A 63,651-nucleotide genomic window follows, 5' to 3' on the forward strand; every position below is an offset into this window, starting at 1 on the left:
TGTTTTCTCATTGTTTTTTCTTAAATTATTTTTTTTGTGTCTTGAGCACAAATGTTTTTTTTTGTTCACTCGCACGAATTTCTATAAATAGCTTTTCGTGTCTGTGGCAGAACTTTCGTGTCAATTTATGTATTGTTTTCTCATTGTTTTTTTCCTAAATTCAGTTTTTTTCGTGTTTTGAGCACAAATGTCTTTTTCGTGTCACTCGCACGAATTTCTATAAATAGCTTTTCGTGTCTGTGGCATGACTTTCGTGTCATTTTATGTATTGTTTTCTCATAATTTTTTTCCCTAAATTCATTTTTTTTGTGTCTTGAGCACAAAAGTATTTTTTTGTTCACTCGCATGAATTTCTATAAATAGTTTTTCGTGTCTGTGTCACGACTTTCGTGTCATTTTATGTATTGTTTTCTCATTGTTTTTTTTCCTAAATTCTTTTTTTTGTGTCTTGAGAACAAATGTCTTTTTTGTTCACTCGCACGAATTTCTATAAATAGTTTTTTGTGTCTGTGTCACGACTTTCGTGTCATTTTATGTATTGTTTTCTCATTGTTTTTTCCTAAATTCAGTTTTTTTCATGTTTTGAGCACAAATGTCTTTTTCGTGTCACTCGCACGAATTTCTATAAATAGTTTTTTGTGTCTGTGGCACGACTTTCGTGTCATTTTATGCATTGTTTTCTCATTATTTTTTTCCTAAATTCTTTTTTTTGTGTCTTGAGCACAAATGTCTTTTTTTGTTCACTCGCACGAATTTCTATAAATAGTTTTTTGTGTCTGTGGCACGACTTTCGTGTCATTTTATGTATTGTTTTCTCATTATTTTTTTCCTAAATTCTTTTTTTTTGTGTCTTGAGCACAAATGTCTTTTTTTGTTCACTCGCACGAATTTCTATAAATAGTTTTTTGTGTCTGTGGCACGACTTTCGTGTCATTATATGTATTGTTTTCTCATTGTTTTTTTTCCTAAATTCTTTTTTTTTGTGTCTTGAGCACAAATGTCTTTTTCGTGTCACTCGCACAAATTTCTATAAATAGTTTTTTGTGTCTGTGGCACGACTTTCGTGTCATTTTATGTATTGTTTTCTCATTATTTTTTTCCTAAATTCTTTTTTTTTGTGTCTTGAGCACAAATGTCTTTTTTTGTTCACTCGCACAAATTTCTATAAATAGTTTTTTGTGTCTGTGGCACGAGTTTCGTGTCATTTTATGAATTGTTTTCTCATTATTTTTTTCCCTAAATTCAGTTTATTTTGTGTCTTGAGCACAAATGTCTTTTTTTGTTCACTCGCACGAATTTCTATAAATAGTTTTTCGTGTCTGTGTCATGACTTTCGTGTCATTTTATGTATTGTTTTCTCATAATTTTTTTCCCTAAATTCATTTATTTTGTGTCTTGAGCACAAAAGTATTTTTTTGTTCACTCGCATGAATTTCTATAAATAGTTTTTCGTGTCTGTGTCACGACTTTCGTGTCATTATATGTATTGTTTTCTCATTGTTTTTTTTCCTAAATTCTTTTTTTTGTGTCTTGAGAACAAATGTCTTTTTGTTCACTCGCACGAATTTCTATAAATAGTTTTTCGTGTCTGTGTCATGACTTTCGTGTCATTTTATGTATTGTTTTCTCATAATTTTTTCCCCTAAATTCAGTTTATTTTGTGTCTTGAGCACAAATGTCTTTTTCATGTCACTTGCACAAATTTCTATAAATAGTTTTTCGTGTCTGTGTCACGACTTTCGTGTCATTTTATGTATTGTTTTCTCATTATTTTTTCCCCTAAATTCAGTTTATTTTGTGTCTTGAGCACAAATGTCTTTTTCATGTCACTTGCACAAATTTCTATAAATAGTTTTTCGTGTCTGTGTCACGACTTTCGTGTCATTATATGTATTGTTTTCTCATTGTTTTTTTTCCTAAATTCTTTTTTTTGTGTCTTGAGAACAAATGTCTTTTTGTTCACTCGCACGAATTTCTATAAATAGTTTTTCGTGTCTGTGTCACGACTTTCGTGTCATTTTATGTATTGTTTTCTCATAATTTTTTCCCCTAAATTCAGTTTATTTTGTGTCTTGAGCACAAATGTCTTTTTCATGTCACTTGCACAAATTTCTATAAATAGTTTTTCGTGTCTGTGTCACGACTTTCGTGTCATTATATGTATTGTTTTCTCATTGTTTTTTTTCCTAAATTCTTTTTTTTGTGTCTTGAGAACAAATGTCTTTTTGTTCACTCGCACGAATTTCTATAAATAGTTTTTCGTGTCTGTGTCACGACTTTCGTGTCATTTTATGTATTGTTTTCTCATAATTTTTTCCCCTAAATTCAGTTTATTTTGTGTCTTGAGCACAAATGTCTTTTTCATGTCACTTGCACAAATTTCTATAAATAGTTTTTCGTGTCTGTGTCACGACTTTCGTGTCATTATATGTATTGTTTTCTCATTGTTTTTTTTCCTAAATTCTTTTTTTTGTGTCTTGAGAACAAATGTCTTTTTGTTCACTCGCACGAATTTCTATAAATAGTTTTTCGTGTCTGTGTCACGACTTTCGTGTCATTTTATGTATTGTTTTCTCATAATTTTTTCCCCTAAATTCAGTTTATTTTGTGTCTTGAGCACAAATGTCTTTTTTTGTTCACTCGCACGAATTTCTATAAATAGTTTTTCGTGTCTGTGTCATGACTTTCGTGTCATTTTATGTATTGTTTTCTCATAATTTTTTTCCCTAAATTCATTTATTTTGTGTCTTGAGCACAAAAGTATTTTTTTGTTCACTCGCATGAATTTCTATAAATAGTTTTTCGTGTCTGTGTCACGACTTTCGTGTCATTTTATGTATTGTTTTCTCATTATTTTTTCCCCTAAATTCAGTTTATTTTGTGTCTTGAGCACAAATGTCTTTTTTGTTCACTCACACAAATTTCTATAATTAGTTTTTCGTGTCTGTGGCACGACTTTCGTGTCATTTTATGGATCGTTTTCTCATTGTTTTTTCTTAAATTTAGGTTTTTTTTTGTGTCTTGAGCACAAATGTCTTTTTCGTGTCACTCGCACAAATTTCTTTAAATAGTTTTTCGTGTCTGTGGCACGACTTTTGTGTCATTTTATGTATTGTTTTCTCATAGTTTTTTCTTAAATTCAGTTTTTTTTTCGTGTCTTGAGAACAAATGTCTTTTTTTTTTGTTCACTTGCACGAATTTCTATAAATAGTTTTTTGTGTCTGTGTCACGACTTTCGTGTCATTTTATGTATTGTTTTCTCATTGTTTTTTCCTAAATTCAGTTTTTTTCATATTTTGAGCACAAATGTCTTTTTCGTGTCACTCGCACGAATTTCTATAAATAGTTTTTTGTGTCTGTGGCACGACTTTCGTGTCATTTTATGCATTGTTTTCTCATTATTTTTTTCCTAAATTCTTTTTTTTGTGTCTTGAGCACAAATGTCTTTTTTTGTTCACTCGCACGAATTTCTATAAATAGTTTTTTGTGTCTGTGGCACGACTTTCGTGTCATTTTATGTATTGTTTTCTCATTATTTTTTTCCTAAATTCTTTTTTTTTGTGTCTTGAGCACAAATGTCTTTTTTTGTTCACTCGCACGAATTTCTATAAATAGTTTTTTGTGTCTGTGGCACGACTTTCGTGTCATTATATGTATTGTTTTCTCATTGTTTTTTTTCCTAAATTCTTTTTTTTTGTGTCTTGAGCACAAATGTCTTTTTCGTGTCACTCGCACAAATTTCTATAAATAGTTTTTTGTGTCTGTGGCACGACTTTCGTGTCATTTTATGTATTGTTTTCTCATTATTTTTTTCCTAAATTCTTTTTTTTTGTGTCTTGAGCACAAATGTCTTTTTTTGTTCACTCGCACAAATTTCTATAAATAGTTTTTTGTGTCTGTGGCACGAGTTTCGTGTCATTTTATGAATTGTTTTCTCATTATTTTTTTCCCTAAATTCAGTTTATTTTGTGTCTTGAGCACAAATGTCTTTTTTTGTTCACTCGCACGAATTTCTATAAATAGTTTTTCGTGTCTGTGTCATGACTTTCGTGTCATTTTATGTATTGTTTTCTCATAATTTTTTTCCCTAAATTCATTTATTTTGTGTCTTGAGCACAAAAGTATTTTTTTGTTCACTCGCATGAATTTCTATAAATAGTTTTTCGTGTCTGTGTCACGACTTTCGTGTCATTATATGTATTGTTTTCTCATTGTTTTTTTTCCTAAATTCTTTTTTTTGTGTCTTGAGAACAAATGTCTTTTTGTTCACTCGCACGAATTTCTATAAATAGTTTTTCGTGTCTGTGTCATGACTTTCGTGTCATTTTATGTATTGTTTTCTCATAATTTTTTCCCCTAAATTCAGTTTATTTTGTGTCTTGAGCACAAATGTCTTTTTCATGTCACTTGCACAAATTTCTATAAATAGTTTTTCGTGTCTGTGTCACGACTTTCGTGTCATTTTATGTATTGTTTTCTCATTATTTTTTCCCCTAAATTCAGTTTATTTTGTGTCTTGAGCACAAATGTCTTTTTCATGTCACTTGCACAAATTTCTATAAATAGTTTTTCGTGTCTGTGTCACGACTTTCGTGTCATTATATGTATTGTTTTCTCATTGTTTTTTTTCCTAAATTCTTTTTTTTGTGTCTTGAGAACAAATGTCTTTTTGTTCACTCGCACGAATTTCTATAAATAGTTTTTCGTGTCTGTGTCACGACTTTCGTGTCATTTTATGTATTGTTTTCTCATAATTTTTTCCCCTAAATTCAGTTTATTTTGTGTCTTGAGCACAAATGTCTTTTTCATGTCACTTGCACAAATTTCTATAAATAGTTTTTCGTGTCTGTGTCACGACTTTCGTGTCATTATATGTATTGTTTTCTCATTGTTTTTTTTCCTAAATTCTTTTTTTTGTGTCTTGAGAACAAATGTCTTTTTGTTCACTCGCACGAATTTCTATAAATAGTTTTTCGTGTCTGTGTCACGACTTTCGTGTCATTTTATGTATTGTTTTCTCATAATTTTTTCCCCTAAATTCAGTTTATTTTGTGTCTTGAGCACAAATGTCTTTTTCATGTCACTTGCACAAATTTCTATAAATAGTTTTTCGTGTCTGTGTCACGACTTTCGTGTCATTATATGTATTGTTTTCTCATTGTTTTTTTTCCTAAATTCTTTTTTTTGTGTCTTGAGAACAAATGTCTTTTTGTTCACTCGCACGAATTTCTATAAATAGTTTTTCGTGTCTGTGTCACGACTTTCGTGTCATTTTATGTATTGTTTTCTCATAATTTTTTCCCCTAAATTCAGTTTATTTTGTGTCTTGAGCACAAATGTCTTTTTTTGTTCACTCGCACGAATTTCTATAAATAGTTTTTCGTGTCTGTGTCATGACTTTCGTGTCATTTTATGTATTGTTTTCTCATAATTTTTTTCCCTAAATTCATTTATTTTGTGTCTTGAGCACAAAAGTATTTTTTTGTTCACTCGCATGAATTTCTATAAATAGTTTTTCGTGTCTGTGTCACGACTTTCGTGTCATTATATGTATTGTTTTCTCATTGTTTTTTTTCCTAAATTCTTTTTTTTGTGTCTTGAGAACAAATGTCTTTTTGTTCACTCGCACGAATTTCTATAAATAGTTTTTCGTGTCTGTGTCACGACTTTCGTGTCATTTTATGTATTGTTTTCTCATTATTTTTTCCCCTAAATTCAGTTTATTTTGTGTCTTGAGCACAAATGTCTTTTTTGTTCACTCACACAAATTTCTATAATTAGTTTTTCGTGTCTGTGGCACGACTTTCGTGTCATTTTATGGATCGTTTTCTCATTGTTTTTTCTTAAATTTAGGTTTTTTTTTGTGTCTTGAGCACAAATGTCTTTTTCGTGTCACTCGCACAAATTTCTTTAAATAGTTTTTCGTGTCTGTGGCACGACTTTTGTGTCATTTTATGTATTGTTTTCTCATAGTTTTTTCTTAAATTCAGTTTTTTTTTCGTGTCTTGAGAACAAATGTCTTTTTTTTTGTTCACTTGCACGAATTTCTATAAATAGTTTTTTGTGTCTGTGTCACGACTTTCGTGTCATTTTATGTATTGTTTTCTCATTGTTTTTTCCTAAATTCAGTTTTTTTCATATTTTGAGCACAAATGTCTTTTTCGTGTCACTCGCACGAATTTCTATAAATAGTTTTTTGTGTCTGTGGCACGACTTTCGTGTCATTTTATGTATTGTTTTCTCATTATTTTTTTCCTAAATTCTTTTTTTTTGTGTCTTCAGCACAAATGTCTTTTTTTGTTCACTCGCACGAATTTCTATAAATAGTTTTTTGTGTCTGTGTCACGACTTTCGTGTCATTTTATGTATTGTTTTCTCATTGTTTTTTCCTAAATTCAGTTTTTTTCATATTTTGAGCACAAATGTCTTTTTCGTGTCACTCGCACAAATTTCTTTAAATAGTTTTTTTTGTCTGTGGCACGACTTTCGTGTCATTTTATGTATTGTTTCCTCATTGTTTTACCCTAAATTCAGTTTATTTTTTGTTTTCTTGTTTCAACCCATTGTTGGGTCAAATATAAACATTTTCTGAGTATGCCCCTTTTTGCCTCCATGCTGGATTGAACATTACCCAGCATTCTTTAAAGTTCATAAACATGGTCTGTCATGTGCCTATCCATGCCTAAAAGGACAAGGTGGGGATTATTGGATTTCTTGGGTGGGTTAGGTTAGAGTTATGCAAAAAAGTGTGATGTTTATCGGAAAAACTTTAAACTTACAATGACAAAAATATATTAAATTATTGGTTAATTCACATTTCACTAGTTCGCCTGCGCATTCAGTCTATTGAATGATGGTAAAATAAAATTTGACTTGATGTCCTCAGAGGGAGCTCGAACCCGAGACTCGGCTCGAGCCCCAAGTTCAGAACCCCCCCCCCCTTGTAACGCTGAGCTGAGAGAGAAATAGGCAACATAAAGGAGGAGAATTGGGGAGGAGGAGGGATGCCGGAAGAATCGTCAATGTAAGGCGTGGAGATTAATTCGCTTAAATAGGCTCTCAGGATGATTGACAGGACTGAATGTTTTAGGCTCCTCCCGAACCTACGTTTAGAACTTTATTTAACATCCAAGACATTACTCCCTAAAATACTGAAAAAACATGAAATGATATGCAGTTTACACCACAAGGCATAAAGCAGTATAAAACAGTATACAGTATGCAACAAATAAAATCATTGCAAACAATTCAATGAATAGTAAACTGTGCTTACAGTCAAACCACTCGGAGTCTGATCTCTAAAATGAAACTTCACATGAGTCATAAACAAAAAATCTAATAAGACAAAGCTTTTAAAAAAATCCACCTCGTAAGTACACGTACATTTTGTACAAAGTATTGTTGAAGCAAAAGGATATTATTATGATAACATTATGGCAAGCAAGCATTAAGAATATGCCCAATTATTCCCTTACAATTATGCTAATTATCATACTTAGTGCAAATTGTGGTTCACAGTCTGAAATACATAATCAGTGGATTCGGGGTAATCATGTAAATTGTGAACAATTAAAATGGGTTGGACTTCAAGCATATTAGCATGGTCATAACACGACAGTGCCGTAACCTTCAAGTTATTTCTCATTAGAATCTTGCAGGTCAGTCACGTGCAGTATTTGTTTAAGAAGTTCAGCAGCTTTTCAGGTATTTACAAACAGCTTTATATTTATCACGAAACAAATTAAATGTACGCTATTTGAGAGATTTTGGAGTTTACAAAAGAATAATGATCAGTATCCGCTGTAAGACGAAACGTGCCCGGCAGACAAATACGTTGCAAAAGTACTAGAAGTGCCACAGGAAAGGTTTGGTTTCTGTGTAGCTATGAACTATAAAGCTTTTTCTTAAGTCAGTTGTGGCTTGAGCACTATGACAAACTTTAGCAGAGTCTATGATAGATAGCTTTGACTATAAAACCAAACAGAAAAGAAAGAACGGTCCAAGCCTCGACATAATCAATAAATGTATTCATAGTCAAAGCTGACAAATGATTATAATACTGCATAGGATGGATTTATGATAAAGTACATAAATGCATTATGGAATAAGCGGGTCGGTAAGAAGAAGATCGAGGCTGAATCATCAGGTTTTCTTCTTTGTAAAGCTTTGGCTCCCAGTGCCGAGTTAAAGACTGACTCAGCACCAGAGCTGGGTTAATAGATTTGCACTCTCTTCTTTAAACTACAAGCCCTGAATGAGATTTTTTACCTGTACAAGCTAAAATGTTTTAGAGAACTGAATCCATTTTTCATCTAAGTGGAGCTCAGGTTAAAGTCGATGGTCTGTTGTTTTTCCACTGATTTGAGAATTGAGCGTGACATGAATGTAAAGAGAGTCTGTTACTACATTACCTGTCTAAACAAAACCAAACATTGTCTTTTACAATTACAATCTTCGAGAAATACTGCATAAAGTGCCAGTGTGGTGGTCCCACATCTGCCCTAAACTAACAGTATTGATGATTAACATATGTTTCTGTTTCTGTAATGGTTAATCCAGCAGTGCGAGCTCTTTAGCCCCAGTAATATTTCTAATGCAAAAAAAATTAGCTTTCCCCAAATGTTCTGTTTTCCAAAAAAAAAACACTTTGTTGTTTTTTATTCAGATGCTCAATTACAGTTATTTACTTGCAGATCTTAATAGATAAATAATGGTTGAAAGTTAGGTTTGATTCATTTCTCACATCTGAGAAAAGATGAATGTGCCACCACAAATTTGGGTATAAAATATAAATTCAATTCGACATTTATCCCTTTTGTTCAAACGTCAATAACTCTCTGATAAGTAAAAAGACCACATTAAAACACTTGATGCTTAATGGTCTTTGAGACAAATAGACAAGTGCTTGTCAGAGGATAACACCACAGTTTTTCAATATTTTACTATGTTCTTACCTCAACTTAGATTAATTATTACATACCTATATTTAATGAATGCGTGCACTTCAACTTTGTACAGCGCGTCGTGACTCGTGAATGTGTTAGCATTTAGCCTAGCCCCATTAATTCCTAAGTATCCAAACAGGGATTAATTTAGAAGCCACCAAACACTTCCATGTTTTCCATATTTAAAGACTGTTACATGAGTAGTAATTATGGTGACACAACATAAACGATTATTTATCCAGATAAAAAATGAAAACTATATTGTATGGTGGAAGAATAGGGGAGAGCAGGGCGAAAGTACAATTTGTTAAATTGTTGAGAATAAAATATTTTTAACAGTTTGAACACTATGAAAATGAAATTAAATCAAATTAGAATAATATAAATTTTCAACATATACAACAGTATTAGTAGCGGGACAAAAATAACAAGTGTTACTTTCGTCCTGACCGGATCTCCCGATTTAAACTCAATATACTTTTATTTTGAAAAACTCTTGAGAAGTCAAACTTCAGAAGGTGTTAGACACTAAATTACCTGTAGATTGATCAGAAACGAGGAACACAACACGTTATAAGAAAAAAATAACCGCTTTAGGAATTTACTTTTCATGGTTGAAAACAACTTTCTGGATCTACACGCGGAAAACAATGAGTTAATAAGGCGATATTTGTCAGGGTTTGTGTGCTAAAGATGCTGTCATAGTCTGTGGTGTAAATGTTATCAGGGCTCGGAAAAAATCGCTTTGTTACTTTCGTCCCAAGTTACTTTTGCCCCAGTTCTCCCCTACTTAGTTTGCAGCACTTCGATCTTGGGCCAGTAATCTTGATGGAAGTTTGAGTGAGAGGGGGAGAAGTCAGAAGTGATGATGTTATACGCGCCATAAATATGGAAAACATGGAAGTGTTTGGTGGCCTTTAAATTCATCCTATGTGGATCCTAAGGAATGAATGTACAAAGATAAAGTGCACGCATTGAAAAAAGATTGGCACAGTATGTATTATTTCGTCTAAGTTGAGGTAAGAACATAGTAAAATATTGAAAAACGGTTGTGTTTTCCTTTAAGCACTGTATGTTGCTACGAGAGTCATAGTATTTTAACCTTAATTGGCAGTTTTAATATTTCAATCATCTGTCGATTGACAAATTTTATGCAATTACTGAGACTGTCAGAAACAAACTCTGCTCTTACTACAAGCATTTCTATTAGGCCAGTCAATCCCTCGCTCAACTTTATACTCATTTACATATTCAGGTATTTTGGGATGTGCCAGGCTAAACGGATGACTGACACTTCTCTGCCCCGCCCTTCTTTCGTCCTCGTTCGCTCACGCACCTCGATGAAGCTGCAGGGCTTCTTTAACATTCTGATGAGAGACATCTAATAAATGTCACACTGCTAGATAAAGAACCACAGGCTCGCACTCCAACACCAGGGAGCAGACAGAGAGAGAGAAAGTCTGGAGACGAGAGTCCCTAAAAGAAATTTCATAGTATGAGTCATTTAGAATATAACAAAAATGTAACCTTTCACCAGTGATGTGTTTATGATGAGAACATGACAGCGTCTGACAGTGCAAGAATTTCACCAGCACTTTAAAAAACTCTCACTGAACTCAACAACCACATGATAATAAACCTTTAATATTTTGTCTCTAATTCACAAATTGTATTACCAAATAATCATGCAAGAAGCAATAATCAAGCCACATATTAGACGAACGCAAATACAATAGTTTACCAATTTACTGAAAAAATCTATCACAACCACAATATTGGGAGAGGGTCATGTCCCCATAAATGTCTATGGTATTTATGACCCTATGCAAAAGCAATGTAGTCTATTTATTGCTAGTCCGATTCCCTTGTGGTATAGGAGCATGTGACAAAATTTCATTGCCATTCCCAAGAGGGCTGAACCACATTTATGTTTAGTAAGGCCTCTAATGCTTTGGGTGCCTGAGGGGGTTTACACTTGAATGCATTCATTTTTACATCTGATGGATGGATACACATCTTGATGCACATTTTATTTAAACTTGACGTTATTTGTTAAAGAGTTAAATAGAGAAAGTGAGGAGTCTTGAAGTCTCTAAAATGTTTCTTGAAATGCATTTACTGTACACCTGGGCTGTGCCCGAAATAGCTTCCTATAACCCTTAGTGGTATCCGAAATTATAGTGGAGATTATTGAATGCACTTATTCAATAATGCACCTGACAATAAAAAAAACTAGCCGCTACCATTTCACTGTGAGGCGTGTGCCAAATGAACTCCCAATTCTCGACACAAGATGGCACCCGCAGCGCTTCAGGCGCTTAGTGTCCGAATTCACTCACTTGTTTTCATTCACTCATTTAAGTGGACTATATTAGCAAACTAATGTAGGGAATAGAAAATGAAAGTATATCGGACACAGCCTTGTTAACTTCACACGCTTTACTGCTTGGACGGCTATCCAACCATTAAAAGGACAAGCGAAGTAAAGATGAAGTTTAGCACTGCACCTCTAGAATAAAGGCTGGGAAATAAAACTGTGGGTTTGACGGATCCCGGCTGACTCTTGGTTAGAGCTCAAGAGACACGGGATCTTTACCGGTGCCGTGCAGGCCATATTGCCATGGCAACAGGAGTCTTTTAGAAAGGGTGTGTGCCTGCACACAGCGCCAAGAAGCAGGGGACTGCAGATATCACCACTTAATTTTTTCTTCTTTCTCTTCTTGAGTCATTAATATTCACTCAGTTGCTTTTTGTAAAAGTAACCATTTCCATTGTCCATCATTTTGCCATTAATGTGTTTAGCAGTGAAAGCCAAGGATATGAGGGTCTCTATAAATCATACTGAAATGGATTACTGTTAAATGCTTAGGGCTGTTAAGGCATTAAAATAATTGAATGGGTTTAATAGACCCACATCTATATGTATGTCTGCTTTTCTGCCATCTCTAGAGAAGGAGATGCATGGAAACTGCAGCACCATAATTTTTTGCAATACTGAATATTGCTTTATTGACAAAGTTTTCAATCTCATAATATTTTACTAGAAATGTTAGCAAAGACAAACCTTTAAAACCTCATTCGGGATTGCTGAATATCTGGATTGGCAATGCCATTCAGTCCTGCTGTAAATGTTAAATTGGGTTCTTGAAATAATGGTAAAGCCTTTTTGAAATGCTTAATGTATAGAAAACAAGGCAGGATACTTACAGTGATCAAAAATTGAGGGCTAATGGGACTTTATGTCGATGAATTTAGCTACAGTGTGGCTTCCCAGGGCTTTCGGCCAAGGATAATAATGATGATTTATACAAGCTGTACAGCACTGAAGCAAATACGTTAGTTGACTTCACGAGCCTATTAGGAGAAGCACAACATGAGCCATTACATCTTACAACAACAATAAGAACGGATAACTCAGCCCGACCAATTTCTGTAATTGAAAATGGCTCAGTCATCATTGAATTATAATACAAGCAATATTGCAGAGCAACACTTTGCAAGCATAACCGAGTGCATAGTTTTCTAACTGCAAAGCTCAGATCTCATTACACACACACACACACACACACACACACACACACATGCTGTCCGTCCCCACCCTCTCCGTCATAAAAGCGGAGACCCGACTGACAGAATTGTGGCTATAAGATCCATTATTCATTAGCACCAGTGAGAAGAAACATTTTGCTGCCAGGAAATATTTATGAAGTTTTATTATGAATGCCGTTCACGCAACACCGTTTCTGGCGAGCCGTAGGGGTTATTTGTAAACGTTACGCATTACGCCGGCTTTCTAGAGACTTTTGGGGATGCCGTGTTTCTCGCCAAACCTAACACATGGTTGGACTGAGGACAGAATTTGTAATGGCGAGGAAACATGAGAGGATTGCATGTTGGACAACATTTTGAAAGGATTATTTAGGGATAATAAGATGATGGGATTGACTGGTGGGTCTATGCAGGTCCCTTTTTAGGCATAGGCGAACAGTGTTGGGAGTAACGCATTACAAAATATAATATATTATTGTAATATATTACTTTTTGCTGTAACGCAGTAATATAAAAACATTTTGGTAATATTGTACTCGTTACAGTCTTAGTAACGCACGTTACAACAATGCATTTCAAAATTAGACTGTGTTATTTTTATTTTTTTTATTTTTGACCAATGCTGCGCGACCAGCATCAACACAGGAAAAAGCTGCGGGTAAAATAGTAAGTCTGTTTCCGGGTGCTGTATGCAGCATGTTCATTTTTACTTTAATTTTGTATTTGAATTGCGATTTGAACGCGGTGCGCGTCAAATATAGACGCGTATCTAAAGAGCCGCTTCTGTAAAGTCCGCAGCTGTAAACATTGACTAAAGTGGTCCAAATCAGGTCAGGTAGCGCCGCGCACGCATGTAGTGTAAAAAAATAATTCTGCGAATGAGAGCGTTAAGTAAAAACAACAGAAAGTTATTGGTCTCCCAGAAGTAAAGAGACTTTTAGAAAGCTTGTCAGTAAAATCCATATCAACACCAGCAATGACAAGGTATGCTGCGGTGGTTACAGTCCATATACATAATAGATTGCTAGGCTATTCCTATGCTATCTTCAGTTTTATTACAAACAGCAACCTAAACTACAACATAACATTAATGTAGACTTAAACATGGTTATCTAAATTTATTACACGGCTCTCTGGAATGCTTGATTCTGATTGGTCAGTTGAGACATTTGCAGGTTCGTTCTTTTCAAATAATAACCGCTCCAAAGTAATAACGCATAGCCGGTACTATTTGTATGTTTAAAATCCCTCCGCGCCAACAAAGATTACTGTTTGGTGCCATCTTGTGACAAACACTGGACAACCACAATTAAGAATGGAACATTTTGACATTAATTTTAACATGTACGGAAAAAACAAAACATTTAAACAGTGGATAGAAGAACGAACAACGACAAGACACAGAGAGCTTACTGAGACTGAACTTGACAAAATAGAGCATGACAGCTATGAAGCCAACACCAAAAAAAAAACAGAATGGGCATTAAAACTTCTCAAAGACTGGCTAAAAGAGAACAAAATGGAGACAGACAAGTATGAAGCAGAGGATCTTAATAAGGTATTACAATCATTTTATGCATCTGTGCAAAGTTTCGCGGAAGGATAAAAATGTTAATTTAAAACAAATATGCCAATAAAATGTTTCAAATTCATATCGGGATAATGTAGAGGCAGCCGGTAGTTATTGGGAAATAAGCCCCGACAGTGTGATCAGGACCCGACGCGAAGCGGAGGCCTGATTTAGTATTTAGTACATTGAAACATTGAAACATCACTGTTTAAAGTTTTTACCAGCCTTTGTATGGTAGCCTATATGCATTGTTTGGCAAAAAGCAGTGTTCCTCTGTTTTATTAAGCAATTATATGTTAGCCTGTAATCCTTATATTTTACTGGAATGAGCTGTATTCCTTGAGGCCAAACTTTTTGATAAGTTGTGTGAACCCAGTGCATGCCAAGTTTGTGCTGTGAATCTAAATTAAAAGTGAATTAAAGAAAAGAAATGAAAAGAGGTTTCGTGTCTTGCCATGTTATTAGGCTATAGGTTGCATTATGGTGGGCTCTAGCTCTATTGTGTTTGGTATGTGTACCATAAGTTACCAGACTTTTACCAGATCATTTGTCTATGTTTTTGATTCTGACAGTGATTGTTACTGTATTTTGCCATAAGTCTTCAATGTGCCTACTCAAAGCTCAAGGGCCGACACATAACTTCTAGATTTATAAGCAGCAATAAACTACATTTTAACATTTTATAATGCCTAGTCATACTTCTGTTCTTTTGATGAAAGTAACGCAAAAGTAGTGTAAATCATTAAAGTTCAGAGACAGTAATATTGTAATGTAACTAATTACTTTCAAATAACAATAATTTGTAATATATAATGTATTACACTGGAAGTAACTTGCCCAACACTGTAGGCGAACTAGGCGGTCACCTAGGGCGCCACCAACTGCAGGGTGTACCGGAGAGCAGATATATATTTTGACTACTGCTTCACTGACTTGAATAGGTGAAAAATGAGCACTGCACAAATCTGAAAGATAAACTCTGAATGTCACGGAATGGACTGCAAAATATTTCACCAGCATCAGACAGAATTGGTATGGTATGTGTGATTTGACAAAAAGTATTGATGTTTTTAAAGACCTGCTTTCCTCTGTTTTTAACACATAATTTTTTAAATAAATATCAAGCAATGTACATGTGATGATTTGCCATTAAAAAAATTAAGCATAATTAAGCCATAAACATAGTTTTTCTGTTTTATTTGTAGTGACCACAAATCAACTTTGGTCTCACTATAATAGCAATGGCATTTTATTTGATTTGTAGTAAAACTATGATAATACAAATGGTAATTAATCTGCTAAAAACATGGTTACTACAAAAACACTAACAAAGCATTGATAATTATCCTTATGATAATAATTATAAATATGGTTCACAGTGAAGATGAAATTATATTGTTTCAAATCTGAATTAAAAATTGGTTTAGAAAAAAAGCATATCATTGTATTATTTACCTTATAAAACTTCAAAAAAAAAAAAATTCAAAAACTGCTTTGTTGAAAAATAATGCATTTAAGATTTGAGTGTTTACATGATTGGTTTTGAGTTTGATCTTGTTTGGAGGGATGCCTATAAGGGTTTCGCCTAGGGCTTCAAAATGGCCCTGGGTCTACGTCATGACAATGATGAATACATTTACAAAAATGTAATTACTCTTTTCCAAATCTCTCCACAATCAGATATTTGATATATCTTTTTGTAACACAAAACAAAAAGAATGAATTTTGAACCTTGCAATAAATATAGCAATGCACACTTTATCGTGCATGTGCAAATAAACATTTCAGTGTTCACTTTAACTATACCAACCGTTAGCCTACTGAAAGTCTGTGAGAAGGGGTTACTATTGTTATGCTTTACAGGTACAGTAGCATTGGTCAGTGTGTCCCTCAAGTCTCTTTAAATCTTTATTTCAGTGGCTGGGTCTCAAGACGATGATGAAAGTTGTGTAACAAGAAGGGAAACGCAGAGAGTAGCTGTACTACTCATAGATAAGGATTATTAGAGGATTTATTTTGCTGAGATATGACATCAGAGTGTTTACCCATCAAGGAGGTGAAAAAATTCATCGGATCAATTAAAAGTCCAGCCTTGACAGTTATGCAGGGAAAACGCTGCTTACTCTGGCATAAACGCTGCTTTTAACAATTTTCACGATGCTACACTTGAAGACTACTAATCGAACATGACCCAGCATCAACCTTCTAAAGAGAAAAACCTGACTGGCCTTTTTATCAGAGCCAGACATCAACATCCAACCAGCAAAACAGCCAATCAAAACAGCAGCATGCTAGACACAGTTAAAAGCTGGAGTATAATGCATGCCAATGAAATCACTGAATAATACATATAAAAACAATCTGCTCAAACAATACAAACCACAGGGATTTAGACACCCCTAGACTAACCTCTGTATGCAAGGCTGGGCAATATATTGAAATTCACTATATTTTACCAATGATTTTGCTGGCGGACAAAAATTGTATGAGATTGAAATCAAAGTAATTTCGTAGTTTAACTCTTTCCCCGCCATTGACAAGTTAACTCATAGAAATTATGAGAAAACGCTTCCCTGCCAATGACGAGTATTTTCGGCTGTTCAAGAAAAAGTTTGTCTAGTTTTTAGACCAAAAATATCAAATTTAAGTGATTTTGTGCAGAAATCAAGCAACAAAAATAAATAAAATCTGCCAATGGGGTAAGCGAATTTTTCTTGAATTAAAAATTTTCATGATTTTTTTGCTTGTTTTATGCACAAAATCATTTAAATTTGATATTTTTGGTCTAAAAACTAGACTTATTTTCTTGGGTCGTTTTGTTCATCAAGAAAAAAAATATCTTAATTTAAGAATTTTTAGATATTTAAAAAAAATACTAACATAATTTTTTCTTGAAAATTCACTGCAAAAATGACTTTTAGTCATTAAGTCTAAATTATTAAGAAAATAAGTCTAAATTAAGTGTTTAAGAAATAGAAAAGTTATTTTTAGATTTTTTTTCTCACATCATTTGCAGATATTTTTGCTTGCTTTAAGTTTAAATTTACTTGAATTGTATATTTTTGGTCTAAAAACTAGACTTATTTTCTTAGGTCATTTTGCTTATGAAGAAAAACATCTTAATTTAAGAATTTTAAGATATTTCTACTGAAAACAAGAAAAAAATACTAAAGGGATACTTCACCGATTTAGCATTCAGCTTTGTATCTGTAGAAACCCGGCAGTATTACTGAATGACCATGTTTCCATCCCTCATTTCCCCCTGAGAGGAGAGATATCTGCATTTTGGTTCCTGCAAAAAAGTCCTCCGATGATGTAATATGACGATTTTTGCATCATCGGAGGACTTTTTTGCAGAACCAAAATGCAGATATCTCTCCTCTCAGGGGGAAATGAGGGAGGGAAACATGGTCATTCAGTAATACTGCAGGGTTTCTACAGATACAAAGCTGAATGCTAAATTGGTGAAGTATCCCTTAAGTAAGAAAGTCATTTTTTGCGGTGTTAAACTTTTTCGAAAGTTTTGAAAATGTTGGCGCTTGCTGGCAACTTTTTTAAAAACGTTGGCGGCGAATGAGTTAATAACATCTGTAATTTAAACAAAATTACATAAAAACATTATTAAAATTATTTAGATGACTTAAAAATGTTTACTGAAAACATGCAGTTTTGCCTTTTAATAATTTCATTGAATAATTATTAATTTAATAATTTAGTAATATATATATATATATATATATATATATATATATATATATATATATATATATATATATATATATATATATATATATATATATATATATATATATATGCTGTATTACAATGATTTCAATCTTTAACATGATTTAATTCTGTCAATTTTAAAGATAGCAAGGTTATAGTATTACATTTTGTAGAAAGATTTTATGTAAAAAAACGTTAATCACAAAAAATGACATTAGCTTGGTTTTCACACAAATATTTTTTATTGATTTTGAAGATCTGTACAAAATATGACCAAAGCCAATATCTTTTTAACTTTATTTTGTATAAAATGCACATAATTTTACATCTGTGAGTAAGTGCAAAATGGCTCAACACAGTGGTTTTAAACCCTTCAGTGGTCACTTTCAGAGCCGGATTAACCCAAAGGCAAACTAGGCACGTGCCTAGGGCCCGATTGGCGAGATGGGGCCCAGACAGAAGGGGAATTTTTTTTTTTTACAAATGTCCCATCTACAATTTCGCCGCTGTCGGGCGGGATCCCCGTATCTCCAAAACCATTATTTTTCAGGAAATTAAAAAAACGCCGTATTTTTTAAGTTATTAAACATTATTTCAATTAAAGACGAGCTTTATGGCTCGGGAGCAGAGAGATAAGAACTTATGCTCTCATTGATAAAATGGTACGGACACAGACGTCGCTGCCAGCAGTGTTCAACAAATACTGCGGTCACATTGAGCCTTAAAGACGATGCTTCAATAGTTAACCAAAGCTGACTGTAGTATACATCTTACTAAACTCGATTTTAAAGGTTTACGATCTTTAAGTGATGCAATACAAAACACGATGAGCGGACTGCTGTCTAATAAGTGGAAATGAATCTGTTCGCAAACTTACCTTCGTGGCTCACGGGCTTCCTTCTGCACAGAAGCATTACAGCTATCGAGTTTTAATAAATGTACTCAAAACCTAACTATTTTCACTTGTTAGTGCCTAACAAACAGAAGTATTATATTAATTAACCCATTTGTGCCCAAATTTTTCTGAATGGTTTCTTGCATATAATTGTGTTAATAGTGTCCTCTGTAAACATGTTCTGCATTTATTTTCCCCATTTTTATTTTTATTTTTTTGAAAATTGTATTTGAATGTGCGGCAACTATAGTTGCCGGTGGGCAAAAAGGTTGTATGCACCCCTTTAATGTCAAATTTTAATACATTTGGCATCTTACTCAAAATAACGGCTTTCAACAGATCAACCTTTATTCATAAACACATTTATTATGTATAACAGTCAAAGAACATTCGATGCGAACCCCCCCCCCCAAATAAAATGCATCTAGCTTATAATCTCTTGTTCAAATCAATTCAATTCAATTTTATTTATATAACGCTTTTCACAATTGTTAATTGTTGCAAAGCAGCTTTACATGAGTAGATGTAAAGGAGAACACAGAAAATCAATAGATAATATAAAGTAGAATATACTAGCTTAGGATAAACCGTACAAGCGAGCGTATTAATAATGTAACGTATACAATAAAGTGCTAAGTTAAGCCAAAGTTGGCTGACTCTCTCGGGGACGAAAACCCCCCTAGGAGAAAAACTCCTGTGGGAAAACTCCTAGAAGGACAAAAACCCTTGGGAGAAATTAATATATATATTTATATAAATAAACAGGGTAGGGAGGCGGGGAAGCGGATTAAACTGGTTCAGCCGGTGGTCGCGCATTGGCTGGGCATCATGTTGAAGGACAGACAGTAGATCAGTGGTGTGATGACCTTCACAGCAACAGGAAATGGGTCTGTTTGTCCCATTGTCCTCGGGGTCGAGGACGAGACAGGGAGAAAGAAACAGTATTCTATTAGTGTAGGGGCCGGTCGCATGAAACGCAAGTGTCATACAGTATTGTAGTTTAAAAACACTCGGTTCCAGACAGGCTACCTATTGCAGCAATAGTATATTACCCATGTGAGGTATGTGAGTGCTTTGTTCTAGACAAAATAACTATTGGGGGACAAGTACAATTACTGGACATTTTATGTGAATGCTTTGTTAAAGAAGAATGTCTTAAGTTTAGATTTACGAACGCGTGCTAAGTGATATAAACTGTGACTTGTTCAGGTTTTTTATTATTATTTTTATTTATTTATTTTCTCTGTTGCATTCAGTGCTTTCTTCCAGAAACAACAGACCATATGTCAGCTCCAAATCAGTTCATATCACTTAGTTCATATCACTTAGCACATCATTCGTGGCTCGACTTGTCGAGTCTGTTTTTCAAGATGTCTGCTGTCTGAATACGCGTAATGTGCTGTCTTTATAAAGTAGCTTCTCATTAAACTGTTTGTACACTTACAAAGTTCTCAATGCTTCGGTTTGCATGTAAGGACCCTCATTATGCTACTGTGGTAGTGTGAGGCTATTTTGAGCCTTGTTAGTGGTATTAACTAGCGATTTACTTGTACTTACTCTTTGCCCTATATACTAGCGCTATACGCTAATCTGTTTTTATTGATAACAACAGCATTTCATGGAATTTGCCAAACACACACAAAACTGTTATTTGATTGATGGTACCTCTCGTCAAAATTCATGAAATGCTGTTTTCATTACTTAAAGTGGTGGCCAAAATGATTAGAACACCTGACAGATTATTAAACCCACATGGGCTATGAGATAACATTACCGATAAAGTTCTGAGGAAATATATTGACACTATGCCAGAGAGATGTGCTGCTGTAATTGCTGCAAAAGGTGAACATACCAAATAATAAAGTTAAAAGTGGATAAAAACAGTACGACTCACCTCATCTGATATTTGTTGTGCTCAAAGCAACCATTGTTATGAAAAGTAATCATGTTTTGGAAACAAACAAAAAAATCAATATTTCAGATCTGTCAGGTGTTCGAATAATTTTGACCACCACTGTATATAAATATAAATTTCTGCAACTCCTATTCCAAATGCTTTGAATGCAGGGATCCCAGGACTCTTAATTTGATTACAGTTTCACATGACACAAAGTAAGAGTATGGTTTTTTATAAAGCTTAGAATTTATTTTCAATGCACTTCATAAAGCTCCTGTTTTGCTTACCTTTTCCAAGAGAAACTGGGGAGGCTCTTGGGGGTCCATCTGGGTAATGGGTTTCTTTTCCCAGATTGCTGCAGTGGGGTTGCATGGTGTCCTGAGGGTCCTAAAAGGGATACTGGCTGTCAAATTGGGGACTTTGGTGGTGCAATAAGGGCTGCTGGTGGTCCAGTTGGAGCTGCTCTGGTATGAGGCAGGGCCACTGGTACCTGGAGATCAGGTTGGTCCATTTGGATTCAACTCGGGCTGATGAGGTTTTATTGACTTGTTCTGCAACACCTTGTGAGGTCCCGCCTACATTTTCGAAATACAGAATTATTTAGAAAACACTGATCAACCGTTTTAACAATTTTATAGACCAAACACCTAAACAATTATTTTAAGAGAAAAACGACAATTAAAATAATCATAATAAATTGCAGCCACAGTAGTAACAAGAGATGTAGACCTTACAAATGTAAAAAGTGCTTATTGTTCTACCAAACAGTAATAATTTAAAATAGAAATGTGATGGATGTTTGATAGTCTGGATGTTGACCAATTGTGCCACTTGTTCTACTGGTATACTGAAATTGTATAACTACAATATTTACTATTTACAGTGTCTACCAATTCAATGTGATAGTTAATGTTATAAACAAATGATATATGCAATTGTAAAGTTACTCTGATAGGACCAGTGTTATCACCTTTAGGGGTGGTTTCCTGGTCAGAGTTGATACTAGTCCCAAAGTAAAATGCATGTTTGAGCGTTTTAATTAGAAAAACAACTTGTACTGACATATCTTAACATACATCAGTGCCAATGTTTGGTCTCTAGATGCAGACACTGGTTGCTTGATTAGTAGTAAATCACCATCACCTGCTTTCAGATGGAGCAACATTTACCACACAAAGCGAAGTACACTGACAAGCTACGCAATATTGCATTTATCATCGTTGACAAATTGCCTGTGACAATGAACTGGATATTGCCTAGCTTTTCAGAGAAACACAGCTTTGTGTAGTAAATGCTGCTCCATCTGAAAACAGGTGATGGTGATTTACTGCTAATCAAAGAACTGACTTCACTGATGAGATGTGCAGGACAATTTCATGCAATTTATCCTGCAGCCCTATTTGCAAGCATTTGTAGAATAAAATGTCAACCCTTTAATCCACATTAGAGTTCAAGCTTAGTTCAAGCTTAGTTTAATATCGTCTGTCGTCCTGTGTCTGGACTGGATCATCTGGTGTGTGCATTTAATTTTATTTTAGATTAAACTGACAACCAAGCAGGTGGAGTTATTAATGTTATTTTATTGATACTTAAACATGATCAGCTACATAAAGCTAGCTAGCTTTTAACCTCTCCCAACACTTGAGAGCAGTTGTAGCTGCAGTGATAGCTGCCCACTGTTCAGTGTGTGTGTGTGTTTACTACTCACTAAGATGGGTTAAAAGAATAGTTCACACTGTCATCATTTACTCACTCATTATTTTAAACCTATATGAGTATCTTTAGTCCTTTGAATGCTAAAGATGATAATTTGATGAGCAAGGATGGCAAGGATGCAGTTGACAGTACTCAGTGACTTTCATAGTATTTGTTTTAAATACTATGGAAGTCAATGAGCAACATCATCATACATTATCAAAATATCTTTTGTATTCAATAGACAAAGGGAATTCATGCTGGTTTAGAACAATGTCAGAATGAGAAAATAATGACAATGTTATTTATTTGGGTGAACTATCCCTTTATATTGCATGGGTCACTTTCGAGCATGCATTCAACACGTGGTGTGTGTGTGTGACACATTTGTCAAAAGTCAGTTGTAAACTAAAAGCATCAATCACAAGCTGAGTACTACATTAGTTGATAGAAGGCACCACATTTTTACCTGTAATTTTTAATACATAAAAAAAAATAATCTTACCTTGAATAGGTTCTTTAATCTTTCCAAGCATGTAATGGATGTCTCAGTCAAGTGACAACGGGGTGTCAGAACCTCAGACCCCCAAGCATTTGGTTTTCTTCCAGGCCTTGACCAATACAAAACATAACAAACACGCAAAATAACATATATATGTTGTATGTATGTATGTATATAAAACAATAATCGCAATTTCATACCAGCATATCTTCATCATGCACCCAGCTCTCCCGCTTCTGATCAAATTTCTTCAGTTCTTTTTTACCCGAAGCTTATGTGGCTGCTCTACCTTGCATGTGTTGCAGGTTTTGCAAGCTACATTTAGTTGTGTATGGCAGACCACACACTTTCTAGTTGTTGACCCCTGGCCTGGCATTTCTAATAAAAATAAGAGTAAACGGGAGAGAGTGAAAGAGACTTTGAGAAGTACAAAGCAGGGCAAGATTATAAAATTAAAAAGCAATACTTACTTGAGGAGAGTGAGTGAGTTGATTATTGAAGTGGCTCTTAAAAGAGCCGTTGGTTTTCTAAGAAAAAGTATAAAGTGTGGGTGATGTTAACAGGGAAGGGTGGTGGGTACTGACCGGGCCTGAGAAAAGAAAACAAAAACATGATTAATTCTCTTACAGCAAAGTCTCCTAGGTTTGTCATATTATATATGCAGAACTGTAAAAAAAAGGTAACAGTTATGCTACCTATAAATAAAGCATAAACTGCATAAATGAACAGTTCTGAATTCTGAATTCAGAGAAATAAATGAAATAATTATCTTGGTACTTGAAGCTTGGTTAGATATGGTTACTGTAGTCAAACTTTTACACACTTTCTTCTGACAGATTTATTAACAACAATTACAGAACATAACACAATCAATTTTAATCCCTTCTAACGATCAATTGACATAAATGTAACTGCACAAACTAGCCTTATTATATAAATAATATTAAATAATTAAATAAATGTATTCTGCTCACCAAGGCTGCATTTATTTGATATAAAAACACTTATAATGTGAAATATTATTGTAATCTGAATGTAATAATGTGAAATATTATTGTAATCTGAATGTAAGTGCTGCTGACGGTGTCAGCAGCGATCGCTCTCTGTGATCGATTGGTTCCGCCTTGTATGTTTAGATGAGCAGATTTACAATGAACACAATTATTTACTTAAAACGGTTATTTTTTTCATTTAGAGCTTATTTCATGAACTGTATTCCGCGCGAAATTAATAAAACTACTGGTTTAAAAACGCTAGAACAACTGTTTAGCAACATAATATAATGCAGTCACTGCAGCTTTCTGTGATTAATACATTAGCTGATTATCAAACAGTCATCCAATAATGTTTCTGACCTTAGTAACGTAAAAACCACTATAGATAACTCCATAGTCCACACACGCAAATTAAATGTTATGCTGCACCAACTTTAGGATTTCTTAAATGACCGCACCTGAACAAACAATTATGTCCTAAATATGAGCCAATTGGATTCTGACCAAACGCGTGCACTGACTTGTCTGTTGCCTTAGCGGTGATATTATATTGCTAACGTTGCAACAAAGACTTAACATAAACACAGGATTTACTCAATTTTAGTAACATTAATCACCAAATTTCCAAGAAAGCCTTACCCATGGAGCTCCAGAGAACGCAATATCACTGCGTCGCTTCTCTTGTTGAAGTTGTTGGCAATAAGAAATTATCGCCCCCTATTGGTTATCATCCTCATAAATGCGTGTCATTTTCACGCCTAGAGGAGGCAAAGCGTGACATTGACACGCATCCTCTAGTGGACCAGCGTGTCTATTACACGCTTTAGCGTGATACTGGGTTGAAAACTCTTTACATTCGATTATCATGAAAATGCATCCCAGAGAACGATCTACTCGGTCACCATGTGTTAATTACCCCTAGGTTCATTTTTCACCGGAGTTGTCCTTTAATGAAAATAATATGAAAATAAATCAATAAAATGGGCAACCAGTCTTTGGAAGAAGAGGAGATCTCTGTCTCCCTCTTTAAAGGGGTCATATTATGACATATTTTTAAGATGTAAAATAAATCTTTGCTGTCCCCAGAGTGTGTATGTGAAGTTTTAGCTCAAAATACTCCACAGCTAATTTATTATAGCATGTAAAAATTGATCATTTGTAGGCCTGAGCAAAATTGAGCCGTTTTTGGGTGTGTCGTTTAAAATGCAAATGAGCAGATGAAGTGCAAACACTGATCACAATGATGGTGATTTGTTGTAATTGAAACTCAATTGTGCTGTCAAGTATTTTTTCCTTTCTCTCTTTCTCTCTGCGCTATGGCAGTGCTGTGGTTGGATAATGCAGTTTAAGGGGGCTGTATTATTGTAATTCGCCTTGCTAACTACTTCACAAAACAGGCAAAATCTGAACGACCTAATTTTTCACATTCTTGCAGAAAATGGCTTACCCAAACAAAGTTACTGGGTTAATTTTGATTACATTTTCTAGGTTGATAGAAGCACTGGGGACCCAATTATAGCACTTAAAAATGGAAAAAGTCTGATTTTCACACTATGACCCCTTTAAATGACCTGTATGAATGGATTTTATTCCCTATCAAATTAAGGTCTAATGGACAGTAGATATGTTAGTTAAAGGGTTTTAAGTATGATATTATAAAAGAAAAAAGCACTAAAAAGACCAATAACCTTGATTATTAACCTATTGACACAGTATACACCATTTCCCCATGATATATGTACTTACAAGGCATTTGCCCACCGGCAACTATAGTTGCCGCTTGGACTTTTGACTAAGTATATAAAAAACTATAGATCTCTTGTAAGATTTGTTTTGTTTGGATGACTCTAGAGACCTTCATGATTATGTAGATACATAAATGTCAACCAAAAATACTTGTTAGTAAAATGAAAATGACCTTTCTTTTGGAGGGTTTGCCTTCGCCATGTTTCTTGGAAGAAGAGATAAGAAGTTGACAGCCTCATGTGACAGGAAGGAGATAAATACCTTTTCTTTCTTTTTTAAATCCTTTATTTGAATGTTAGCTTGCATGTCATTGAAAAATAAAACATGGATAACATCTAAAAAATTCTTTTAAAAAGGAAAATGACAACTATGCACTGTGGCAACTATAGTTGCCGGTGGGCTTAACAGCCATTTTATCTCCAATAAATAAAACATTTACTTGTGTTTAACATTCACAAAATAATTTAATGGTGGTATGCAAAACATTCAATTTAATTCAAAATTGAATTCAATAAAAACATTGCTGCTTGTGTTTTACATGCACAAAATAATTTAATGGTGGTATCCAAAACATTCAATTTAATTACAGTATTATATTAGATACATTTTAAAACTTCAATGCATGTATGATAAGCCTAGTAATACGTAAATATTTAAAATACATCAATAACTGATATCATAGGTTAACACAGATAAAATCATAGTTAAGTCTTTCTTTATTAAGCCCATTACTGAGTGTATTTGTGTTTGTGAGTTTATGACTGTTGTTGTCTGAGGCGGTGACTCGGATGGGGACGCCAGTCATCAGAATGGTTAATTTTCAAGTTCATCGTTCCACTCTGTACATGACAGAGTTCCTTTAAGGACACAGACATGGTTGCTGCAAAAAAAATAAAATAAAGGACAAACGATCATTTCCCTACGCTATATAAGGCATGTTTGCGTATAATAACGAGGCAAAAAAAAAACAGTTCCTTGCATAATAATTCATGACTGCAATGGCAGAACAGCGGGGTCAAGATTTTTTTTCTTTAAGCCCCACAAAAATCACGTTAGATACCAAACATGATAACAAAATCAATGGTTAGTGGCTAACTAAGTCAAATGCAAGCAATATGTGCTTTAAATTCACTTCACAAACGTGAATAGCGTAAAGAAAAATCTAGCAGCCTCAGAAACGATACATAAGAGTTTAGCACTACCATTACTTCGAGATAAAACTGTTATACATAATATAAAAACTGTTATTATATAATTCATATAACTGAAACATAAATAACCAGTGTTTTGAGGACATTTACCTCAGTGGACGTGTTGCTCGACGAGGATTTCGTTGCGATTCTCAATCTTGAAGAGAAATATGCAGCGAAGTTCTCCCGCGGATTACTGACACCTTTTGGTTATTTACTTGTACTACTGCCTTAACAATGACACTCCCAATGGATAAGGTGAGGATAATTTAATAGCATTTAATAGAGCCGTGTAATGACGTATAAATAATAAATTTAGCAAAAAATTGTCTGATAGACTGGTTAATATACAACACATGACTTAATTTGGTATACAAACAACCAATTTGTAAGCAAAGACTAGGCTATGTAAAATGTGAATTCACTTTTATTAGTAACTTTGGTAAGTTTCAGATTTCAATTCATAAATAACCTCGATGGGGGGGCCCAAAAAATGCAGCCTGCCTAGTGTAGTCCATTTATTTAATCCGGCTCTGGTCACTTTAATCTTCATGCCCTGTGGTCAAATGATCCTTAAAATCATTCAGCATGCAAACGTCTCATTTTGCCTCTTTTACCCTCTGGCTAATAAACAAGTCAGAGAATTTATATAACCGTGCTTTCCATATCACAGAAACAAACCTCAGAGGCATGGGGGATTGAAAGCCAGAAACTCTCTTCAAGGAACGTGCGTGCCATTATATGAGCCATGTGAGGCTCTGGCTGCAGTAATGAGGATTATAGGCACAGATATGAATGTAGAGATGGAAAATTAATAGAGCCTTGTTGACACAGACTTCCTCTGTTCGTTTTTAAACTGTGTGCTCTCTCTCTCTCTTACACACACACGGTCATACGCTTCCCTTCTCTGAATCTACCACAGTCTTTGGATTTCTCTGCATGCTGAAGGGCATCACTTTGTTATGTTCTGACCGGGAAGCGAATAAAATGAAAAATTGAAAACGACAACTGCCCAGGATTGTCTACTTATACTTGTATTCTTCACGACATCACAGGCAATATATTAGTGTAAGACATATCTTACCCATAGCACAATCAAGCACTATTGTATTGATACACGTTTGTACGTTTTTGAAGTTCTAGATGGCCAGATTTAGCTGCAATATGGACCAGACTCTATGCCAATAATCACATGATGAGTATATTGCTTAAAAACACCTCCCTCTTGGAGAATACTCCCTTTTAAGGCTGGGCCAGGACGGAAGGCACAAATGGAGTTTGAACAGAGGGACGACTGCTGGGAATGAAAATCCGAGCAATTTATATTCAAGAAAAGATGCTGCTTGAGCTCTAGATTCTCTACCACATCCTGAAAGCAACCACAGGCAGAGAGGATAAAGGCAAGGAAGGGTCCTAATCTTTCCTCAACATACAAACAGGTCATGCCAAGCTCACTGTCTGAGTGCTGCTGTTAAATATAAACAAGAAGAACACCAGTGGCGCTGCTGCAGGCCTCTTCTCCATCACGTGGTGCTTCCTCTAATGAGGAAAATCTGCTCAAATGGGCTTCTTTAAAATTCAGCTTTAGAGTCCTGCACCGTTACACCCAGCTGGACAGAAAAAAAACTGGTTAGAAAAACTATAGGAAAGCAAAAAGACAAACAAACACACTGAAATAAAAGCATTTTTTTGATTGTTGTTCTGTTTGTTAGTCAAAAAATGTTTAAGTACTGTAGAAAGTTAAAATAAGTGGGCTTAGCCATGTAGAGATTGCCACCATGATGCCAGGATGCTGCAGATGGTTTCATGGTGTTTCTATGCAGTTACTAAGGTGTTGGGGGAGCTTTAAAACATACTGCTATGTGGTACCAGCAGGGGCGTCATGCACCATTTTTTTAAGGGGGCACAGTGTGCACAGCTCACAGAAATTTTAGCATACACAAACATCAGACGAAATATTTCATGCAAAAACCAAATAAAAGTGTTGACTAACTTTCATATCAAATACTATTCAATCGGAATAATGACATATCGGTATAATATTTACATCTGAAACGGCATGTTCTGTTTTATTTATTTAAGTTTTAATTGTGTCATTAATACATTTTGCACAACAACTGCATTATCCTATAAAATTAGTGTAAATGTCAGGGTTTTGTCTTGTGTTTGGTTGTGTTTTGTATTTCGTACTTTTTTTGTTACCACATTCTGTTCTGACTTTTATTTTGAAATTCATCATGCCATGCTTCACTTCCCACTTCCTGTTTGTATAGTATAAAGCCACTTCCTTTTGATCATTTTACGGCTGATTATTGCTTAGCATGTTTAGCCTGTTTGTGTTCCTACCTGTTAATCTGTTTTCCTGCATTTTTGTTCTTTATCTGCCTGTTTTTTGACCTGTGCCTGTTCTTTGGATATTGTTTGTTTTGCTGCCTGCCCTAACCTTTTGCCTGTTTATTGGATTACGTTTTGGATTGCCCCTTTTGGATGTGTTTGCTTGCCCTTTTGCACATGGATTCAACTCTCCTTCGCTTTCTTTAAAGCAACCATGTTATAGTAATTTTAAATCCATAAATTATATAAACAACAAAAATGACATAAGCTATAGCCATGTATTGATTTTAATGTTCAATAATGATTTGAAAAATTTGTAGATAAAATTATTAGAGGAACGCATTATTGCATCAAATTTTTCCACATGTGAACATGTGTGACTCCGTGCCACCGTGAACTCTGGCGAACTTTGGCATTGTACCAAGATTAATCTAGAAATCTACTAACGTCGAGACTGTCACATTTTAAACCATACATTTTCTACACAGAGGAGTTTAACTGCACATTACCGTACTGGGGTTTGGAAATGTTGTGAGCGTTTCTTACACGTTTTGATTCCTCAGATAGCAAAATGCAGCAGCAACAGCAAAGAGCCGTGAGCGCGCTCAGACGCTGATGACATCTGCAACTGCACTGTCTGCAGGGCCTGCCGCCAAAATAAAGTAATGTAACATGACCAAAACACTTTCAAAACAGCAAATATCTCTGAAAAGTGACAAGGATGTAGCACAAAATGTATAGTATTGTGCATATTAAACAGATTAAAAGACAAATTACAGATTAATTAATGCTTCTTTGATTTTGAGGTTGCATGCAAAATCCATTTGGCTAAAAAAAAATGGGGCATGTGCCCCCTCAGTTTGAATGGGTATGACGCCTCTGGGTACCAGGGTGTTTTGACAAAGAGCAGTCAAGAAAGTTCTAAATGGTACATACTGTATTAAAACATTTTTAACTCATTCACCGCCATTGACGAGTTATCTCGTCATTTATGAGTTCATATTTAACTAATAAATATGCCTTTTTGAACGAATTTCAAAGTGAAAGTGTAATACTTTTATCCACCAGATGGCCAAAATGCCAAACCGAATTTATCAAAAACGGAAGTTAAAAAGATTTAATGATTTATTTTAAATGCCTTTATGTTTGATAGTCATTCTGAGTCTGATCTCTAACATAAATTCCTTTAAAAAAACGCAATTTTTTAAGCTCTTTGCTCAAAATGTTGTATTTTTGAAGAGAAATATCCATATTTCAGTGGTTAAATTAAGTAGAAAAAGTAAATATATAATAAAAGTTTTTTCCCCATTTTGTTTGTTTGTTTGTTTGTTTATTGTTTGTTTGAAAGCAGAGGGTGTGTTCTTTAATTTGATATAATTTGTATGTTTATATATTTATAGAAAATAATTTTTCCTGCAAGGAATTTTGTTAAAATTTTGTTAAAATCACAAAAATGCAGGTGGGCAACTTTTCTCAAAAAGGCTGGCGGTGAATGAGTTAAAGTGACAGCTTTTGCACCATTATTTTTCAAAATATTGTGTTTATGTTTTTACTGTTAATGTATTTTTTATCCATTTCATCACCAATCCGGCAAGAACACATAACACATCCAAGTACATAACACAAACTTAGTTACAAGTTTAGCTTTACAGTTGACTAAAAACAGGAAAGTAAGGTGAAGTAGGTATCGCCAGGTGTCTTGTTTGTGGGATTCACTGGAAATCAATTTATAGGGTCACGCGAGGCTAAGCTTCAAAGAGAGGCACGGTTTAAAAAAAAACATAACAGCATCGAACAGTATCTTTGAGTAAACTCTCTCAGATACAAGAAGACACACAGTATCATGTTAAACATGAACAGTGCTTTTGAAGGCTGTTATGTAAATGTACAAAAATGAGCATGCAAACATAAAATGGAGAAGCACTCGTGTTCCAATCCCATCCGTCAGAGGACAAGAGCTTTGAATTATACATGAAGCGGGCTTAATGTTTTCTGTGAATGACACATTTGACATCCAAAAGAATGATAAAGCATTGTACGAACAACTGCTTGTGTTGTTATCGCTGTGAATATGCGACGAGCGATCTTGGCACCTTCTTTCTTGATGCTACTTCCGTACCGCAAGATGCAGGTGTGTACAGTAGATCTCTACTGAAAGAGGAATTAACACATCTGTAATATATTTTCGTCATTTTATGAAAAAAGGGTTGCTAAGTGCAAGCTTGTCACCTGTGTTTGTATCTCTTCTCAAGGGTCTCTGGAGAGAATCTCAACTGAGTCTGGCGCTGAATGATACACAACTGAAGCAGTGTTTAAAAATTCGGTAATAACTTTCAGAAACACTGTCAGAAATAAGGAACAAAACTGCACCTTTCTGTTGCTGAGGTGGTACTCTAACGTTCTGCTTTGCACCTGTACAGGTATACAAAACATAATGCAATGTTGTACCTTTTAGGAAACATTACTGTACCTTAAGGACCTATTGTGTACTTTTAAAGGTACAGTTAAATGTTTGTTACCATTAATAGGTCCTTAGGGTATAATATTGTACCCAGAAGGTGTTGTATACCCATAAAGGTACAAAACAGAACCTTATGGCGCTTTTCCATTGCATAGTACCCCACGGTTTGGTTTAGTTTGGGTCGGGTCAGCTTACTTTTGGGAGCTTTTCCACTGGGTGCAATACGTGGTACCCGATACTTTTTTTCGTACCACCTCAGTTGGGGTTCCAAGCGATCCGAGCTGATACCAAATGTGACGCGAAAACACTGTAGATCACTGATTGGTCTGAAAGAAACGTCACTAACAGCGTCATCGCTATAATGTAAGCTTTACCTTTAGTGCTAGCTTGCGCTGTCTCGAGCAAACCTGTTGTCATCTGTGCTCTGCTATAAGTTCCCAAACTCCCTTTTAGCGATGAAAAAGATCCACATGTTAAGAATCAGGAACACCATAACAGTTTTTTTCCAGACTTGCAGTTTGTGGTGGAACATTCGACTGACGCTACAGGTGTTTGTACAGAAACTGTCATGTGAGACAGAGGTAGTGATAAACGCGATGTGCAAACATCTATTTGTGGTGGTCAATTTAAATTTTGTGGCGGACTGAGAAATAATAAATGTATGGGAATATACAAGGACGCTCTCACTTGTATGATGTCACAGCAGTAGGCAGCGCAAATATAACGACACGCCTATAATCCCTCCCACTGCAATGTGATACTAAACTCAATGGAAAAGCTAACCACGTCAAAGTGAGCTGACCCGACCCAAACTAAACTAAACCGTGCGGTACTATTCAATGGAAAAGCGCCATTAGAGTACCACCCTAGTGACAGAAAAGCTACAGTTTGGTACCTTTTGTCCCTGACAGTATACAAGGGTAGAAGAAGTCATGTAAGCATTTTATATTTTTATATCTATAGTAATAATAATAATAATAATAATAATTAAAAAAACATTGCCATTGTTTTCTTGCTTGGGTTGAGAACATCGATGACCGACGAATTGGGAACTCGCTAGAGGGACGAATCTGCTTCGATTGTAACTAGAAAGAGCCAATAAACATTGGCATGCAATATTTGCATATGCCAGACACTCCCTGCCGTGAAGTATAAATACAGGCGGCAGCTGAACTGCATTTCATTTTTTGCTGAGGAGCCAAACAGTTGGTTGTTCTGCTCCTGCTAAGAGTATTATGCCCCGTTTACATGAGGGAAAGACTCAGATATTTCCCTGCGGTTTGGCATCTTATTTACACGAAAACTCAGTTTTTATCTTAGAAAACAATTATTTGTAAAACCTCCAGGCAAGGTGGAGATTTCTGATAACCCCGGTTATGTGTTGGAAGAAACAGGGTTTTGGGTTCTGAAACATCACATTATGCACCAGAAAATCTGAAACATCACATTATGCACCAGAAAATGCCTAACGTCACGTGAGCGCCCTATGAAAGGAACAGGAAGTCGTTCGTGCTATTCGTTTGTGTCGATTCTGAGGATTTTGATTGGCTTGCATGGCTTTATTCCTCTCCCTACACTGCCATCCATAGGATTGGCATAGTTATTATGGAGCTCGACGGCGTATTTATGCGGGTTGATGTAAATGACAAGTTTTTTGAATACGATGGTGTCTGCACAATATTATTATTAATAACGAAGGCGGGAAAATATTTATTTCTCTAAATACCCAGCTATGTGTAAATGTGGCCTTGGAGACAGCATATCTCCCGTGTACACGGTGTGTTTGCGTCTTTTTAAAGATGGCTTTCCACCCGTGTGTTTCTGGATGCGGTAGATATGGCGCCAACGGATGGTGATGTTCTCATTGCGGGAACATGATCATGGCAGTCATGGTCGAGACCTACCTCAAGAGGGCCTGGAGTTTTCGTTCCGATGCCCCGGTCAAAGCTGCCTCTGCAGGACAAGCCATCCAGGGTCGAGGTGCCCTGACCTGAGAGTTAAAGTGAGGAATTCCCCGGCTGGGCAACAACCCACCGAAACTCCTCACTCTTCAAGGCTGCAGCCAGTAGAGATGCCGAGGGATGCTGGCGGCAGGCATATGCAAATACTGCATGCCGATGTTCATTGGCTCTTTCTAGTTACACTCGAAGCAGATTGGTCTCTCTAGCGAGTTCCCAATTCGTTGGTCATCAACATGAAGTCAAAGTGACCGACTGAAAGGGAACAAGCTAATCACCTTTCTTATTATCTTGCTTAAAAATGAGTAAAACACATAAAGATGCATTTACTCTTCATATTATCCCCATGCAAAGCATGCTGAGAACTAAAACTACCAATGCGACACAAACAACCATTATGATTTATGATTTTCAAATTAAATGGATCTAGTTAAGGTCTCCGACTACAGACAAGCACCTTACTGTATGTACATGTGCATGCCTTTACAGTTAAAATAACTAGATTCAACCCTGCAAAGCTTTCAGTCCAGCACTCAGAAGCAGGACAACATGCTGCACTATACTGTAGGTATCATATTCATACAACCCATTCATTTATCACAGAAATCTGATGAAGCCCGATGACCTCTTTCCACCCTGTCACATAACCCCCCAGGCACATTAAACAAATTTGGATTTTCTGACCTTTCATGCATCAACCATGTGCCACTACTGTATACAGTGTTTGAATAATAATAGATATGATGGATGAAAGGTAAATACAGCAAGTCTGTGAGGAACCTCACAGATCAGGATCTTCCCATGAATTACCCCACTAACATTCATGAACTCTAGTAATGTACAGTACGGGTGATTTTTTTTGTTACTTGTTAATGTACTATCATAAAACTGCAACATGTCTATGAATATACGAGCTGTAATAACTAGGACAGATTTATCAACTGCCATTTGAATACAGAAAGACTCATCTACTCTGAATGTGCAGCACACGTGTGCTGAAATGTCACTGGTAATGGACATTTTCAATTTTTAAAGGAGTTCTTCTGCACTGACATTTAAAGGCATGAAAACTGAGATGAGACAGCCTGTGGGGATGACAGAGACTCACGGTTTAGTGTTTTAATTGCAAATTTAATAGGAACAGAGTATTCTGGTACTGTTGACACGCTCTGTTGTACATCACAGTCTGAGTGCTGTTGTGTGTTCATGTGTGTGTATAACACAATAAGCAATGCACTGTGGTAGCAAGACATTTACTAAGTTAAGAAAACCAATAGTTGTAGTTATAAGTATAAGTGTATCATCTAACGGTTTTCACAATTAAACTGGGGATTTCTTTCAGTATAGTGTGTACAGTAAAAAGCCATTTTTTTCTCAAAGTGTTGTAATGTTTTAGCACCTGACAGGACACTAGGGCATTTTATTTATTTTAGTGACAGCCAAGTAGCACTAATGAATGATGAGGTTGTGTGAACATGAGCAAGGTCAGCCTCGGGTGAAAACACAAATTGTGAAATTTTACGGTTGGAAAGGTTGTAATAACTTAATACACCAGAGGGGGCGTTATGTGTTAAATTTGCATGCCAAAATTTCATAAACCTTTTTTTTACTTTTTTCTTCTATAAGTGTAACTTTGTATCATTATTGTCAATAATGAATGTTTGAACATATGAAGTAATGCATCATCTATTGATAGATGTGATAACAGTTATGATTATTATGATAAAATTGACTGCAGTGTGGTTGGCTGTATTCATACTGTAATAGTTGCTTCACACATTTAAACCTATTCGTTCTCAGCTGTACCTACGGTTCAATGAACCAGTCACATTATATCAGATAAGAATATATAAATATTTCAACACAAATACATGATAGGCTGTATGTTACAGTCATACCACAAGTACTGTACAATAAGAAGCAGAAAGCCATGATATAATTAACAGTAACATTACTAAAGACAACAATGTTCAAGAAAAAAAATGTGATAATTATATTTACTGAAAAAAATCTACCAACAAGTAAAAAAACAACACAGCAGACAAATGAAGAGTTTGGTTCCAAAACGCGATAAACGCCATTTTTGAAAAAAATGAGTTACTGCCAAAATCAGTATTATATCAGGTCAGTAGTTAAAAGTAAATTCTTAATTTTACGCAAAATCCAATATCCGCCGTGTTATTCTGTCATCTTTTCTCCCTTTTTTCCCAAAATGCGATAAAAGCCACTGCTCCTTTTTTACAGAACGCAATAAATCCATTTCTGATATTACAGCCCACCAGTCACGCAATGTAAACAAACAATGGCGGACGCGCTGAGTCCACGGAGTCCTAGTTTTCCTCATCTACTTTGTACTTCTTGATCAACAAACGAAACAAAATAATACTTTAATTGCATCGCTAAACCTGTGATGGTTTTCTGTGACGGGAAAGAAACGTAAGCCATCAACATCTAATAATTTCCCTGACAGGCACTCGGGAGACGGGTGCTTGTTCTCCCGACAGCAAGCTTCTCATGCTAACACACTGACCCCAGAGGATCTTATGAAAAACTTTACATTATTTTACTCAAAGTCAACGAAAATCGAGCAGGACCAAAAACATTTTACAGCTGATCTCTGTGAAAGACGTTAAGCGAAGACGTCAAGTAACCGCAATGACAGTGATCTTAATATGACAAAGTAAGTGTTTTGATTAATGACATTAATGTTTATATTTTTAATTAGTGTGTACAACTAGTCAACTAAATGAATATAACATGGCAAAGATGAATGCACATTTATATAGGCTATTGATTCAATAGATTTATAGCATTTTGAATAAAAACTTGTCATGGATTTATTGCATTTTGTGGAAAAAATTATCCGTTTTTATAATAAATCTTTGAAAATCAACTTATGGATTTGAATTTTTTATGTTTTTATAACCTAAAGATGCTATGTTTGTAACAGAAAATAGTTGTTTTCATCTTGTCACTTTCTTGGTAGGCCTATAGAAAACACGTTTTTACCAAAATTTGTCAAAATGGATTTAATGCGTTTTGGAACCAAACTCTTCAAATACTCACAGTTATCATGTTATTGAGTAATAGACCTAAAATATAAAGATGGTAAACTTACTACACGCAATTTCATTTAATTTCATGAAGCGACAAGAATAATTTGTATGCAGAAAAAAACAACAACAAAATAATGGCTTTATTCCATATTTTCTTCTCCTCTATGCGAGTTTCTGAAAATGTTAAAAAAAATCATTAAAAAACACTTAAACATAATTTTAGATTTATAGATGTTTAACATTGTGTGAAACTTTATTGAAGTGTTTCCAAACTTTTCAACAACTAGCATCTGCTGTTGCTAGTTCAAAAGACACACCATATTCCTAAACACTACAGTAACTTGAAAGTTTCATGTTAAAACTAAAAAAGCATCTTCGCTTTTCTGAGAAACAGACACAGAGATAGGACGTGTGCGACAGTTATAGAGAATGAGAGCGTGACTGATCAACTGCGATTACTATTGTTTGCTGTCACGTCCACTGAGTTAATTCTGTCATATTATTGCGTAATAGTTACTGTAATGCAAAATTATACAAAACAGTGAGTTCCTGTTGCTGTTGTGGTCCTTTATCACATGTGTGTCTCATCTAGGAACAAAAATTGTATAAAATAACAACTAAGAGTCAACAATTATTAGACTTGAATGCATTTTGGAAAAGCATTTTGTTAGTGTATATAAATGAAAGGAAATGGATTGGAGCAAATCAGATTTAAATGAATAGCCCAACTTTTGCTTGCATTCATAGCAATTTTGTTTTCCTCATTTCTGCCTCACTTATGGATGTTAGACATCCAGAAACATCAGAGATGTGCATCTGTTCTGATCCCACAAAAACAAACTAGTATACATAATGAATATTATAATTTCAATATTTACCCTCATTTTGATAGGAGTAGAATTTCTTGAATACATGGCAAAGCTTGACGTGTTTTTAAGGCATACTCTATAACCCCATTCACACAGCACTTTGGTCCCAGACCAAATGACAGTGAGGCTTCTGTGTGAACACAAACACATCCCATAAATGTTGTGGGATCGTTCCCGTAAAGAGGACCTACAGTAGTAACATTGCTGTAACACAGAAAGCATTTTAATTAACAAGGAAACAAGGGGGCAGCTCAAGACTTAAGACAGGAGAGCGCGAGGTACTGTACACAAAACATAAACACAGGCCACGTGACTCTCCACAGAAAACAAGACAACAGTGAGGGCTGCCATGATCCTGTCACATTAAACATGTAAAAAGACATAGAGCATAGATCATGACAAATATTTGGATAATATTTTACTTTTAAATATCCACCTATACACACCGCAGAAGTTGTCAGAATAGTATGTTACTAGCAACTTACTGTCTATCTAAAGTGAATGATCTTCTAATGGCTACAATCTTCTGATGGCTACTTCCAGCAGGATAATGCATCATGTCACAAAGCTCAAATCCTCTTAATCTGGTTTCTTAAACATGACAGTGAGTTCACGGTACTCCAACAGCCTCCACGGTTAAGTCAATGATTACAATGAATTTCATTACATATGTAAAAGAAAACACACCATAAGCATACAACGCAACATATGTGACCCTGGATCACAAAACCAGCGGTAAGTCGCATAAGCATCGCTTGATTTTTCAGAACATTTTAACCAAATGCTTTCTAAAAGTGGTGGAGACAAAATCGGCCATTTCCAAAAGTGGTGGGCACATGTCCCTAGCATCCCCAGTGTAAATGACACCTATGCAGTGTGAATTTTAACATAGTCAAAAATATGATGTATTCGTCAAAGTTATCGATTGTTCCCTTTCAGTCGGTCACTACGACGTCACGTCGTGACCGACGAATTGGGAACTCGCTTAGAGAGACCAATCTGCTTCGTATACTACTAAAACGCCAATGAACTTGGCATTGAGATATTTGCATAATGCTGGCGCCGCCCCGCCAGGTGCGTATATAAGGCGCACGTGCAAATAGGGAAATCAGCTTTTTCGCTTCGAAAGCCGGCTTTATCTGACTGAGAAGCTACTATCTGCTCTTCTGGGAACGGTTGCTGAAGTTGATTGACAAGCAGTACTAACACAGCGGACGCTCGCAGTATTCCACTGCTCTGCATATTTTTTGTTTTGAGTTTAGTGTGTGCGTTGCCTTTCCCTGTGCGCATCATCAGCTGAGCACCTACAGAGTGATTTCCCTAAAAGAGTGATACGTGAGAGCTCTGTGTCTTTTTAAAGACAGCCACTCTCTCGTATATTATTCGGAGATCGGCGTCCTTTTCAGGATTGCTTTTCGTCCGTGCGATCTTGGATGTGAGAGGTATAAGGGTTCCAGTTACGGTCACGAGCGCTGTCTTCATGCTTGGGCATCAAGCACTCTGAGGCTGCGCTCGTGGAGAGTTTTTGTTCTCTCTGTGAGAGCATAACCCTCTTGGATTGCGGAGACGACTGACGTTTCTACGGGAATGCTGTCCGCGTCTTTGCAGTGCTGACACCGCCATGGTGCGACTGTCAAGCGCTCGCATGACGCTCTTCGCATCACTACGCTGAGGAGGACGGAGGATGCGTCCTCCACCTACCGGCCTTTCATCCTCAGCCGGTTGAGGTTCCGGTGGAGACGGCAGAGTCGTGTTCTACGATGTCTGCCGAATCCATTGGACCTCCTTCTGGTCCCGTTCACTTCTGCAGCATCAGAGGGGTGTCCAATTTTCCTCCGAAGTGGAGTCGTTCCGGAGATGGCGGCCGTGCCCGCTCGAGCGGCGGTAACGGTAGAGTTGGAGAGGTTAACCCCTCTCCGCCCGAACCGTACCGCCCACGTGATTGGTATTTCGGAGCTGCTCGGGCCTCTCGGTCCTCTGCTCCTGTGCCTTTCTTCCCGACGGCACGAAGAGCTGACGTGGTTTGCGGCCATCCGGCCGTTCAGCTTCAGCTTTCACCCCTCACCTCCCTCACCAATGGAGCCGCTAAGGGCAGGGACCCTTCAGTGGAGCGGGGGGTTGCGATGCAGCTGCGTTCCTGGAGGGACCACCCAACCCTTCCCTCCCGTGTTTGTAGACAGTCGTCCGGTTACGGGCGCTGTCCGTCAGGCATGCGGAGAGGCGGCTTCAGCCCTGCACGCAATAACGTTGCTACGGGTTCACCAAGGATTTACGAGGGAGGCCGCGACCTTCAGTCGTGCGATGTTCACGACAGTGGTTCAAGATCGCCACCTTTGGCTGTGTCTGGCTGACGGACGCAGGCGAGAACAACTTCTTGAATGCTCCTGTCTCACAGACCGGCCTCTTCGGCGAGGCCGTGGAGTCGTACAGCTCCGCTGCGCAGACTGAGGCGATCTCTGAGGTCATGCCCGGCGAAGGAGAGCTGCCCTTGGTAAAAACCACCACGCCGGCTCCTCAGTCTGCCTCTCGCCGTCGGCGTCCTGCGGCGACCACCTCTGTTCCCCTCCTCGGACCCCATCTCGGCAGCGCGGGGGAACCGGTCGTCAGCAGCTCGCCCCGCCCGTGAAATCGGGAGTTTAAGTGGCCAGTAAGCGGGCGACCTGGATTGGCAGAGGATCACTCTTCAGGAGTTGGTGATTCGCTCCTTTCCCCGATAGAGGGTCGGGTGGAAAATTCTTGGTTTGCATATGTTCCACCGGCTGTTTAGCCGGTACCCACTAACCACACACAGAGTGCATTCCTCTTCCCTCTCCAGGTCTCCAGAGGATCGAGAGAGCCGTGAGCGGGCACACACCAGCTCACCCTACCTCTCCTCTATCGCCAGCGGGTGTTCTGAGGAGTCCGAGCCCTCCACTCAGGAGACCGGACCACCAGCAACCCCTTCGGAGTCTGCGTCCTCAGCTGAGGAGACCGGACGACCGTTTCCCTCAGCGGGCTCAGGTCAGTGTCACACACACACATACTGTAGATGCTTATGCTGTCACGGCAGACGCACCGGCAGTCCCGCCTGTCCCGCTTCGCTGCCCCGCCGCGGGTACACCGGTAGTGTCGTTAATTCTCCTCGTACGGTGCCTGGGTGCTTGGCTTCAGTTCCCAGCCCGTTTCGTTGGGTTTTACGCACGATCCGCCTCGGTTACGAAATACAATTACCGGCACAACCCCAAAATTCTCGGGCTTTCGTTTCACTATAGTGAAAGTGTCCGATGCACATGTACTGCGTGCATAAGTCGATGTCCTGCTGGCGAAGGATTATCGAGCCGGTCCCTCTTACCGAGATGATGATGATATGATGATAGGGTTTTCCAGCCTTTATCTCATAGTACCCAAAATACGCGGTGGGTTACGATCGATTTGATTTACGCCCGGCTCTACAGAGGTGGTCTTTTTTTGGATGATAACGCTGAGGCTCGTATTTCAATATTCAGATCGGTTTGCAGCCTTAGACCTGTAAGACGTGTACTTTTGTGTCCATCTCCCCTCGCCTTAGACCGTTTTTTCGCTCTGCGTCGTGGGGTGGGCATATTAATATTAAGTACACCATTCGAGCTGTCTCTCTCTCTCCGTGTCTCCATGAAAGTGCTAGTCACGGCATTAAAATATCAGAGAGAGAGAGCGTTGTTCGCATTCTGCTTTATTTACGTTGACTTATAGCCCGTTCTTGGCAGAGGTGCGCGAACACAGAGAGTTAATGCTTCGGCATCTCGCTCGTTTAAGTCATCAGGTCGACTGGGAAAGAGCAACTTTGCCCCGTGCAGAGGATCCTTTTTCTCAGTATGGAATTAGACTCGATCAACTAATTGGCGTGTTTTACAAGAGCGCGCAACTAGTCAGTTCTGACTTGCCTCGGTTTAATTCGAGGGAAGTACGCGGTCCCTCTGAAACAATTTCAGAAGCTCCTGGACATATGACAGCATGCTGCAGCTGTGACGCTGCTCGAGCTGCGTCATATGAGACCGCTTCAGCGTTGGCTTTACGATCGAGTCTCGAGGAGAGCGTGGCGCACCGGCATGCATTGTGTAAACACTACACCTGCGTGTCATTTAAATTTCCCCGTAGTAGACCCAGCATTTCTGATAGCAAGATATGCCTCTGAGGGGTCTCCTGGCATTCTGTAGCATGCGATGCCCTAAGCACGGGATGTTCAGCCACGTATGACGGGCTTGCAGTCTGGGGTGTGCATAGCACCCCAACTGCCGCGAGCGGTGCGCTGTATATCTGGGACTTGTACGCTCCGCTATGGAGATGCGAGGGAAGGATGTATTTGTCGACACCGATAACTTTGCGACTGTTGCGTTATTTACCGTTAAGGCGGTTTTGCGCTCTCGTCACCTGTCGCATCTCGCTCGTCATCTCCTCCTTTGGAGTCAGAAGCATCTGAGGTCCCTTCGTGCCATTTACATCCCGGGATCGCTCAATACAGCGGTACGCGCTTCCCGAGCTGCGCCCCCGGCGAATGGCGACTCCACCCCCAGACGGTCCAGCTAATTTAGAAGAAGTTCGGTTGTGCGTAGATAGATCTGTTTGTGTCGCCGGACGATACCCACTGTCGCCTATTTTATTCACTAACGAGGGCAGCCTCGGCGTGGATGCGTTGGCACACAGCTGGCCGCGGGGGGTGCGTAAATACGCATTCCTTCCAGTGAGCTTTATTGCGCAGACACTGTGCAAAGTCAGGCAGGACGAGGAGAGCCTTTTATTAATCGTCCGTACTGGACGAACAAGAATTGGTTTTCTTAGTTAATGCTCCTCGCGACAGCCCTCCCTGGCGGATTTCCCTGAGGAAGTGTCACAAGCCAGGGGCTGGCCGCTACTGGTTAAGCCACGCCCCTTCTAAACTTCCACCTCGAGGAGGTCCCCAAAACCAACCCAATGACCAGACAACAACGAGTACAGGTAAGTATAAAATATTCTTTATTTATTTAAATAGTTAAAATATATGGGGACTTGGGGAAAGGGGAATTAAAACTAAAGTCAGGATCTGTCCTCCAGGGGGGGGGTTTGCGTCGGGGAACGGGCTCCCGCCTCTGTTTCCCTCTGCCCGTGGCACGCTCCTCTTCCTTCCTGGAGGCAGAATAAAATCACAATGAGTGTTGGTATGGGCTTTCTCCTGTCCGTGTACCTGCGTGTAGCTCACGGCGCTTTGCCGTCTTTCCACACAGCTCCTTGTTTGTCGACTCACTCTCCCTTCCTGTTCTCTCTCTCTCCACAGGCTACAGCTGGGACATGAAGCCACAGTGGATCGTTCTCACAAGGGTTTCCTCACCTCTCCACCGACTACAGCTTCTGGGTAAGTATGAATTTTCCTTCTCAACTCGTTGCTTTAGCGCTCACACTTGTTCTCTCTCTTCCTCCACAGACGACAGCTGGGACACAAAAGCACAGTGAATCGATTTCCAATTTGTTCTCTCACCTCATCGCTGACTACAGCTTCGGGTACGTATGGTTCTCCTTCACAACTGGCCTCCTTAGAGCTCACGCTTGTTCTCTCTCTTCCTCCACAGACGACAGCTGGGACACAAAGGCACAGTGAATCGTTCTCAATTAGTTCTCTCACCTCTTCGCTGACTACAGCTTCTGGTACGTATGGTTCTCCTTCACAACTGGTCTCCTTAGAGCTCACGCTTGTTCTCTCTCTTCCTCCACAGACGACAGCTGGGACACAAAGGCACAGTGAATCGTTCTCAATTAGTTCTCTCACCTCTTCGCGGACTACAGTTTCTGGGTAGGTGTGGCTTCTCTCCGCAACTCTCTCAGCACACTCCTCTTCCCTGTTGATCAACAGACTTGACAGGTTACGCTATACTTTACAAGGTGGCGGACTTACGATAGCTGGTGTGCGCAATGCGTCGACTGGACAGCGGTTTCCAAGATGGCGCCGGGGACCAAACCCTCTCGGCGAGCTCGTTGAGCCACCAGAGGGGCGAGAATGTCACGCCGTCACACCGGGTCGAGCGCTGCCCTTTCCTCGATGCCCGTTGGCAATCGAAAACCGGACCGGGGCGCCCCTTCGTAGAGACCTCGGGGCAGCGGATCTCCTTCGCCGCTAGCTCTGTGATGATGAAAGCACACAGGTAAGGTAACAATGAGATTTGTAATACTCACACACCGCCAATCGTACAGTTCTTCACCGCCACTCCTAACACAAGTCCGCCAAGCGTTTGGCTGCGAAAATACTTCAGGAGGCCACTTCCGTGATTTTCGAGGCTGAAACACACTCACAGTATAATCATACACAGGGTTATTCTAGGACCGCTTTCCTCTTCAGCACCCGGGGCGAGTGACTGGAGGCGGGGTACGTCTGACAAGACACAGCAATCTCACTGCAATACACACAGCACCACTTCAAAGTGAAATTTCTACATCCAAGACTCACCCACCACGCTCAGTGCACACAATAGACGCCCGTCTTCCTTCACCTCGCTCTGGACGAGAATGTGGAGTTGGTAACACGGCCTAGTGGTTGTTTTCGTCACTGTAGCTGCTTCACACAAAGATCCTTTGGCTCACCCACCACGCTGACTCAGGGGCAGGGCCACCCGCTCTCGCTGGGAAACACTCAAAAGAGATCCAGGTCAAGTACATGCAATTCACTTCCAATGAATGGATTCTGTTACTCACGACTATGGTGCTTTCTTCGTCCCACGCTTCCCTAGGTTGACTTCTTCCTACGATAACTCCAGCTACATAGATGAAACGGTTCTCCAGTTGTCAACACCACTTTTCCACACATGGATACTCACGATGGCACGTTCCTTCTTCCTTTGTTTCTCTTATCCAAGATCAGTATCCGTTTACTCTCCAACCCATAAGGTCTTCGATATCTCCATCAACAGAAATCCAACGATGCAAAAAGAGAGAGAGAGCAAGTCCAACGATCCGAATGGCGTACCAGGTGAGCCCAACTCAGCGCTACGGCACACACCAACAACGGTGATAACATCGACCCAAACTGTGGTTTAAACTGTTCTTAAATACTCTCCTGGGTGTTGCCTTCGTCCAATCACCCGGCGATCCTCTTAACAACTCACAGCTGCACGTAGTTTGGCTGATTACAGCCCTCGCGATGCTACCGGATGTCCGGTGTTTTCTCTTCCCGGTCCGGGCGGAAACATCCGGGCGGAAACAAACTTTCCCAACTTTTGGTTCCGCCCAAAAGATCGTCACTCCTGTGACATCAGGACTTTCTTTCTTAGGAAGGGGCACATTTGGCACTCGCGCCCCGACCTGTCCATGTATGGTCGTTGAGCGCGCGCAAGGTTTAGGTGATTTATCGCAAGCGGTATCTAACACCATCGACGCTGTTCGAGCACCGTCCACAGTACGGGCTTACGCGCTTAATGAAACCTTTTCGTCACCCGGTGCTCTTCGCAACGCGAGGACCCAGAGAATGCCCTTTAACATTATGCTTTTATATCTTTAACATGGGTTAGATGGTAGGCTGTCCCTCCGCCATTAAAGTTGATATCGCCGCTATTTCTGCTCATCACTCACTTATCTACGGCAGATCAGTTGGCCAGCATGATTTAATTATTACATTTTAAGAGGCGCTCGTAGCCTAAACCCCTCGCGCCCTCCCTCTTTACTCCTGAGACCTGTCCATGGTGCTGAAGCCTTCTGGTCTCATATTTTAGCCTTTGCAGTCTGCGAGTCTGAAGTTTTTTATCAATGAAAACTCTGACCCTGCTAGCCTTGGCCTCCATGAAGAGAGTAGGGGATTTACATGCATTCTCTGTTGACGATTCGTGCTTTAGTTTGGTCCTGCTGTCTCACTGAAGACCCAGACCAGCCTACGTGCCCAAAGTTCCCACCACTCCCTTCAGAGATAAGGTGGTGAGCTTGCAAGCGTTGCCTTTGGAGCAGGCAAACCCAACCGAGGCTTTGTTGTGCCCCGTACGCGCACTGCGATTCTACGTGGTCCGCACGCAAAGCTTCAGGACCTCAGACCAGCTCTTTGTTTGATATGGTGGCCAGCAGAAAGGGAAAGCTGTCACTAAGCAGAGGATGTCTCATTGGATAGTTGATACTATCGCCCTGGTTTATAATTTGCAGGGCATTCCTTGCCCTTTAATTTGAGAGCGCACTCCACTCGGAATGTTGCCTCATCTTGGGCTTTAGCTCGTGGTTCCTCGCTAACAGACATCTGTAGAGCTGCTGGTTGGGCGACACCTAATACGTTCATTAGATTTTACAATGTTCGTATCGAGCCTGTATCCTCTCGTATTCTTTTCCTCACCAGGGAGGGCACGGAGAGCAGACTCGCAAGTCGGCTTGCAGCCTCCAACTGAGGCTCCAAATTGAGTTTTCAGTATGGAAGGCTAACAGAGCAAAAATGCGTAATGGTTTGATTTGCTCTCTCCACTGCCTTGACAGCCTTTGTTGCGGAGCATTGGCTGTCAGCCTTTCACTAGCTGTATTCTTATGAACCTACGTGTTTGACTTGGGCCCCACATTGCGTCCCAACGGGTTCCTTTGTGAGTATTATTCCGTGGGGTTAATCCTACTAGCCCACGTTTCCCTTAGCAGAGCTCTGCTTTGCTTACACAGCCACGGCTGTCATTTAGACCTCAACTACGGTTGACTTTCGCCCACCAATAGCCCTTAACGGGGCGGTGGCTTCCGCAGCGTCCCTATACCGCTCAGATAGGGCGCTTCCCAGTCGCTGGCACTACTGTGGGTTAAAGGAACATCTAGTGCCCGGCCTTCTGCCTTAAAACCTAATTCTCCTTATCCTTAAGTGGAACCGGAGGGCTTTACGCAGACACTGGAAGAGGTCAGCCCTCAGTGGCGTTTTGGTAGGGATTCCCAATTCGTCGGTCACGACGTGACGTCGTAGTGACCGACTGAAAGGGAACGTCTCGGTTACGGATGTAACCCTCGTTCCCCGAACGAGGGAACGGAGACGTCACGTCCCGTCGCCACAGGTGCTGCCACCTGCTGTTTAGGCCGGTCACCTTCCGGCTTTCTCAGCGAACAGAAGCTGATTTCCCTATTTGCACGTGCGCCTTATATACGCACCAGCGGGGCGGCGCCAGCATTATGCAAATATCTCAATGCCAAGTTCATTGGCGTTTTAGTAGTATACGAAGCAGATTGGTCTCTCTAAGCGAGTTCCCAATTCGTCGGTCACGACGTGACGTCTCCGTTCCCTCCTTCAGGGAACGAGGGTTACATCCGTAACCGAGACGTTCTTTTATGCCTAAAAGTTAAGTAAAGATCATGTTTTATAAAGATAGTTTGTACTGTAAATATTTTCCTACTGTAAATATATTACAATTCAAAACCTTATTTTTGTGGATGGATGCATTTGGACAACTTTAGTGTTGTTGTTTTTTTTGTACCCTTAGATTCCAGATTTTCAAATAGTTGTTTTTGGTCCTGTCCTACCAAACCACACATCAATGGAAAACTTTCTTATTCAGCTTTCAGATTATGTATAACTTAATCAAAATGTACCCTTATGACTGGTAACATAAGTTGTTGTCGTGGACTTTAATTAAATAAACGCATACAACCAGAGTTAGGAAACTGAAATCGAAGCCAATAAAATTTCTCTTGGTACTGACGAACACCTCAAGTCTAATGTCCTGCGTCCAATGTGATGGCATCATGCCTTTAATATACCCTGATTTTTGCAATATTTCTGCATGTTTTGCAAAATAATGCTAAAATACAAACTAATAAAAAACAATTTTAAAGGTGTTACAGTAAGAGCTAATAGGTGGTCAAAAGAGTAATTTATGCCAGTATACTGGAAATGGCAGCGTTATTAATATGATATGACCACAAACAAATTATTTTCATAGTAAAATAGAGATGCACTGATGTATCGGCCTATCTGCCTTAATTGATTTGCATGGTTATTTTATCAGTGTTTGCTTGTGTACCTTATGTTGTCTGATTAAGCAATGATTAAAGCCCTTAAAGACAACAATAGTTATTCACAAAGCTTTAATTGATATTTCTAATGTTTAGCATTTAACTATCCAGAACTATTGACTATTGGTGTCTTAGTCTGTTACCCACTGTAGCTCCCTATACTTCATGAATTGGTATATCGTGTAAACGAGTTCAGCACCATGAGCACACTGGCTCACTAAACTCGAAAAAGTAAGAGGTTTAAATGGTTTTTCACAGCAATGCCGTAGAAGAACCAGGTTTAATTCATCAAAGAATCATTCAGTCAAAGGTTCAAGAAGCATTTCTTTCATACATTTGTATAATCTAAAGAACCACTACTAGAGACCTTTAGTGAAACAGAAAGGTTCTTCAGATGGCTCTTCAGAAGGTTCTTTATAAAGCCATTCATACAAAAATATTTTTTAACGGCTCTGTAAAGCACCTTATTTTTAAAAGTGTATATATATTGGGACAATGATGACTTTTTCCCAAAGTCACCACTGATATTATCAACAACAGGCAGAAACAATATCTCTCTGACTTTATTTTTAAATACTGGGTTATAAAAAATTTTCTCTTACAAGCAACAATTTAGCTTAATTTTTGATTTAAATGTTAACTACAAATGTTTTCTGTACCTAATAAGTGATATGTGCTTATAAATGAAATACAGTATAATTTATTATTTTCAAAAGATATGATAGCTTTAGCGTAGCGTTGCGCAAGTTCTACCAGGAAACTCGAATGTTACGTCATTCATTTCACAAGGCGCAATCAATCACCCCTGATACTGAGAGTATATAAGCCTCGTACTCACCTGTCTTTGCGTTCGCAGATACTGATGCCAGCATTTACACGCTTGATGTCCAGTGCATATGCTAATGCTAACTAAAGCGTTAAGTTACCCGAATCACGCCGATTTAAATGTTGAGTGATTTTATCGGGCATTCGAACTGGTTTCCTGGGATTTTATCATCTCGTTTCGTTTCACCTGCAACATCGCGAGGAGCTCTTACAAAAGGTTAAAGACTTAAAAACGGAAGTCTGCAAGCTTCCTTAAGTGTGTAACCCTGCAGTACACAGAGAAGGATACCACATGCGTTTCTTTTTATGAACAGTGCAGGAACATTTGGATGATCTGTAAAGTGTAATATTAATATTGACTGTCGCACACTCTGAACGCCCGCAGCAGATGTCAGTAATCATCATTGATTGGCGAAGCGCTGCACCTGCACGGGTTTGGAAGAATGCCGAAGCTTGTTATCTCCCTCATCACAGGATCTTTGTTTTTCGTCTACAATACCAAATGCTCCGCTTATCACTGGTTTTAAACCGTACGCGCAGGGCCAGATTAACACTTTGTTATACCCTGGGCAACAATATTCAAGGGCCCCATCATCACGACCCCAGGATCACCATAATATGGTCATATACAGAATATATTACTGTAATATACAGTAAATATACTGAATACTTCAAATTCTAACTGTCATCAGGTGTATTTTGATTTACAAATATTTAAATGCTCATACAAATGCACTACTATGTCCCCTATCAAAGACATTAACTCACATATGATGCTATGAAAACAAAACACATCAGCATCTGTATAATCTCCGGGCTGTAAAAGTAAGCTGGCGGTGTAGAAAAGTCCTGGCTAACTTAGCTGAGTTGTCCTCGTCGTTGACCGAAGCTCACTTGACAGAACTTTTTAATTAATACACATTTAAGATGATAATGGATTAACTCTAATTTGCATAGTCGTTGATATAAAAAGCTTATTTTTGCATATACAAGCATTGTCTAAAAATGAAAATAGGCTTTTATTAATTACTATTACAAGACCATCATATAGCCTAATATTAGACACCCAAACCAAAGTGAAGAAAATGCTCTTTAATTTGCAAGCCTGAACTGAACATCAACGCAGACATGATTTTCCTCACAGAAGTTTAAGATCATATAGGCTACATCTTGAACGTAGATATATAAATGAACACAGGGAAAGGAAGTTTAACACTGTAAAGCACAAGCAAACATGCTGGAAGGCAGCTAAAAACCATCAGGACATAAACACTGGCTTATTTTATTTTATTGGAGCCTTACCTCCAGATAAAGTAACAAACTGGATTGATGATTTAAATGTTGTTTACTCACATGTGCGTTGTTAACTCTCCGGATTTTATGTTGTGCACTGCTCCACTCGTTCACATGGTTGGTTTGTTTACAGTGTCGCGTGAGCAGCTACACTGCAGGTTTGACTTCATTTGGCGCTAAGCAGACCTATTGGTGATGTCAAAGTACCGCGAGAGCGATTCAAAGCAGATTTCTCCATGTGATAACTGGAATCGCTCTCGCGCTACTTAGCTGTCACTCGCCTGTAGGTTCTCTGCTCCCCAGTCACTTTCGCGCCGCTATAGTAATTTGATTTCATTTCATACGCCGATAGGATCGCGCAGATACCTGCGTATCACGTAGACTACACCACTGTTTATACTTTACATTTTCTGCGTTTCTGATGTCCTTTTCCTTTTTTAATTTTACTAACGCCTTGCGTCACGTAATGCTCGGCGAACCTTTGACTCACCCACCTCATGCGGAGTGACCAATGAGGAGAGGGTCTTAACCTGAGGCCCTCTCTTCATTGGTCAGGTCGCATGAGACTCAACCGCTCTCAACTCACGTTCAAAGTAATAGGCAGCGCTGCAGCGTCTCTCTTTGCAGCGCAAAATCCCGCGTTTGTTTAATATAAAGCGGCCAGCGAGAGATTACCAAATACAGTATTTTGCTCATGCCCTTGCTGCCCTGGGCCCTTTGGCGGTCTTGGGCCCCTGGGCAATTGCCCAGTTGCCCGTATGGTTAATCCGGCCCTGCGTACGCGAATGTTTTGTGAAGCAAAGACATGGAATCGACTTGGATGAATGACTATTGCTCGCGAAAATTTCACACATTAAATACGGCGTGTATGCAATGAATGACATGCTGCAAACAGGCAAATGACGCGGTCTAATGTTCGTGTGTTTCATTGGAATAAGGAATGCGCAAAGTATACGAGCTTCATCTGTACTGTCCCTTTCAGTGTTTCCCTAAAACATCAATAATATATACTATTTATCCATGTAACAGGTTCTTGCAACATCCTATAAGTTACCTGCTACGGTACTACAATGCAAGTTGCTTAATGCCTAACAGTATTCATGCAAACTGTTCATATCAAATGCAAATATTCACGTTAGATTTCACTCACCTGACCCTAATTACAGACTTTAAGGATACGGGGATACGCTGATACGCTATTTTACGAACTTTAAATCTTATGGTAGGACACACAATTAATATATCATTGGAGAATAAATCCTGGTCATACAGCGTAAAGTTTACAAGCACACATTTTTGTTGCTGAGCAAATCGTAAGTGTGTGTGTGGTCTGGCAACAGTAATGCATATTGTCAATTTTATTGAGCACGGGATTCAGCATAAATGTTTCCATCTAAAGCTTTGTGCTTTAAGATCTTCAGTTATGCACATGTATAAAGTAAGAGAATGCATCAACTTTTAATTGTACTTTTCAAATGAGACTTTATTCCAGATCTCAGTCAACTTCTTATCCGAGCTCGGTCGCGTTGAACATCCCATCTATTTATCTGGATTATCTTCTCCTACGGTAAGCTCTCTTATTCATTATACTGGATTGGCTGATAGTGCACAGTACATGCTTTTACAACCGAAAGATGGCAATGGCAATATGGAGACGGAGCTGAGGTTGTGTGGTGTATTTAATACAATTAAAACGTGCATTTGTGTTATTCCTGAGGGCTTGCCGTTGTTTTGATCGGTGTGCATTCTGCGGATGTCTCAACAAAAGTTGAGCCTGTACACCATGTTGAGTTTGTTTGTTATGCAGTAGACTTCACAGTTGAAAAACGCGCGCCTTGCTGCTTTAAGAACACGACAGGTTGCATCAGTTTGAACCGTTTAAGCGCATTGTGCTTTGTTTGCGATGCAGGCACCCAGAGCATGCGCATGGGTAGGCTACGGCGGATGTCTGGACACTGGTTTGAAGATGTAATGTGACTGCTAGATTTTATATCACAGCACGTAATCCCAATTTAAAGTGCTGTTGAACGTTGGTAACGTATGTTTCGCCCGAAATGGTGGTGCAACCAGCTATAAACACAGAATACAAACACAATTTCTTTCTTGTTTTAACATGGAACCCAATGGAAATAATGTCTAAATATTTCTTCAAGTGGTGTTATGTTTGAATATGGTGGTGTTCGATTATCTTATGTGTTTCAACTATTGAATTTCAATTGTCTCATGCTGTTTTAATGACGTCCAACATGACTGGAGAATTGGAATGCATCTGAAATAACTTGTTTCTAATTTAATTCTATGTTCTGTTTAAAGGGATAGTTCGGCCAAAAACGATATTAAACCCATGATTTACTCACCCCCAAGCTGTCCGAGTTGCATATGTCCATCGTTTTTCAGACAAACACATTTTCGGATATTTTAGAAAATATTTTAGATCTTTCTGTTCATTAAATGTAATGTTATGGGGTCCAGCAATAGTCCACGACCTTCAAGTCCAAAAAAGTCCGTCCATCCTTCACAAATTAAATCCAAACGGCTCCAGGATGATAAACAAAGGTCTTCTGTGGGTAATCCGTGCGGTGTTGTTGTAGAAATATCCATATTTAAAATGTTATTAACTTTATAAACTAGCTTCCGGTAGCGCCGCCATTTTGGAGTGATGCGCATTCAGGATGAGAGCTTACGCAGCGTACAGAGTTTCTCTGCTGCTGCTCGGTGCCCCCGCCCTCCGAATTTGTCATACGTCACTAAGAAAAGTGCGTACACTACGCTAATCCTCTCTCCTGAGTCTAAGATGGCGGCGCTACCGGAAGCTAGTTTATAAAGTTAATAACATTTTAAATATGGATATTTCTACAACAACACCGCACGGATTACCCACAGAAGACCTTTGTTTATCATCCTGGAGCCGTTTGGATTTAATTTGTGAAGGATGGACGCACTTTTTTGGACTTGAAGGTCGTGGACTATTGCTGGACCCCGCAACACCACATCCAATGAACAGAAACATCCAAAATACTCTCCAAAATATCCGAAAATGTGTTTGTCCGAAAAACGATGGACATATGCAACTCGGACAGCTTGGGGGTGAGTAAATCATGGGTTTAATATCGTTTTTGGCCGAACTATCCCTTTAAAGCCTGGAATACACCGCAGGATTTTTGCACTCCGACAAGATTGTAACAGCAAATGCATTGTGCGGTGATCATGCTGAATTTCTGACACTGTCAGAAAACTATTGTAGGCTATCTTGGACACAAGACCAGGAAAACGACCATCTTTGAACTTCTCCCACCGTACGACACTTTACCACCGAAGAGCCACGATCATAGAAATCGTGATGATTGTTCACGATGGAAATCTTCGTCTAGGAAAGCCAAAAATCATGCAGTTATGATTCTAAATGATAACTTTACAAGGAACTCTGTCTGGAATTAGGTGCGTACAATCCACTTACTCTGCATCCTCAAGTAAATAGCGAAACATGCATCAACTTTCCATATAACCACATTACACCGGCTGCTAGGATTTAAAACATTATAACAGCGCGGCTGCATACATGAGGCAAGCTATTTTAAAACTATATACATGTTTTTACTCAGACTACGGACATGCAGTTCTATAAGTGCTTTATTTTCAGTGCCTGCATTACCATCAGGCCTCCTTATCGACTTCCAGGAACTCTTATTACAAACGGCTGCAAGGATTTGACATGCATAATTGCTACATGTACAAGAAATTAGCTTTCGTTAATATTTGGCCGTGCATACTTGCCGCGTGCACGCAGGTTGTCACGTTTCACGTCTGCAGTCGTGTATGGTGCGGCTTCGATCGTTGCTGGATTGCCAGTGTGGCGGAGGATCTTTCAACAAATAATTCAGAACTTCTTAAGTGCATATCATGTAAGAATATTTGCACAAAATTGTTACGTTTAATCATGCTATTATGGTTAGTCAAAATTTAAGCTGTAAACTTTCATCTAGAAGGCTATTACGTTAGGAGTACGTCCATCTATCAACTGCACAACCCTACTGGTACCGCGCCTCAGTTTTTGGGGGGTCTTAATTTACATCGTATACGGAGAATTGTATATAATCATCTGTGTGTCATGGCGAAGCAAGCAAGACAAGGCAATGGGTTATTTCTTAAAACCAAAAGTGCACAAAGCAGAACCAGAATGAAGACCAGAATACAGGACTTAAAAGTGATTGACAGCTAACATAATCGACAAAGGACAACTGAAACACAAGGACTGTATACAGGGCCGCCTTAACCTAATGTGAGGCCCCGGGGCTAAGAGGTTTTGTAGGCCCCCCTTCCCCTCGATTTATGGTCTATTTTTTTTTTTTAAGTGTAATATCTAGGTAATCTACATATCAAAATGCATTAGTTTCTTTCGAGACATACAACAGTGAGTTTTCCCTCTTTGAGCCAGAAAACACCATAATATTGTTATTAACATATCACTGAGCCCACTTGAGCATAAACACAAGACACTTTATTTAACAACCACACACAGCAACATGTGGTGATAATAAAACCAAAATGTGTGAAAGTATATATGTTTATAAGCTTTATGTTTATATAGTTTTTGGAATATACAAATTTGCAGAAAATTGCCACTCACTAACTAAATGCTCACCACAGTTTTAGAAATATAAGAAGTTAAAGTTAGTTTTAAAGTGAAAATGCATTAATGATAACAAAAGATAAGTCTTTATAAACAGAATCTTGTTAAATGCATTAATGATAACAAAAGATAAGTCTTTTATAGACATAATCTTGTTTTTTAATCATTTATTTATTTTGTAGGCTATTGAAGATATAGTATGCATTGTATTTAGTATTTATGCATACATAAGCATGTAAAACGACCAAGTATGAATATGCAAAAGACAGACAGGAAACATACCTGTATATAACATCTTTAGATAATGAGATTATAATGGTGCTATCAGGGGATGATCATTTGAGATGGTTTTGTCGCTCTTTACTTTCTTAGACTTGCACCTTTACCGTTGCGTCTCTTTCTCGTTTTTCTAAACCAACAGATGTGTGTACTGAGCTAACGTCGCGTCAAACTACTTCGCTCCAGCTGCGCACATATAAACGCGAGTAAACTTAAACTTTATAACAACTAACAGCATTATGTGTGGGAACTCCATTCTTAATTAAGCCGCACAGTTTCTTGCGCACGTTTGGAGAGACTTCTGCATGCCAGAGACTCACAGACAGCTGCAGGAGCACAGAGAGAGCGAACGAGCGAGCGCGCGCACGAAAGAGAGAGAGACCTGCACCTCACTTATGCCTATTATGAAATTTCAGAAATTACTCTTTCATTTGTTGGTGGATTATTTCCCGTTTCTCTGTCACACTCAGTCTAACGTGCAGGAATGTCAAGTTGACAACGCGCACTTAATTACATTAGGCGGAATAAAAAATATGTTATGTCTAACATTTTATTTCACGTTAAGTTACAACGGACCAATCAGCAGCCATGAAACGTGCAATTAGAGTGATTGACAGAAAACCTGACAAGTTACGAAACAATATGACCTTTTCAGCTCATCATGAACGCAAACTTGGGAGGCCCTTGAACTTGGGAGGCCCCTGGGCTTCAGCCCAGGTAAGCCCGTGCATTAAGGCGGCCTTGACTGTATATATTCACATTGGGTAAACAAGATATCAAGACACACCTGGGAAACAATCTAGAACAAGGACCAAATAACTACAAGAACTACAGTCATGGAGGACATTACAGAACTTCATATAAAGAGTACAAGACTGGGGAAACCCAAGACACGACAGACACCGTGCAATCTTTAGCATCAGTCAGATTTGTTTATAACCATCTAATCTTCTCCCTACTTTTATAATGACAATATAAAAGCATGTATACGTCAATTGTCTCTTTTCATCAGGAGCCGCGCTCCTAATTTCACCGTATGCAGGAAAACACTATGACATTCAATTCAATAATGGCAAGCAATAATCAAGGTATGTTTAAGCAAATTACTGGTGATGGTGGTGTATTTAACCATGCTAAATCATGGCCTTTGCCATTTATATAATTTCTTACTCTGGCATATCGTTGCCTTTCAAAGGTCTACGCGGCCTTTTCTTATTAGGCATATCGTTGCTTTCTATGGCCTACGCGGCCTATCTCTGTCTGGCATATTGTTGCCTTCAAAAGCCTACGCGGCATTTTTCTACTAGGCATATTGTTGCCTTCTACGGCCTACGCGGCCTATCTCTATATGGCATATCGCTGCCAGCTATGGCCTACGCGGCCTATTTCTCTGGCATATCGTTGCCTTCCAAAGGCCTACGCGGCCTTTTCCCACTAGGCATATCGTTGCTTTCTGTGGCCTGTGCGGCCTATCTCTGTCTGGCATATCGTTGCCTTCTAAAGCCTATGTGGCTTTTCCCACTAGGCATATCGTTGCCTTCTACGGCCTATGCGGCCTATCTCTCCAGCCTATCTCTCTGGGGCGTATCGCTGCCTTCTATGGCCTAAGCGGTAATCCCATGGCCTCTTATGGCATCCTTCAATGTCAGTAGATAACAATTTCTCTTATCTGTTTCAGGAACCTCAAAGAAACACTGGTGGGTACCGATCATTGCGATCAATTTTTGGGGATTAGATTCTGGCCTGTCTTCATCTTCAGACAGGAACCGCAAGAATCCGTGACCCCCGGATTTGAACTATGGTCGGGGCCTACGCCAAAGAACTATACTGTGTTACATTCTAACCTTGATTGCTAACTACTGTTAAATAAACTCATATATCAAGTCTTAACCTATCTTCGAGTCTTTCTGGTAGAAATGATAGCTTTAGCATAGCGTTGCGCAAGTTCTACCAGGAAACTCGAATGTTACGTCATTCATTTCACAAGGTGCAATCAATCACCCCTGATACTGAGAGTATATAAGCCTCGTACTCACCTGTCTTTGTGTTCGCAGATACTGATGCCAGCATTTACAAACCCACCCTCCCTACCACCATCACCAGGTCGGTTCCGTCCATACTCAAGGGGGATTAGATTCTGGCCTGTCTTCATCTTCAGACAGGAACCGCAAGAATCCGTGACCCCCGGATTTGAACTATGGTCGGGGCCTACGCCAAAGAACTATACTGTGTTACATTCTAACCTTGATTGCTAACTACTGTTAAATAAACTCATATATCAAGTCTTAACCTATCTTCGAGTCTTTCTGGTAGAACTGTTTATCGAGTTAGCTTGTGGGACCTTTAGAAAAGATCACATGTTTTTTTGTAAGGGAACATGCACTACTGAACATGAAGCTGTTTGGGACACACCCTTTGTTATCCCCAAATGTGACTTCTGTTGGATCTTTTATTTCTGCATATCTGTCAATCTACGTTACATTTTTTAAAGGTGCATCCGAATTAAAGACCACTTTTTTATTTATATTTTTTTCTGCTGCTCCTCAGATTTTTAATCTTTCATGACCAAGATCTGCTTGCTTTACTCTGAATTTGATAGTGATCGGCAGTGGAACATTTTTGCAAACTTTTGAGGTCTTTGGCTTTTTGCATATCAAAACAAGGAAGCATCATGTTTATGTTTTCTCCACTGAAAACACAATGGACTCTTTGTGTCTATATTAATCCAAGTTGCAAAATTTTTCCTGTAATAAAATCACCATACTGACCTCTGAGTAAACAGTAAACATGTAACTCTCTCATGTGCTATGATCTGAAAAATCATGCATTATTGCCACATGCCTCTGAAGCAGGCATGTTATAGCTCACTTTTACCTAACAAAACAAACTGAATACCATACTAACCCACCATTCCCTGACCTGAAGTTTATACCTTTTTACAAGGATCACCCATCTAAAACATGGATCTTCAACAGGGTGTCTGTGGTGGTATCACTGGGGGTCCTCCAAATGTTCTTTAAATTATTTTTTTTTTTAACAAAAATGCATGAATAGTTTTTAATAGAAGTTAAAAATGCTATATTGAAATAAATGTTCCCATTTAAAATGATATAAAATTAATTAAATTAAGGTTTCTCTATTAAAAGCTATTCAGTAAATGTAAAATGTTATGTAGTATGTTGTATATGGAAAAAATGTTTATACGAAAAATGCAAATTTTAATATATTTTAACATAACCATTATAAAGTATTTAAATCCAGTCTTCATTTGATAATGTACAAGGGGGTCATTGCTCCACCTCTAAATACATTAAGGGGTCATTGATCTGAAAAAGGTTGAAGACTTTTGATCTAAAGCATATGGTCTTAATATCTTTTAGACAATGGTAATTTCATGTTTGCTCATCATCTTAGGTTTTGTGTTTGCTGTGGTCTTGCATCATTGGCCAAAGAAGAGCAAACTGTCGGCTGAGTGGGGTCATCTGGCCCTTTCACTGCTGTAGACATAAATTGAATTGCATTCAGTTGTTTATATAGTGCACTGAGAAATTTAAATGTAGTACTCGGTTTAAAAGGTGATTAAACACTACTTTTTAACATATGTTGGCCCACTGCTTTTACTGCAATGTAAAATGTAAAGTAATGTACTTGTCCATTTGCCCCCTATTTTTCTAGAGATGTTGCGTATACAAACATAAAATAAGTAAAAAAAAAAACATAATAAAGACCATGAGAACAAATGGGGTAAGTTGGCTTTCAAAGCAATTTCTGGATCAGTTTGATTAAAATATTACCATTCACTAAGCAAACAGAACATTCATTTGAAGGCATGGGCAAGACAGGCAAAGCAAACCTGTTTTTAAAAAGCCTTGACTAGAGATGAGTTGTTATAACTACAGGTGAGCTGATTTAACAAAAAAGGCAGAAACGTTTTTTTACAGTGTATTTATTTTACCCAGGTTAAAACAACAGCATTTTTGGAGTATAATTTTTGATTTACATTTAAGATGTTCTGAGAGTTTGTAAAGGAACAATCTGTCTTTACATGCGAAATATGGTCCCTTTGCATAACTGTACTACTCCAAAGGTTTGATGATACAGTGAACACTTTTAATTTGTTCTCATCTGTTTATCAAACATTTAACCATTACTGTGAATTAAATCTAAAGGTATGAAATGATAATTTAACATGACGATTGCACCCTAACCTAACCCTAACAACTTGAGAAAATAGATGTTATTAATATTTGACTGATGTTTATGCAAACACTGAAAAAGAAAATAGCCTATATCTATAGGTTAACCTGTTATGACATTACATTTCATTACATTCAAGATATTTTCTAACTTAACTTACTTAGTTGTTTATTGATTTTCTTTTTGTTTGTTTTTATACAGTGAAAAAAAAACGGACTCTTCTGTGTTTAATAAGTTTCATGAGAATTTGCCTGTCTGTCCCTGCCCACCTTAAAACAATGATATCATTTGAGTAAATGCAGCTTTCATACTCTTTCATTTAGCACACTGTTCAATAACAGAAGAGTTATCTGCTCAACAGGTAAGATGGGTTTCTGTTTTATGGATCAAACTTTTTATGAAGCATGTTAAGAAAATTATCTTTATTCATGCTTATTTAGTACCATTGTTCATGTCATTCTGTTGATTTTCATGTAGTGTTGTGTGAAATAAACTATAATATTACCAATATATACAGTGTATATATACATACATACACACACACACATATATATATATATATATATATATATATATATATATATATATATATATATATATATATATATATATGTATATATATATATTAACTGTTACATACTGTAAACCTTTTTTCTTCACTTTTTTAATGTCATCAATTAAATAACATCCAATCCTAAAGCCACACAAAGTTGGAACCATTAAAACAAAACATCTTCAACAGACTCTTGTTTTAAACATAATGGACATTACTTTGTTATTCCTGTCTATCCTACTGTTTCTATGTGGTAAGTTTTTACTTTTGTATTCAAAATCTCTGTGGACTCAGTCTTGAACTTTCTCGGCCAGTTTAATTTATATCTTTTATATCTGTGCCAAATATGGAAATGTATTAAAATACAAACTTTTAAATAATAATAAGGTTATTGTATTTTAATTTTATAGTTTAAACTAGTCTTAATTAATCAAACATTTCCCTACTGAAAAATCCAGCTAAAACCAGCATAAGCTGGTAGCTGGTTTTAGCTGGTTTAAGGTGGTTTATGCTGGTCCTCCCAGCCTGACAAAGCTGGTCATGCTGGTGGACCAGCTGGTATTCCAGCATGACCAGCTAAGTCCAGCTAGACCAGCTTAAAATGTGACCAAAACACACCTAGACCAGCTTGCTACACCAGCAAAAACAGCTTCCTACACCAGCAAAACCAGCTAAAACCAAGCTGGGGACCAGCTAAAACCAGCTCACCAGTTATGCTGGTCTTAGCTGGATTTTTTAGTAGGGTTTAAGTCAAGTAAAAGTGTAGCTTTGACTTAAAGGCAACAGATTTTTTTGATGTGAATAGCGTGTGGCTAAAAAAAAATATTTGTCCTCAGCTTTTCCTCTTTCAAATGCTGAAAACCGACTGAGAAAAATCTACATTCATACAAATGTAGGACTAAACATCAGTGATGCTCTGATTTTTTGCAAAAGCAACTACACTAATCTTGTAACAGTTTATGATAAAGTAGAAGATGAAGAACTACAAAAACAGATCAAAAAATTAAGTTACCCTTATTCTGCCTTTATTGGTGCCCACACAAATAACACAAACTACACCAGCAAATGGTCAAATGGTGATGACGTTACATTCACTCAGTTAAATGAGACTGGTGGGAAAATGGAAATATGTGGAGCTGTTATGAGAGCTAATGGATCATGGAAACTTCTTCCATACAGTACCACAATAAACTTCATGTGTTATGATAAAGGTAATTTGCCTGTATTGTTTATGTCTACATATATTAATATTATAAATAAACTAAATTCATTGCTTTTTCTTTTATTCACACAGATGTAGACAATCCCAGTTTAATTCCTCTAAAGAAAAACTGGACTGAAGCTCAACTGTACTGCAGAAAGAATCACAATGATTTAGTCAGTATCAGAAATGAGAGAGAAAATGATATAGTAAAGAATATGGTAAAAGAGAGTGAATTTCCTGTCTGGATTGGCCTCCTGTATGATAACATTGAATGGTTTGATGGAGGACAATCTGCTTACAGAAATTATCCACTAGGTCCAGGTTATGGAAATTGGCTAGCAATTTCTAACAATAACTGGATGAAAGTAAATCGTACTGTTCACAAAGCTCTGTGCTACAGTAAGTTGAGACAAAACTTCATACCTTAAAATTCAAATCACTCAAGGTTTTAAATTACATGTTGCTCTAAAATAAATCATTCTAGATTTGTATTTTTCTTTCCCAGAAAGCTTCATTCATGTGAATAAAACAAAAATGTCCTGGGAAGACGCACAGGATTACTGCAACATCAATGCCTTTGGACTACTGCGAATCGAGTCAAAGAAGGATCAGATAGAAACAGATCGAGAATTACATAGAAAGAAGATTTCTGGTCCGGTGTGGATTGGACTTAGACAGAGTCGACTTTTTGGTTTCTGGATTTGGGTCAATGGGCTTCAAGTGGGACCCTGGACCAACTGGAAAGGAGGACGTCAGCCAGAACATCAGAAGTCTAACTACTGTGGTGCCATTGAGAAGGTGAACCATGTGTTCAGGTGGTCTGATAAAGACTGCAGATCTAAATTTAGAGTTTTATGTGAAGGGAAGTAATTCACCAACATCACCAAACTCTGTCATTTGCTAAAATAATCTTCTGATTATTCTGTGTTGATCTCATTTGCATTCTGTATTTTCATACCTGTGAGTAAACCTAACAGTGATGTTATTCCTTTAAGCAGGAGTTTCCAAATATTTTTTGTACCACAAACCATTAATTGCACTGTAATACATTACATTACACAGTACACTCTTAAAAATTCTGTAGAAATTACAGTAACCAAAATTTGACAGACCTAAAACAGTAAAAATGTTGATGAGGATTTTTGGTTCCCAGAATTCTTTGTATGAGGCTGATATTTATAATTTTATTCTGTAAAGATAAAGACATGTTAATGTTTAATGTTGCCAGTAAATAACATACATTTAAATCTACAGTAAGTTACTGTCAATAAGCTGCATAACTACAGCAATTGTTTTAAAGTGTACTGTATTACACCAAACACATGTTTATCAGTCACATTTTCACTATATAAATACAGATTTATGAAGTAAAACAGAGGTTGAGGTTTTAGATCTGAGTTTCTTTAAAGCAACCATATGTTTTATATGTATAAATTCTGACTTTAGACATACTGTAAACCTGTATTTCATTTATGATGTTCATAGCAATACATGCATTAACTACTTTTATGAAATAATTTTATTTTACTTTTTTATTTTTGGTTTTATTGCAGTTGTTTATTTGTCATCAAAACAAATCTTTTTTCTCCAGCTCAATGCGTTTTAATGTCAATACATTTTCTCCAAGTCTTGTTGGTAGTATAACATCTGTTGAATCTGTTTCTAGTAAGATGAAGTTAGACTTAGCATTGAGAAATGCACAATTAAAATGATTCAATAAACTCATTTTATTCGAACATCATTTTATCTCCTGTCTGTTGTTCTTGATCTCAATCACATAATCGACCTCATGGTTCAGTCAAAGTGTTTGTAACTCACAACAGAGTTGACTGACTTGGAATTTAATACTGTATTTCCTCACAAAGACAGATATGTAGTAAGAAATTAAATCTCTTTAAACATCAGAGCTTAACATTAGCCAAATGTCATCCTGATGAAAGAGATCTCAAACTCACACAATACAAACTCAACACTGCACTTATTGACAATCCTATACAGCAGTAATTCTGTGTGGTCCCCCAAACCCCCCTTTTTTCTGTTTTTGACTTGAAACAGTTGCATATTAGGGATGCTCCGATCGATCGGCCGCCGATCGGTATCGGCCGATAATGGCATTAAATGACTCGATCGGTGCTCGCTAAATCTGCCGATCTCATAAACCGATCTTTCTGTTTACTTTTGTCATCAAAAGGATCCTGAATGCGGCGGCAATTAAAATACATTTTTTACGTAGCGCGAGCATTTTTACAACCTGTTGCTCAACTTGCTCATGTGCAGCGTGCAGATTTGTATGTCTCTCTTTGCCTTTACAGATATATGCGTATTTACCGGAGGACGCGCTCCGGTAAACAGCGTGAGACGTCTTCACATCGTATACAACACATATCTATCACGGACAATTGCATCCTCATGCCAAAAGTTTCTTATTTGCATGCGTCTTAAAGTTTTGAGCGTTTAAACTTTTATTTTCCTCACAGCTGCTTGTCTGCGTTCAGCCGCCGCCCACACACACAGCAGCCTGTCATCAGTGCACGTGAATAGAGCGATCTCTCTCTCTCTCTCTCTCTCTCTCTCACGTCTTAAAGCTGCAGTAACCTAATTCATCTCTCAATAAAATCACTCTCTGCTCTTGACTAAAGAATTTTTATACTTCATACGAATGCGTGTATATTTAATTAATACAGTAAGGTATATGAAGTGTTTTATTTTCAGTACTTTTAGGAGACATAAGCCTTTTTAAAGCCATATTAAATTTCTCTTTGCAGAATAAATATTTGTTGTGCTTATTTATTTGAGTCTCTATTAAAACAAAAATATACCTAATTACTGCAAGTAATATAACAAAGGCAACATCCGTGGTATTATTTTATTTAGAAAGATTGTAACAGTTACAGTCATCAAAGAGCTTGCATATCAGCTTTAAAAAAATCGGTATCGGAATCGGTATCGGCCGATCACGAAAATTACAAATCGGTGATCGGTATCGGCTGCAAAAATCCTGATCGGAGCATCCCTATTGCATATTAAACTTAAATTTAGCTTATCCTTCCTATTTTATTGTTTTTGGGGGCGTGATAGAGTGGGATTTTGTTAGGTGGTCCTCAGAAAAAAATTGGAAAATAAAGTGGTCCTTGGGCTGAAAAAGTTTGAGAAACACTGCTATACAGAGATGAAACTTTAGACAATATGCACTTTGATCAATGTGATTAAATAACAACAGCAACCCAGTTTACACCCAGCTGATGTCTACAGTGTGAGAAAATACAAAAGCAGCATCAAAAAACTTTGAAGGCTTTTATATATGGACTGCATTTATATAGCACTTTCATAGGTGAAGCGCTTTACA

The 63,651-nt window shown here is 38.0% G+C and overlaps 1 protein-coding gene and 1 long non-coding RNA gene across 2 annotated transcripts; one reads left to right on the plus strand and one right to left on the minus strand.

The window, feature by feature from the left end:
- Positions 1-20,853: 20,853 nt before the first annotated feature.
- Positions 20,854-24,616, minus strand: LOC129451252 (uncharacterized). The gene is made up of 5 exons (XR_012362857.1): positions 24,414-24,616; positions 23,250-23,368; positions 22,980-23,157; positions 22,783-22,888; positions 20,854-21,157 (listed from the first exon to the last, which is right to left on the minus strand). It is a non-coding gene; the product is annotated as an uncharacterized lncRNA (long non-coding RNA).
- Positions 24,617-33,379: 8,763 nt separating this feature from the next.
- On the plus strand, positions 33,380-61,196 carry LOC141363748 (macrophage mannose receptor 1-like). Its single transcript, XM_073867380.1, has 5 exons — positions 33,380-33,485; positions 42,658-42,735; positions 59,938-60,334; positions 60,412-60,704; positions 60,811-61,196. Exons 1-5 carry the CDS (start codon positions 33,380-33,382, stop codon positions 61,173-61,175), a joined length of 1,239 nt encoding a protein of 412 aa, XP_073723481.1. The 3' UTR covers positions 61,176-61,196.
- Positions 61,197-63,651: the final 2,455 nt, after the last annotated feature.

This window comes from Misgurnus anguillicaudatus, chromosome 1 (assembly GCF_027580225.2).
Source record: "Misgurnus anguillicaudatus chromosome 1, ASM2758022v2, whole genome shotgun sequence".
NCBI classification, from domain to species: Eukaryota; Metazoa; Chordata; class Actinopteri; order Cypriniformes; family Cobitidae; genus Misgurnus; species Misgurnus anguillicaudatus.

Excerpts from the sequence above, each read along its gene's own strand:
- LOC141363748 (XM_073867380.1), top strand. The coding sequence starts at position 33,380 with ATGATCATGGCAGTCATGGTCGAGACCTACCTCAAGAGGGCCTGGAGT. Across the intron at positions 33,486-42,657 it reads ACAAGCCATCCAGGGTCGAG|GCTACAGCTGGGACATGAAG; the intron begins GTGCCCTGACCT and ends CTCTCTCCACAG. Across the intron at positions 60,335-60,411 it reads AATTTGCCTGTATTGTTTAT|TTTAATTCCTCTAAAGAAAA; the intron begins GTCTACATATAT and ends AGACAATCCCAG.